The sequence below is a fragment of the Symphodus melops genome (genome assembly GCF_947650265.1).
Source record: "Symphodus melops genome assembly, chromosome: 8".
Classification (NCBI taxonomy): domain Eukaryota; kingdom Metazoa; phylum Chordata; class Actinopteri; order Labriformes; family Labridae; genus Symphodus; species Symphodus melops.
The window spans coordinates 28235346-28307041 of NC_136698.1; the positions used below are offsets into that span (position 1 = coordinate 28235346).

The 71696-nt window shown below is 44.9% G+C and overlaps 4 protein-coding genes across 4 annotated transcripts in view; all 4 read right to left on the minus strand.

The window, feature by feature from the left end:
* LOC306827991 (cytochrome P450 2J4-like) overlaps positions 1–6634 on the minus strand; it is an 11776-nt gene extending 5142 nt beyond the window's left edge. Inside the window, exons 1-5 of the mRNA XM_079350144.1 lie at positions 6394–6634; positions 5499–5661; positions 5217–5366; positions 4762–4922; positions 48–224 (exon numbers count right to left, since the gene is read on the minus strand). Of these exons, the coding sequence (XP_079206270.1) occupies positions 48–224; positions 4762–4922; positions 5217–5366; positions 5499–5661; positions 6394–6594 (852 nt within the window). The 5' untranslated portion in view covers positions 6595–6634. The remainder of the gene's footprint in view (positions 1–47; positions 225–4761; positions 4923–5216; positions 5367–5498; positions 5662–6393) is intronic.
* An 8722-nt stretch (positions 6635–15356) lies between these two features.
* Positions 15357–27022, minus strand: LOC306827992 (cytochrome P450 2J4-like). Its single transcript, XM_079350145.1, has 9 exons — positions 26806–27022; positions 25913–26075; positions 25632–25781; positions 25162–25322; positions 20275–20451; positions 20036–20174; positions 19257–19444; positions 18979–19120; positions 15357–15600 (listed from the first exon to the last, which is right to left on the minus strand). Exons 1-9 carry the CDS (start codon positions 27004–27006, stop codon positions 15425–15427), a joined length of 1497 nt encoding a protein of 498 aa, XP_079206271.1. The 5' UTR covers positions 27007–27022; the 3' UTR covers positions 15357–15424.
* Positions 27023–39174: 12152 nt separating this feature from the next.
* On the minus strand, positions 39175–53948 carry artn (artemin). The gene is made up of 4 exons (XM_079350169.1): positions 53739–53948; positions 46074–46135; positions 45066–45240; positions 39175–39923 (listed from the first exon to the last, which is right to left on the minus strand). Exons 1-4 carry the CDS (start codon positions 53767–53769, stop codon positions 39520–39522), a joined length of 672 nt encoding a protein of 223 aa, XP_079206295.1. The 5' UTR covers positions 53770–53948; the 3' UTR covers positions 39175–39519.
* An 11771-nt stretch (positions 53949–65719) lies between these two features.
* On the minus strand, positions 65720–71618 carry st3gal3a (ST3 beta-galactoside alpha-2,3-sialyltransferase 3a). Its single transcript, XM_079349701.1, is given in 10 exon segments — positions 65720–66183; positions 68115–68261; positions 68618–68764; positions 70587–70773; positions 70856–70892; positions 70895–70950; positions 71115–71181; positions 71326–71329; positions 71331–71421; positions 71593–71618. Coding segments are annotated over 10 exon segments (855 nt in total). The 5' UTR covers positions 71607–71618; the 3' UTR covers positions 65720–66078.
* Positions 71619–71696: the final 78 nt, after the last annotated feature.

Here is a 71696-nt window from a genome sequence, read left to right on the forward strand (position 1 = left end):
CACACACAAAATAAACCACAAAGACCTCCAAACATGTAAACTTTTACCTCTCCCATCTCTGCCAGGAAGCAGTCAATGTAGTCTCTTGGTGAGGACGGGTCAAGACTCTCTTGGTGTTCTTTGATCTTGATTTTTATAAAGTCAGCGATCCTTTTGAACATAGCTAAATTCTCCTTGTGAGATCCAGGAATCCACTTCATCAGCCAGGGGAAAGAGTTATAAATCTACAGAGTATGAGGACAGTAATCAGATAATCAGGAGATAGTTTGAATCTTATGCAAGACAAAGGCAGAAGCAGTGAAAAAATTGTGACTCGTTTTGAAAGTTGTGCTCTCTGACAGAAACCTCATGGTGATTTATCATCGACCCAAAGACTTCAATTCCACTCAGGGTCCGGTAGGCTCACAGGGAGAAACTCTGCAGGAGGTACAGAGTGTCCCAGGCGGTGTGAAGGTGTGAGGAACATGATGTCCATTGTTGTGTCATTCCAGATGTGTTAGTTCACCACCTTAATTGCCTCTATGAAGGTTTATTCTCTGACGGGCCCACTGCCCAACAGAACTGTAGTATTGCTTAACATGTAAATTATGTAATCTGAAACTTGTTCCTAGTTATGCTTCTATTGTAACGTATATGAAGTGAACCCAAATGCAGCACAAATGAACCAGGGTTTCGTTCTTAAACAGTTCTTTTTTATCAGGTTAACGTAGGTACACAACAGATCAGATGATGTGAGTTGGACACCTGCCATTGAAGGGCCTCCAACATCCAGAATAGGCGGGGGCAAGATGCGAGTCCCTGGACAAGCTGACTCATTGGCTGGCTGTTGCTGATGAAAGTTGGTCATAAGGGTGGAGTCTACAATATGGCGAGCAGGAACCCAGGACCTTTCCTCTGAGCCGTAACCCTCCCAGTCCACAAGGTACTGAAGGCCTCTACCCCACCGACGAGAGCGTATCAGGCGTCGCACTGTAAACAATGGACCACCATCAACAATGCGTGGAAGGGGGAGGAGGTGGTGCCGAAGAGACCAAGGGACTGTAGTGGACTGGCTTAACCCTGGATACATGAAACGTTGGTTGATGACCCTCTGGATCGAGAAACGCCCGATGAACTTAGGTACCATCTTTCTGGACTCCACCCGCAGAGGTAAGTCTCATATGGAGAGCCACACTTGCTGTCCAACTTGGTAGGTAGGTGTAGGTGAATGTCGCAGGTTGGCAGTGTCAGTATAGCGACCCACGGAACAAAGGAGGCTTGGAGCCTTGTTCTGCGGCAGTGGCGGATATAGACTTGGACAGACGGGAAGTAAACCTATTTTTCAATTTATTTCCCTATTTTCTGGCAACAGTGGTTGTTAGTAGCCATATGCACACTGAAATGGAGAGAGAGTTGTGGCAGAGCAGACAAGGGTGTTGTGAGCATATTCAACCCACAGTAGTTGTGACGACCAGGATGAGGGGTTCTGGGAGGCCCTGCACCGTAGAGCTGTTTCCAGTTCTTGGTTCATGCACTCAGTCTGTCCATTGCTTTGAGGGTGGAATCCAGAGGACAGACTGGCGGTGGCACCCAGCAGACTGCAGAACTCCCTCCAAAACACGGATGAGGGGAGCTTGGGCAGAGGCACAAAGTGGACCATCTTGCTGAAGCGGTCCACAATGGTCTGGATGACAGTGTGGCCGTCAGAGGTGGGAAGACCAGTAACAAAATCCAAAGAGATGTGGGAGCATGGGCGATGAGGAACAGGGAGAGGTTGAAGCAGCCCAGCAGGGGGCCGGCAGGAGGATTTGTGTTGATTGCACACTTGACAGGCTTTGATGAATTCCTGGATGTCCTCCTGCAAGGTGGGCCACCAGAAACGTTGGAGAACGGCATGTCGTGTCCGTTGAACACCAGGGGGGCAGGAGAGCTTAGAGGAGTGGGCCCATAATAGCACATCTGACCTCAAGGCTGGAGGAACGAAAAGGCAGTTAGTTGGGCAGGTGCTGAGACCCGGCTGTCCTTCTGTGGCTGCTCTCACCCTCTCCTCTATGTCCCAGGTCAATGTGGCAATAAGGCTAGATGGTGGAAGGATGGACTCAGATTTATCACTAGAGGCCTTTGTCCTCTGGAAATGGCGGATAAGGGCCTCAAGCTTAACATTGCGGGATCCTCGACGGTAAGAGAGGGTGAAGTTGAAACAGGCAAAATAACAGGGACCAGCAGGCCTGACGAGAAATGAGTCTCTTAGCAGAGCGTATATATTCCAAGTTCTTGTGGTCTGTCCATACAAGAAAAGGCTCCTTGGTGCCCTCCAACCAATGGAGCCACTCCTCTAAGGCCATCTTCACCGCCAACAGTTCCCTGACGCCAATGTCATAGTTTCTCTCGGCAGGGGACAGGCAGCGAGATGATGAAGCTGTTTACGGTTCTCAGGAACAGGCCAGGAGGTGACAGCAGAGACTTTGGATGGGTCCATGTGGATATTGCTTTGTGCCACAATGTTCCCCAGGAAAGACACTGGTGAGACATGGAACTCACATTTCTCTGCTTTCACAAACAGGGAATTCTACAGGAGACGCTGAAGGACGGACTAGACATGATAGATATGTTGCTCCTTGGATCTTGAGAAGATGAGGATGTCGTTGAGGTAAACAAAAACATATTGATTGAGCATATCCCTGAGCACATCGTTTATCATTGCCTGGAAGACAGCAGGAGCATTGGCCAGGCCGAACGGCATTAGGAGATACTCGTAGTGTCCAGTTGGGGTGTTGAATGCTGTCTTCCACTCATCTTCCTCTCTGATGCAGATGAGGTGGTAGGCGTTGCGCAGGTCAAGTTTGGAAAAAATGGTAGCCCCCTGGAGCAGTTCGAAGGGAGTGGACATGAGTGGCAGTGGGTAACGGTCCTTGTGGTGATATCATTCAGTCCTCTGTAGTCGATGCAGAGTCTCAACGTCTTTCCCTCTTCTTGACAAAGAAAAAAACCGCTCCAGCAGGAGATGAAGAAGGACGAATGATACCAGCGGTCAGGGATTCGTTGATATAAGTCTCAGGCTCAGAGAGAGAGTACAGACCCCCCTTGGGAGGTGAGGTTCCAGGCAGGAGATCTATGGCACAGTCGTAAGGGCAGTGTGGGGGCAGAGATGTGGCTCTGGCTTTACTGAAGGCCTGGCGAAAGTCATGGTACTCAGGTGGCACCCCTGAGAGGTCAGGTGAAGAACTGGAGCTGAGGCATGCTGCAGACACCTTTGATGACAGGAGGAGCTCCACTCCAGAACGGCCCCCGTGACCCAGTCGATGTGAGAGTTGTGAAAACGGAGCCATGGAAACCCCAGGATGAAAAACAGGCAGGAAGAGCTTAGGATGTGGAACTGGACGGTCTTGTGATGATTACCAGAAAATAGCAAGTGAACAGGAGAGGTCTGATGCATGACCTTACCCAATATGTGCACATCTAAGGTTCTAGCAGTAAATCGGACAAGGCAAAGGGAACCTCTTGAGCCCCAGCTGAAGAACCACCTCCTCATTAATGATATTGGCATCAGAGTCAATAAAGATAGCCATGGAGTGGGGGCCATCTAGAAGAAGAAGATGGCCTTAGAGCAGAGGTCTCTCAGTCTGGGGAGGTAACAAGGCAGGGTCTCACCAGGGTCTCCCCTACAACTGGTGAGCTCTGGCTTTTGCTGGACAATTGGAGATGTAGTGTCCCACTGCCCCACAATATAGGCAGAGATTGGACCTGCGGCAGCACTCCCTCTCCTCCAGGGAGAGGGAGGTGCGACCTAACTGCATGGGTTCAGGATCCTCAACTTGGAGCAGCAGATGCAGTCATCACGGCCTCATGCTGCTGCAGGACGCCCTCAATCGTCTCAAGGCGACTGAGTGGTGTGGGATTGTGCTGTAACGGGTATGGAGTGAACCCAATTGCAGCACAAATGAACCAGGGTTTTGTTCTTAAACAGTCTTTATTTAGCAGGTTAATGTAGGTACACAACAGACCAGAAGATGTGAGCTGGAGAGGCGAAGGTGGTCAGTTGGGTCTCTTAGTGGAGCAGGAACAGCCCAAGTGCCAACCAGCCACAGGCAGACAAGGAACAGGAAACAGGCAGGCAATACACGTGGTCAGAAACAAAAGGCTAGTAGGTTTACCTGGGCTGAGATGAGCAACGATGGTCGAAGGCAGGTCAAGTCAATACCAGGTAAGCAATCCGGGAATAAGTGCTGGAGAGTTAGGCATCGGAGCGAAGACAATCTTGCGAAGAGTGAGTGAAGTGAAGCTGGATATATACTGGCTTGATTGGAGATGACGAGCAGGTGAGAGCAGCAGGTGAGAGCTGTTAGACTGATGACGTGTGTGGCTGAGCAGCAGAGCAGGGGAGGAGCAGAGTAGACTGTGACAGCTATAGGCTTAAGCCTAGTTTATGCTTCCGTGTCGACCCCTATGCAGACCCTATGCCACAGCCCTACGCACACCTCAAAAAATCCTGACTATGCAAACCGTAAGGACTGTGATTGGTCCACTTAGAACGTCATTTCCAGCAGTTATTTCTGGTCACAACACAAAAACACGAATAATCGAAGAGGTCAGAAAATACGACAATCTCCCAAACTCATCATCAAAACACTATAAAGACAGCCAAGTGGCGAATAATGGAATTGAATTAAAGAAGAGGTGGAAGAACCACACAAAAACACAGCCGTGCCACCTTGTGGCTTGGTGGTGAATTGCAGAGCTTTAGACTACTACTACTGGGGAAACTGGCACAAACTAACTCACCTGTACAGTTAAAGTTCCTTGAAAGAGAATGATCCCTTTTAAATCTTCAAGAATACTCCGGAACTGCTTGTCATTGTATTCGTAGCGTTGTCCAAACACCAGGCAGTTAATGGTGTTGGACACAGCACTCATTATCAGTGGCTGAGCATCAACAGGCTGTCCTGTAAGGTAAATACACAATGTAGATAAGACACAGAGTTGTTGTGCAGTAAGAAGACACAGACCTTACCCATAAAATATGTATTTAAGTCACTGCTGTGCCTCGTCAATTAGCTTTTGATTGACGATCATCAACAGGTTGATGTTTTATATGCTTTATGATCCTGTGCTGCTTGATTAAAATATGAAGGTACACCACAAGATTATTCATTGAAAAACCAAGGGAGAATTATAAGACTACAAGACTAGTTCAAGATCCTGATGATGTCAGCTGGCTGATATGATTTTTTTTTTGCCTTGGTGATTTGCGAGAGCCTCTGTGAGATATCGGCCCTCCTGCTGGATGGATGGCTCCAGGGTCTTCTTGCCCAATCCAAAGTTCCTGAGTGTATGGAGAGCGAATCTCCTCTGTTCCTTCCATGGATCGCCACTTGTAAACACCAGACCTTTTAGAGACACCCACAAAAACAAAAATTACACTGACCACAAAATTGAATTTGACTTTTACAACAAGCTTGATCGAAATATATGCATGAATATCACCAGGCTGATGATAACACATAATGCAAAAGCAATACCCTTATTCCCCATCATTGCTTCAAAAATAGGTACGTGGGGGCGATCAACGTAGTCCTCCCCTTTTTGGACCAGGGCCTCCCTCACAAGCTTGTAGCCATTGATGACCACAATTCTTCCACCAAAGAGCCGCAGGCTGAAAATCTTTCCATATTTCTCTGCAAACTGAGCACACAGAGCAGACAGGTGTTCAGGTGGACCTGTGACACCACAAGCACTCACCTGGCTGATTGGACACATTAAAAAGTTATGCACCAATAGGTTAGTATAAAACACAGTGTTCATTTCTGAGGAAGAGCCCAACCAACGCTCCAAACCACGGCAGGATTAAAAAAGGCTGATTTCATGTGTTAGTGTATGCATAGTTTAAAAGCAAGTATACTTAGATCTTAAGTGTGCTAGCAGACGAGCCCATGCTACGTGATACATATTGATTGTGGGAAATACCCAGCCCTAGTTCTGTTTGGGTTCTGATGTTGTTTTTTTCTCTTGTTAGTTGGGTGTCTCATCTGTGGGTTGCTTTTCTCAAAAATGCAAACAATAAAAATTGAAAATTAAATTGTTGGATAAAAACAGAGTTTATTCTTTCTTCCCTGCCCCCGGTGCTCAGGAGAAGCAAAGTTGAAGCTTTAAAGTTAATGATTTTCTCACAATCTCACATTTGAACTTTGCCTGAAGCAGCTGAACAGCAAACCTGAAATAGATATCTTCTTTCTTTTTTGTCCTTATCCAAAGTTATCATGTTTAATGCTGACATTATGTTACATGCAAAAAGTGTGAAAGACAGTTCGGCAAAATAGAGTAATATCTAATTTTAGGAAGTGTTGAAAGGTGTCAAAAGCATGTATTTAAAAGTTTTTATTTCAATGATTAGATGCATCTATGGCCTTCACAAACCTCTGTGAACTGCAGGTGGAGCCTACTGGTCTTGACGCGATGAAGGTCCCCGATCAGTGGGAGAGCCCACGGTCCAGGTGGAAAGTTTGCTGGGACTCTGTTCTTAAAAATATCAGCCAACAGCACAAAAACAAACAGATAGATCACAAGACTGAATCCGTCCATCCACTCAAATCCAAGTACACGTTTAATTGCCTCCATCTGTTGACTGTTAGTTGTCCACTTATTTACAGCACATCTGGGTCTGAACAGTGCACACAGATGAAAGGTTCAGTCAAGAGAAAGAAGAAACCTCATGAGAGGTTTATATTAAGTTCCCATTTCCTGTTTGTGCTTGTTTCCTTCAAAATAAAAGCACAGCACAGGAAAAGTGTGCGTTCATCTGTTAGTGACTGATAGAATATTAGGCCTCTTTCTGCTTATATTCAATGTGTTTACTGCAATAAAGTTTCATCACCCGGTCCAAAGGAAAGGTTTGATATTTACAGTTTGAATGATGTTCGCTTATATTTATATTATACCAGTTATTTTATCATGTTTCATTCCAGGTTTGTGTGTGTTAATACAATTGTCTGACTTTTCAGTAAGGTGTTTGTGTGAAGAGGGCTTGCAGAAGTGAATGCACATTCCAACATGTGTTGTGGGCCCTTTAAACTGAATCACTCACCAACTCAAACATAGGTTTAGTTTAAGGCCCTGAACAGTTAATCACTCACCCACTTTTATATAGGTTGAGTGAGCCTTGATTCTTAATCACCTAAATTGTCTTCTCCTTAAAAAGAATTGGTTACTAGACTAGATGTCTTTCTTATGATAAGAAACAGGCCAGGCAGGATGTGTCTTCCCCTACAGATGGTGAAAGGATTCGGGAGTAGATGCACCAATGAGAGAAGGGGAACCACTCATCTGAAGACGCATAATTTGGAAGTTGCCCCAATCGGAGGATGGAAACCGCACATTCTTGAATGCATTATTTGGTTAGATATTCTCTGTCTAGTGGATAAAAGGGTTCAGGGAAAGATAGTCGGGGCTCAGACTTCGTGAACTGATCCAGCATCTGTCTGTTGTCAGGGACGCGTAGTGTTGAACCCAGAGACTCTGTAACTTCTATTCTTGATTCATCGGGTTAATAAACTCTGTTAACCTGAAAGAGACGCCTCCAGTCATTCCTCTCATCCCATCAAAAGAATGCGCAGAGATTTGAGGTAATTATTTAGAGGAGTCAGATTTATATTAACAACATTTAGGAAAAGGATGAAATAGCAACTTTTATCCTTCAATACCCACTTTTATCCTTCATGACTAAGAAGTTTAGACTATAGGTGTGGTGGCTGTGAAGGGTGAAAGTAAACTACTAAGTGTGAAGCACTTTTACAAAGCATAGGGAAAATTATACATGTTGGAAAACACTTTAAGATTTTATAAAAACAAAGTTACACAAGCAAGCAAACGATATTTGGTAATGTTCCACAGTATTCTTGATACCTGTATTTAGTGTATAGTTGAGTATAATTTGAAAAGTCTGAAGCCAGAAGGAGCTTCCTTTCCAAAAATTAGTGAAGCTAAATGTCACAGCAGTGTTGCGAAACACAACTTGACTTATTACCTGTATTTCCAAGTGCAAGTCAGATACCTTTTGTTCACACTGCACTTTGTATGTTTAGCTTGATTCCATTTATATTATCTAATCAGAGTCTTAGGTCACTCAAATGCAGTTTGGTTTTTGCCCTAAAGGTGTGTTGCACCTATTTGTACAGTCAGATTGTTTCCCCCTAACCCCAACCTGTTCAGTCAGTATAGAGTTCAATCACTAAGTTGATCATCTTTTCAATTAATGTTTGACAGGAATTGGTGAAAGTGTTTTTAAGTTAGAAAGCATAAAATCTTTGTCCTGCTGCTCTCTTTCAGTCTCTCTCTCTCTCTCCCTCTCTTTTTAACAATTTGACGTTATGATGTTCTACTGGGTTTAGACCACAAGGGTCTTTTCCTGTTTCTTGTTATTTTCATCATTGTAGCATATTAGCATAACTACTTCAAAAACCAGAATCCTCCTAATTATCCTCCAGGACCGTGGTCTTTACTGGTTGTGGGGAATATTCTCAGTGTGGACAGTGAACATCCAGACCAGTATATTACCAAGGTAAGGTTTAAAAGAAATCATACAGTCTGTTTAAATTCAATGGATCAAAGGTGAACCGTCATTGAATTGATCAGTTTCTCTATTTTTACTTATTTTAATGTTAACAAAATTAATTGGGTTTAAAATCAGTTCATAATCTTTTACTTGTGGACATGACACTTGATGGATCTTTTTCCTCCTCATCCATCAGGAAATGTATATTTAAATTCCCATCTTATATAAAAAATAAACAGCATACACTGACATCTGGTGATCATATTGTACATCTGCATGTACATTCTGACCAAAGAGCCTTTGTTCCTCATTGTGGTTCATAATTGTTTAATCATTGATGTTGTTCACAGCTGACTGACATTTACAGAAATGTATTCAGTGTTTGCCTCGGCAGAGAAACAATGGTGTTTGTGTTTTGGATACAAGGCTGTGAAGGACACTATCAAAACACAGACTGAGAACTTTGTGAATCGACCCCACAGAGCAGTACAGGATAGATCAGAGCAGACCCTAACTGTTTCTTGCACTGTTGAATGGTCTGATTCAAAGGAAGCCTCAGCTCAGGGCTCACATAGGGTCTAGGTACACATTTGACCTTTTAAAACAGAACCCCACTGGCTTATAATAAATTCTAGTGAAGCTGCTTAGCTAACCAAAGCTAAAAGACTTTAATACTTGTCACTGCATTCTAGTCCTTTGAGGATGTGAAGGACTCAAACCTCTCAGACAGCTGGCTACTCTGTGATTGTTACACTCTCAACTGGACAAATGGTTAAATTGTTGTATAAAACAACAAAGAGGACAACAAACTTAAACTAATCCACCATCACCACACAACACAAACTAAGCCATAGCTTGACTTCTGCTTTGGTTTAAATGAGAAATTGATTTCAACCCTAATTTTTGGGGTTGTCAATTAAATTCTGAATAATTACATGAACCGTATAATGGGATGCCTCACACGGGGCACCACATATGATATGAATTTATTTGGCACATTTGGCAGTTAAAATTTTATCCTTTACTGTATTTTATTAATCATTGATATGAATAACTATATTTATTAATCAGATTTAGTAATCACAGGGTATCACCCTGGAATCAATAAATTGTAACAAAATCAAAACACAGTATTGATCCGTCATGTATGAGCTGCAGGATATGATCAGGTAAGGCAGACATTGTATTTGACCGACGGATTCAAAAAGTTGGCAATTAGCACAAAAACATGTAAAAATATGAAAATACTTCTTCCATACATCCACTGAAACCCGAGGACACTTCCAATCATCTCCACTTGGAAGTTTATCAGTGCGCGTTTATTCCTGAACAACACAACACCAACCACACAGGGTGTAGCAAGTCAGGTGAACTATCACACACGATATAAAGACAACCTGAAGTTAGATACGTTCGTTTATATGCCCTTCCTTTCCTTCAAAATACAAGTAGCCTACACACTCACTCATTCACTCACACACACACACACACACACACAATATACCAGCTATATCTATGTACAAATGCTCTCTCTCTTTGTTGTATGTTATTAGAATAATAGGCCTTTTTCTACTTATAATCAAAGTGTTTACTACATTAATGTAGTATTGAATAAAGGTTTGATCACCAAATACAAAGGAATGATTAGATATCCATTGTATGAATGATTGTTGTTCACATTTATATTATATCAGTTATTATATCATGTTTTACTCGAAGTGTTTTAATCTAATTGTTTGAGATTTTAGTTCAAAGGTATTCTGTGACGAGGGCTTGCAGAAGTGAGTTCACATTCCAACATGTGTTTGAATTGGCCCTTTAAACTGAATCACTCACCACCAAATCAAACATAGGTTTAGTTTAAGGCCCTGAATAGTTAATCACTCACCCACATTGATAGGTTCAGTGGACCTTGATAGATAATCACTCAAATGGTTTGTTGCTTAAAAGGAAATGATGACTAGACTAGACGTCTTCCTGTGATATGAAACAGGCCAGGCAGGATGTGTCTTCCCCTAGAGAAGGACAAAGGATTCGGGAGTAGATGCACCAATGAGAGAAGCAGAACCAAACATCAGGAGGCGCATAATTTGGAAAGATGTCCAATCAGGAAGGAAACTGCACATTCTTGAAAGCATAATTTTGTTAGATAATCTCTGTCTAATGTATAAAAGGGTTCAGGGAAAGATAGTCGGGGCTCAGACTTCGCGAACTGACCAGGTATCTGTCTGTGGTCAGGGACACGTAGCGCTGAACCCAGAGACTCTGTAACTTCTATTCTTGATTCATCGGGTTAATAAACTCTGTTAAGCTGAAAGAGACGTCTTCAGTCATTCCTCTCATCCCATCAAAAGAATGCACAGAGATTTGAGGTAATTATTTAGAGGAGTCAGATTTCTATAAACAACATAGGAAAAGGATTAAATAGCAACCTTTATCCTTCACTTGGTGACCCCGACGATGGGGGATGAAGTTTGATGGATGACGTAACTATTGATTAATTAATGAACATTTTTTGAAATATGTTTTATTCAAATGTATTAATTTCTTAAGGTAGTAGAACGACTGCATTGAAGTCTATGGTACAACGTCCAGACCTATCCAGACATCGAGAGGCCTCACAAAAACCAAAGGTGAACACAAACCTTTTCCATAAAATTGTGCACATTGGAAAATCTAAATTATTGTTGTCTGGTTTGGGTATAGACGGTGTTAATGTCTAAATTTAGAAAATTGAATCAAGAATACAAGTAAGCGATCGAACAGAAGGCCGTACGAAGAGAAGTCAGGGGCGAGAGACTGGCTGTGACACCAGGGGCGAGAGACTGGTTGTAAAATCAGGGGCGAGAGACTGTCTTTTCTTTTGACACTGAATGACAATGTGAAGAATTCAACAGGTTGAGCGCTGGTCATTTCAGTTGACAGAGAACTGTGTGTGGGATCATTGGGGAGGCAGTGAACCAGCAGAAGTGTATTAAAACTGTTTGTGAGTCTGGGATGGAACCCCCAGTGACTGGCCGCAGTTGTCATTAGGACTGCTGTAGAAGCTTGCCAGTTAGGACTCCAAATAGGGCATTGCGTCTATACATTTTCTGCTGTTCACGTGTATATAGTGTTTTCTGTTGTGTGTTAATTTGAACTTAAGTTCTGCTCCTTAAGTACAAATATTTAGAAATATATATATTTTTTCGTCCATCGCACCTTCTTTCTCTTTTCTCTCACTGGTTCAGAGAGTGGAAAGGGGAAAGGTAGGTGTTTTTTCTTCTACCCTGTTACCAGTATTTTGAGCAACACCTCTAGCTCTACCTGGTAAACCTGTGAGTAGATGTGTGTGTGCTGGCGGAGTTTTTGGATGTGTGTGTGAGTGCTGTGCTGAGTACGTGTGTGTTTGTGTGCTGTGTGGTAAATCATGTTTGTGAAGGCCTGTGTAATTATTTTGTTTGAGTGTGATTGATAAATAGAATTTTAGTGTTATTAAATAGGCATTAATAGTGGAACATTTACTGAAGGAGAGGAGAAAATCTTTGAAAATTCTTCCAAAGGTTTGAAACAAATGAACTATACATTTGCATAGTTAAGAGGAGGAGTTCCTTTCTAACTGCTGGAAGATTTATTTTGGGTTTTGGCTGTTGATTGGAAGGGTGGGGCTCTGGTCTGTGTGCTTGTTGGCTCTGTGCACTGGGTTGATCAGTATCTTTAAAGGAAAGATTAGATAGGCTGTTTTACAGGAGAGAAGACGGCCCCACCCTTTCTTAGCCCATTCAGTATCCCCCCACAGTCCTCACTGTTGTTGCTTTGTTTTTATGTAGTTAAATGTGTTCATGTTTTATAGTGTTTTTTTCTTGTTGTTATATAGACATATTATATAGCTAAATTTGAGCATTGATTAATTCATGGAGCGTAGGAAATGAGGTAGCTGTCGTAGGTCACTAGTACTTATTTGCATGCATTGATTATGCAAACATTTTTGCATTTTTTACATTCTTAAAATAGAAAACCAAGAATTGCTTTATTTAGGCCCCATAGCTTCATTTAAACTTTGTAATACGTTCACCTTGCTGACATTTCAACTATTTCTAGACTGTTTACGAGTGATGTTTAAACAATTAGACTGGAAATTTTACTGATATGACTGACAAACTGTACACAAAAATAAAGTCAACTTAGATGGTGCTAATCTTATTGGCATGTTCTTAATATAAGGTTGTACTAGGGGGGGGACAGCGCTTCAGTTCAAACAAGCAGTCCTAGTAGCAGGCCTAGCAGAATCAGTAAAAGCAAAGCTAGTTGAAATGCCTGGTTTTAATAGTGTATCGCTCCCCAGATGGGAGATACGCGTCTTACATCACTTACAATCACATAAACAACAGCAAACAGCAGATGATAGAGTTAATAAGACTTAGAGCTGATAGAGTTAATAAGACTTAGAGCTGCACCTCCTAAAGATGCTGCTTCAAGAGGCAGAGGCTGCTTTATGATGCAACCAAATACGCTCCGGTGTTTAATCTAGAGCAACCATATGTACAGCAGCCATATCACTCTTATGGGAGGAGTACAGGGTACAATTTCAATCTGTACAGGCGTGGTTACAGGGGATATGGTGGACTTGGCTGGGGTGGGTTTGCTCCAGGTCCACAGAATCAAGGATGTTTTTATTGTGGGACACTCGACCACTGGGCCAGACACCGCCAAGGACAGTGGGCTGCTCCGGCCCTCCCTCACAGGGCCCTCTGAAGCAGCAAGCAGCATGGTTCTTATCAGTACCGGCCTCCTCATGGACAAGGAGCCACCCAGGTGTGACAGCAGCGTGGTTAAATGTCAAAGGTCATCCAGAGTGGATCAAGGGAGAGGGTTTGGCAGAGCCCCTCCTCACAATGACTGTTGAATTCATGCAGCTCTGTGGTTGACACAAGACTATGTTACTCCACTCTCACTGGTGATGTTTCACAACCTTCAATCTTCAATGGGTTCCAGTAGTGGAGTTCACGGGTACACCAACGACCATTCCCAGAGACACTTGAAAAAGGGGACATTCTTGCTTTTTACAACTTTTGGAAAACTTGGGTGCAGTCCATCCAGCCTTTAGTCCCTCCAAAAGACCTGTACCACGTCACTTTAAATTACATTCACACTCCCAACTTTGTGTATCATGATGCTTTTGAAGCATGTTGTCAACTATCACTGGTGTATTACCTGTCCCTGTATTCTTATGGGCCCAGAGCGTGTTGTAGCTGCTGTTCATTTGACCTCTAACAAACAGAATAGTTTTGATTCTCAGATTATTTTACTCCATTCTTCTTCGATGTTTCTGAAAAAGGGGGTGTTGTTAATGCAGAAAAAAGGGGGATATATATGCAGTGGCTGTTGTAAAAGCTCTTGTAAAGACAATACATAGTGTGACTTTATTCATTCTTATCTAAAGCATTCACCGTGACAAATCTCAGACAAACAAAGTTGTAAATAGTTTTGTTCCATCCACACATTATTTACACTGCAGAAAGCATCAACATAGTTGACTAAATGAACCATAACTTCTTATATCTGTCCAGAAATATGTAAAACTAAGGGCTAATTTGTCAAATGTGTATATTGCTCATTGAGAGGTGAGAACACTTTTTACACATGTCTGTTGTTTTAGACATCCAAAGAAACTTTATCACTTACCACTGACTAAACTGGAAATGTAGAAGATTCCCCTCATCACAAAAAGTAAAAGTAGATATAGCATTGAAAGCAGCAAAAGGTGACATAGATAGCCACTTTAATGATCCTGAAGGAATAATTTAAAGGTAATAGTAAGTGAAAGAAGGTGACAGAAAGTAAAAGTGGTTCAGATGAACCTGTTGGTGGATGTGAGGATGTGGGTGGAAAAATTATGAAATCTGCCATACAGTTTACTAGGGTTCAGGTAACATCTAAAACTGTTGGGGCTTATAATCCCCTTCTGTTGACTGTTGCAGGCATTAATGAAAACCCATATCCGAAAAGGGGGCCTTACTTTCACTCCACCAAACCAATGTGTCCAGGAAAAGGAGTAATGGAAGATAATAAGACTTTTTATCTTATACTTGGTTGGTTGCAGGCACGGATCCTAAAGGTTTGATAAAGATGACAATACATGAATCAAAGAAAATTGTATCCAAACCCATTCAAGCAGCTAGAAAGTTTTCCACCATTGACCAAGTTGAAGGAGTTATAGCTTATGATGTCTCTGACCTGTCCCCTCAGGATGTGGTAAGATTAGCCACTGGTGATGGGGACAGAAACATGTGGTTAGAATGGATGTCATATACTGTCAGATCATTAAATATTGCTGATTGTGTTGCATGTTCTTCTGCCAGACCTTCTTTGTTTACCACTCCAGCTACCCTCCTCCCAGATCTGGATCCTTATGGTTTCCACTGTATGTCGGCTCTTCATATGATGAAGGCTCCTCCCAATTGTATTATGCTGGCAGCCTTGTTTCCACCAGTTAGCAATACTACAGCACCTCCCCTCTCTGGAAGGGCTCGGGTGTACTCGCTGCTTTCTGGCTCCATGTCCTATTGTTTACGGTGAGAAGGCAGACTCAGAGGGCAGAACAAACACCTAGCTGTGGGAGTGTCACCCACCTGGGGGAGGGGCTACTGCCCTTTGTGATGTCATGAAAATCTCCAAACGGCCTGTTTGAGCACACATTTTCTGTAAAGTGGAGCAGGCAGAAGACGGAGAGGATGGACTTTTCTCATCAGTTTGTAGACAGACTAGAGACACATGTTAGAGGAACATGGAGGAGAGGATTTTATAGAATAATTTTACTTTATTGAGCAATCATTTTCTAATTACACAATACAAGTTAAATTCTTTGTTGAAATTTTCCTTCACAGAAACTTGATTGAGTCTGGGACAGTTGGTGGTCTATCGGGGTACAGCACAGAGGCGGAAAGGTTTGGGACTGCGGGCGAATCCTAAAACAAAATCCAGACTGGGCTGCTCTCCGTCAGCTGCAGAGAAAGAAAACCTCTGAAGAAGGGAGGTAAAAAAGATGAATATTTCCATCTTGGCCAGCTGCTCCCCGAGACACACACGCTTCCCTGAGGAGACACAGATCAACAGGTGAGGATATTGAACACATGATATTTATTGGGGTGTTCTCCTGAAAGGCAAACCACACTACTACTATTGTAAATATTATTATTATTGGTCTTATTATATCCTCAAAATGGGCCGCGCTACTCCCACAGCGTTTGCGCCACACACACAAGAAAGGCATCAAAACGACCGGCTCGGCCCCAAAAAGTGTGCTATTACTTTGTGGAAACCTCGGGCACACGGTTTGGACACAAATCGAGTTTAAGTGACAAAAATGTGGCCAAAATTCAAAGTAGATGGCAAAATTTGAAATCCTAGAGTGTAACATATTTGTAAATCTCCATCCTGAAGTCATTGTTGCTCACATATATAAACAAAATACATCAAAATAAAGCTCTGAGTGTCCTCTCACTCATAAAGCAAAAAATGAATACATAAAATGTTTCAGTCTCTCAGGAGAGACATTTGTTTGACAGTCACACACCATATACACACACATTGGGCTCTCACTCTAACTGGTGTCCAGAATGTCACAGTTTTCACTCAGGTTTTAAAATTGCCACTGTGGTCTCAGTCTGAATGCTAGATGAAAATAAAATATATCAAAACGTGCGCCTATTTGTGCTTTCGCTCACAGTCCAAACAGATCTGTGATATCATGTTTAGTTTTCAAGATATTTGAGGTTTTGCGAGCAGTGGTAAGCCCATTCAAATACATTGATAGAATGTTCTGGCAGTTTTGCAGATCAAAGCTGAATGTCAACCAATCAGTGAGCAGCAGGTGTTCAGAGTTAGAGTGATGACATCATCATTTGAGTGGGACCATAGCAGTGGGACAGAGTTCTGTCTTAGCTGTTAGCTGACTACAGTTCAACAGTCTTACTGCAGTATAACTCAGAAACGCATACACAGACAGCAACCACCCTCACAATTTCTGCAGGAATTGTCTAGTTTGATTTATAATAATGCTGCAGCTCAGAGTCTCGTAAGACACAAACACTGATCCTGTCCCAGCTATTGAGCAATGTTGTGTATTTCTGAAATTAAATTCAGGAAATCATTTAGTGTATAACATTAAAAATAGTATCAGCAGTTTATACTAAACTTATACTAAACTTTTTTCGACTTCAGCTCTCAAGGAAGGCGGACGCTTTTTCTCTCCCTCCCTTATCTCGTCCTTGTGTGTGTTCCCATTGCTTCTGTCTCGTCTGATACTGGAGTGTTTCTTCTCTCTGTCTCTCTGGAATTTAGCTAATATGGAATTAATAAGCTGGTCTCTCAACGCAAATGATAAGATCTTTTCTACAAGATCAACTGGACCGGGGGAGTCCACCTGCCCGGACGGAACGAACGCTGCTGGGTACGTGGTGGATTCATGGATTACATGGAGAGTCATGTGCCTGGGAGTGCTTTCGATGGAAGATGTTGAGGATGTGTACATATTCGGCTTCATGTTCACCGGGCTTGTGCTGATTGGCCTTGGCATAGCCCTGGTGTACTGGAAAATTGGGAAGACGGCAGCTCTGGCGGGAGCAACGAGGCTGCCGGTCATGATGATCGAGATGGGTAAAGCTGTTGGAGCACAGACTGTGGCACTGGCAGAGCTAGGCCGAAGGATGGATGGAATCTGGGGAAAGCTCACTGCGATGCAAGGCGAGTTGAACCTGTTGAGAGCCGGACTTGAAAAACTTTAGGGGGGACAGACAAACATGTGTCCCCCCGTCCTAAAGGAGTTTGTTGGATTTAATTTGGCTCCCACAGACGAAAATTTTCCTCCACGGATGGACAAGGACGGAGACACGCTCCCAACGCTACCCACCCCAACCCCCCTCCCAACCCCCCCACATGCACCTGTTGTTTTTGCCGGAGGAGCCCAGGCCAAGGACGTCTCCACTGAGTGGGATGTGTTTTCGCAAATGTTATCAGCGAACTCTGAGGAGCGCTGAGGTTGTCTCGGTAGCACACGCACTGTTTTCGCCGGATATCGCGAGTGAGAACATTCTGACCTGAGCGAGCCCGGGGAAGCCAGGCACACGTACTCAGAAACATATGACATATCCCTGCACACACCGTCTTCCCTTACACACTCTGCTACTGTATGTAAGGGCAATGTTTTTTCCCTGCTTTCAATCTGTGCCTCCCTCTGCAGGCATAGCATGGAAGTAGTGTTTTTTATGCCCCCCTCCCCCTGCATCCTACCTGTAACACACCCTCCCCCTCCCTCTCCAAAGGTTCCGAGATGAAGCCAGGTCAGCGCGAAGTATCGCTGCAGACCGGTCCTCTTTGACCAAAGCAATTTCGTTGTACTTGTACTTGTACCTGTATCAATGACAAATAAATCTGATTCTGATTCTGATACTCAAGTGAAGCTGTTCCATTGTCCCTTCTGGGCCTCCGTGCATGTGTGCTGCTGACTGTATCAGCAGAGACTCTGTCCTCTGACTGGATTTTACTGTTCTGCTGTGTTCGAGTTAACTTGAAATTATTCTGGGGGGGAGCTGTTTCCTCCAGCTAATGCAAATATAAGCAGCAAAGAAGAGAAAATATCATCACAGTGAAGCTTGTTGCAAAATGTGGGTGAACCTTGGGTTGGTTGGACTTGGTCTGTTGGACAGGCAGGAGCCAAACACCTGCGTTTAGCTTATGCTAGCATGCTAAATTATCGTCTTTTCCAATACATCAAATGTAATAATCTACAGTAGCTTGCAGAGTAGGTACAAGTAGTAAATGTACACACTAAATCTGCACTGATAGCACTTCTGGAGGCGCTGAGCATAAGGGGACCCCAAAGCAGCGACTGAAAATGTTGATGTGTTGAAGGACAAGCTGACTGGACTGATAGGTATAGTGACTTTGTGTGCGTTCTCAACATATTCAATACAAAGTTAAGGAAATAACAATATAACACTGGAAACAGCTAAAATGTCAACTTACTGGTGTATAAACACACACAATGCACAACAAACGTACACAATCTCAACAAATCCCACATGGCACAGCAAACACTTAAACTTAGACTTGTCCAGAGAAACGACAGCGTCCAGCTCCAGCACTCCTCTCCTCGTTGCATTGACTGTCAGCTCTGTCGGCTCTACACTGTAGCGCTGCCACCTGCTGGTTGCCTCTTACAAAGTCTACCTATCAGTCCACTCAGCTTGTCCTTCAACACAGTTGATATTTTGCAATGACAGAAGGAAACCTCCCTAAGGGGTTCCCATCTGACAAGACTCTTGTTGCACTTCTGAACGCTGGTTGGAGGATTGATTTTCTCCTAAGGGCCAATCAGAATCTGGAAACACCACTGTTTACAAACTGTGACAAACAATTCTACTGACTGGTCCTTTAAGGGTGTTTTGATGGAGTTGTTAGAATGGACCAACCTGCTGAGAAAGGAAGGAAGGCCTCTCTCTTTCTAAACTGGCCGTCTTGATCCAGAAAGTGTTGAGGGTTGAAGGAGTGTGGAGTTTCCCACATCGTCTCATCATGAAGAACTGAGTTCAGGGTCGGCATGACCAAGGTGCCCTGAGTAAATTACATTGAAGAAAGTAGCAAAACTGAAATATATTAAAGTATTATGATCGACTAATTAAATAAAATGGATTTTTGTTGAATTTAAGGTCAGGAATAATCTTTGAATGCTTCCACGTGCATCACCTACCTTTGGGATTGTGTACTTGTCGAGTGTGGTGTCCTTGGTTGCCATGCGGAATATATTAAGGGGAAGGATGTTTCCCATTCTCTGGATCTCATGAAGGACTGCGTTAGTGTAGGGCATGTTATCTCTGTCATTTATAGAGGGCGCTCTGGATGAACCAATCACAGCGTCTATCTCAGCCTGGACTCTCTCTGTATACAGTGAAAACATTCAACAAAGTCATTTGAACAGATCAAATGGAAATGGATTTAAATTTGTCGAGTTTGTGATGACTACTCAAAGCATTTTAACACTACAGGTCACACCGACACCTGCAGGAGCTGGGGACTTAATGTTTTGGAATTTCTGATTTTTCTAAATGTTATTAATCTCAGAAGAAAATTCTGGTTTACACTCTTTTTCACACAACTGTTATTGTAAAGACATGCTTCTCACACACACAGACACACAGACACACACACACACAGATGTTTTTCTTTGCTTGAATGTTTTCTTCATGTGATGGAAAAAGCATCATATTGCATCACATGAAGAAAACTTACAGGCAAAGAAAAACACATTTTTCTCGTCTCAGGGCAAAATGAGGGTTGGATTCATGACCATTCAACACTACTACCATGTTTCTCATGATACACAGCTTCATGTAATTGGGTGAAGTATCCTTTTAATGAAACAATCATACATGCGGCATGCATGCAGCTGAAATATTCCGTGCGCCACACACACACACACACACACACACAAACACACACACACACACAAACACACACACACACACACACCTTGTATTTGAGGATAGTAGATCATGTACAGCAGTGCCCAGAGTAGAGTAGTTGTAGTGGTTTCAGTTCCAGCAACAAACAGGTCCAGAGTGCAAAAACACAAATTCTCAATATCAAAACTGGAATCCTTGTCGTCTCTCTATCAATAAAACAAAACAGACAGTGTTTGTCAATTACAACATGCAAACACAGCACACACAAAATAAACCACAATGAGCTTCAAACATGTAAACTTTTACCTCTCCCATCTCTGCCAGGAAGCAGTCAATGTAGTCTCTTGGTGAGGACGGGTCAAGACTCTCTTGGTGTTCTTTGATCTTGATTTTTATAAAGTCAGCGATCCTTTTGAACATAGCTAAATTCTCCTTGTGAGATCCAGGAATCCACTTCATCAGCCAGGGGAAAGAGTTAAAAATCTACAAAGTACAAGGACAGTAATCAGATAATCAGGAGATAGTTTGAATCTTATGCAAGACAAAGGCAGAAGCAGTCAAAAAATTGTGACTCATTTTGAAAGTTGTGCTCTGACAGAATGGTGATTTATCATCGACCCAAAGACTTTAATTCCAGTCAGGTTCAAGGGTCGCAGGTTGGCAGTGTCAGTATAGCGACCCACGGAACAAAGGAGGGTTGAGCGAGCTTGGAGCCATGTTCTGCGGCAGCAGCGGATAAAGACTTGGACAGACGGGCCGGAAACCTATTTTTCAAGGGCTGGCAACAGTGGTTGTTAGTAGCCGTATGCACACTGAAATGGAGAGAGAGCGGTGGCAGAGCAGACAAGGGTGTTGTGAGCATATTCAACCCACAGTCGTTGTGACGACCAGGAGGAGGGGTTCTGGGAGGCCCTGCACCGTAGGGCTGTTTCCAGTTCTTGGTTCATGCACTCAGTCTGTCCATTGCTTTGAGGGTGGAATCCAGAGGACAGATTTGCGGTGGCACCCAGCAAACTGCAGAACTCCCTCCAAAACACGAATGAGGGGAGCTTGGGCAGAGGCACAAAGTGGACCATCTTGCTGAAGCGGTCCACAATGGTCAGGATGACAGTGTGGCCGTCAGAGGTGGGAAGACCAGTAACAAAATCCAAAGAGATGTGGGACCATGGGCGATGAGGAACAGGGAGAGGTTGAAGCAGACCAGCAGGGGGCCGGCAGGAGGATTTGTGTTGATTGCACACTTGACAGGCTTTGATGAATTCCTGGATGTCCTCCTGCAAGGTGGGCCACCAGAAATGTTGGAGAACGGCATGTCGTGTCCGTTGAACACCAGGGTGGCAGGAGAGCTTAGAGGAGTGGGCCCATAGTAGCACATCTGACCTCAAGCCTGGAGGAACTAAAAGGCAGTTAGTTGGGCAGGTGCTGAGACCCGGCTGTCCTTCTGTGGCTGCTCTCACCCTCTCCTCTATGTCCCAGGTCAATGTGGCAATAAGGCTAGATGGTGGAAGGATGGACTCAGATTTATCACGAGAGGCCTTTGTCCTCTGGAAATGGGTTAAGGGCATCAAGCTTAACATTGCGGGATCCTGGACGGTAAGAGAGGGTGAAGTTGAAACAGGCAAAAAACAGGGACCAGCGGGCCTGACGAGAAATTAGTCTCTTAGCAGAGCGTATATATTCCAAGTTCTTGTGGTCTGTCCATACAAGAAAAGGCTCCTTGGTGCCCTCCAACCAATGGAGCCACTCCTCTAGGGCCATCTTCACCGCCAACAGTTCCCTGACGCCAATGTCATAGTTTCTCTCGGCAGGGGACAGGCAGCGAGATGATGAAGCTGTTTACGGTTCTCAGGAACAGGCCAGGAGGTGACAGCAGAGACTTTGGATGGGTCCATCTGGATACTGCTTTGTGCCACAATGTTCCCCAGGAAAGACACTGGTGAGACATGGAGCTCACATTTCTCTGCTTTCACAAACAGGGAATTCTACAGGAGATGCTGAAGGATGGACTAGACATGATAGATATGTTGCTCCTTGGATCTTGAGAAGATGAGCATGTCGTCGAGGTAAACAAAAACATATTGATTGAGCATATCCCTGAGCACATCGTTTATCATTGCCTGGAAGACAGCAGGAGCATTGGTCAGGCCGAACGGTATTAGGAGATACTCGTAGTGTCCAGTTGGGGTGTTGAAGGCTGTCTTCCACTCATCTTCCTCTCTGATGCAGATGAGGTGGTAGGCGTTGCTCAGGTCAAGTTTGGAAAAAATGGTAGCCCCCTGGAGCAGTTCGAAGGGAGTGGACATCAGTGGCAGTGGGTAACGGTCCTTGTGGTGATATCAGTCAGTCCTCTGTAGTTGATGCAGAGTCTCAACGTCTTTCCCTCTTCTTGACAAAGAAAAAAACCGCTCCAGCAGGAGATGAAGAAGGACCAATGATGACAGCGGCCAGGGATTTGTTGATATAAGTCTCCATGACCTCCATGATGTCCATGACATGAGAGAGTACAGACCCCCCTTGGGAGGTGAGGTACCAGGCAGGAGATCTATGGCACAGTCGTAGGGGCGGTGTGGAGGCAGAGATGTGGCTCTGGCTTTACTGAAGGCCTGGCAAAAGTCATGGTACTCAGGTGGCACCCCCGAGAGGTCAGGTGAAGAACTGGAGCTGGAGAGGTGAAATGGAGCTGAGGCATGCTGCAGACACCTTTGATGACAGGAGGAGATCCACTCCAGAACGGCCCCCGTGACCCAGTCGATGTGAGAGCTGTGAAAACGGAGCCATGGAAACCCCAGGATGAAAAGCAGGCAGGAAGAGCTTAGGATGTGGAACTGGACGGTCTTGTGATGATTACCAGAAAACAGCAAGTGAACAGGAGAGGTCTGATGCATGACCTTACCCAATATGTGCACATCTAAGGCTCTAGCAGTAAATTGGACAAGGCAAAGGGAACCTCTTGAGCCCCAGCTGAAGAACCACCTCCTCATTAATGATATTGGCACCAGAGTCAATAAAGATAGCCATGGAGTGGGGGCCATCTAGAAGAAGAAGATGGCCTTAGAGCAGAGGTCTCTGAGTCTGGGGAGGTAACAAGGCAGGGTCTCACCAGGGTCTCCCCTACAACTGGTGAGCTCTGGCTTTTGCTGGACAATTGGAGATGTAGTGTCCCACTGCCCCACAATATAGGCAGAGATTGGACCTGCGGCAGCACTCCCTCTCCTCCAGGGAGAGGTGCGACCTAACTGCATGGGTTCAGGATCCTCAACTTGGAGCAGCAGATGCAGTCATCACAGCCTCATGCTGCTGCAGGATGCCCTCAATCATCTCAAGGCGACTGAGTGGTGTGGGATTGTGCTGTAACGGGTATGGAGTGAACCCAGTCGCAGCACAAATGAACCAGGGTTTCGTTCTTAAACAGTCTTTATTTAGCAGGTTAATGTAGGTACACAACAGACCAGAAGATGTGAGCTGGAGAGGCGAAGGTGGTCAGTTGGGTCTCTTGGTGGAGCAGGAACAGCCCAAGTGCCAACCAGCCACAGGCAGACGAGGAACAGGAAACAGGCAGGCAATACTCGTGGTCAGAAACAGAAGGCTAGTAGGCTAGAAAAAAACCGCTCTAGCAGGAGATGAAGAAGGACGAATGATACCAGCTGCCAGGGATTCATTGATATAAGTCTCCATGACCTCTCTCTCAGGCTCAGAGAGAGAGTACAGACCCCCCTTGGGAGGTGAGGTACCAGGCAGGAGATCTATGGCACAGTCGTAGGGGCGGTGTGGGGGCAGAGATGTGGCATCCTCGGCGGCCCAGTCGATGCCTGACGTCCTCCCGACGCCTGATGTCTCCTTCTCTGTGTTCCAGCCGACTCCTGACGTCTCCTTCTCTGTGTTCCGGCCGACTCCTGACGTCTCCTTCTCTGTGTTCCGGCCGACTCCTAATGTCTCCTCCTTGGCAGTCCAGCCAAGGAACACCAGACGTTCCTTCGTCTGTGATCGGGCTGGCTCCTGGGCCCTTGGAGGAGGTCCTGCCCTTCACTGGCCGGTCACCTGGCCGTCCCCCAGAGCTCTCTCCCGTGCCTGCTCGGCCTCCTGGCCATCACCCAGAGCTCTCTCCCGTGCCTGCTCGGCCTCCTGGCCATCCCCCAGAGCTCTCTCCCGTGCCTGCTCGGCCTCCTGGCCATCCCCCAGAGCTCTCTCCCGTGCCTGCTCGGCTTCCTGGCCGTCCCCCAGAGCTCTCTCCCGTGCCTGCTCGGCCTCCTGGCCATCCCCCAGAGCTCTCTCCCGTGCCTGCTCGGCTTCCTGGCCGTCCCCCAGAGCTCTCTCCCGTGCCTGCTCGGCTTCCTGGCCAACCCCCAGAACATTCCCCTGAGTCTGTTCGGCCTTCGGGCCGTCCATCTGAACTGACTATGGCCTGTATGCCTGAAGGTCCTGTTTTATTTTGTAATATCTTGTTTTAGTTCATGTCTTTTCATTGTCAGGTTTTACTTTGTACATGTCCTCAGTGTTCTGGTCTTGTGTTCTTTGTTCCTTGTGTTTCCCTCCTGTCTTGATGACCCTGATGTTCCTCACCTGTCTCGTTAGTCTCACCTGTGTCTGATTACCCCTTGTCTATTTAGTCTCTGTGTTTGCCTCAGTTTCTTGTCGGTTCATTGTCTTGTCGGATGTCGGTTGTCGTGGCCTGTTGTTTCCTCTCCCTGCTCCCTGTGTTTCTCCTCGTCGTGGTTTTTGGATTTTCTTGTGTTTTTTGTCACTCATGCTTCGAGACGTTTTGGATTTAGTTTTTTAAGTAAGTTTTTCATTTGCCATTTTGTTAAAATAAATAACGTTTATTCTGCACTTGGGTCCTGCTCCCTGTTTCCTGCCTACTACTACGTGACAGCCATAGCCCTACGCACACCTCAAAAAATCCTACCTATGCAAACCGTAAGGACTGTGATTGGTCCACTTAGAACGTCATTTCCAGCAGTTGATTTCTGGTCACAACACAAAAACACGAATAATCGAAGAGGTCAGAAAATACGACAATCTCCACAACTCATCATCAAAACACTATAAAGACAGCCAAGTGGCAAATAATGGAATTGAATTAAAGAAGAGGTGGAAGAACCACACAAAAACACAGCCGTGCCACCTTGTGGCTTGGTGGTGAATTGCAGAGCTTTAGACTACTACTACTGGGGAAACTGGCACAAACTAACTCACCTGTACAGTTAAAGTTCCTTGAAAGAGAATGATCCCTTTTAAATCTTCAAGAATACTCCGGAACTGCTTGTCATTGTATTCGTAGCGATGTCCAAACACCAGACAGTTGATGATGTTGGACACAGCACTGATCATCAGTGGCTGAGCATCAACAGGCTGTCCTGTAAGGTAAATACACAATGTAGATAAGACACAGAGTTGTTGTGCAGTAAGAAGACACAGACCTTACCCAAAAAATATGTATTTAAGTCACTGCTGTGCCTAGTCAATAAGCTTTTGATTGACGATCATCAACAGGTTGATGTTTTATATGCTTTATGATCCTGTGCTGCTTGGTTTTATGTGTCAAAGTTAAAATATAAAGGTACACCACAAGATTATTCATTGAAAGACCAAGGGAGAACAACAAGACTACAAGACTAGTTCAGGATCCTGATGATGTCAGCTGGCTGATATGATTTTTTTTTTGCCTTGGTGATTTGCGAGAGCCTCGTTGAGATATTGGCTCTCCTGCTGGATGGATGGCTCCAGGGTCTTCTTGCCCAATCCAAAGTTCCTGAGTGTATGGAGAGCGAATCTCCTCTGTTCCTTCCATGGATCGCCACTTGTAAACACCAGACCTTTTAGAGACAATCACAACAAAAAAATTACATTGACCACAAAAAGGAACATGAAATTTACAACAAGCTTGATGGTAATATATGCATGAACATCACCAGGCTGATGATAACACATAATGCAAAAGCAATACCCTTATCCCCCATCATTGCTTCAAAAATAGGTACGTGGGGGCGATCAACGTAGTCCTCCCCTTTTTGGACCAGGGCCTCCCTCACAAGCTTGTAGCCATCAAGGACCACAATTCTTCCACCAAAGAGCCGCAGGCTGAAAATCTTTCCATATTTCTCTGCAAACTGAGCACACAGAGCAGACAGGTGTTCAGGTGGACCTGTGACACCACAAGCACTCACCTGGCTGATTGGACACGATAAAAAGTTATGCACCAATAGGTAAGTATAAAACACAGCGTTAATTTCTGAGGAAGAGCCCAACCAACGCTCCAAACCACGGCAGGATTAAAAAAGGCTGATGTCATGTGTTAGTGTATGCGTAGTTTAAAAGCAAGTATACTTAGATCTTAAGTGTGCTAGCAGACGAGCCCATGCTATGTGATACATATTGATTGTGGGAAATACCCAGCCCTAGTTCTGTTTGGGTTCTGATGTTGTTTTTTCTCTTGTTAGTTGGGTGTCTCATCTGTGGGTTGCTTTTCTCAAAAATGCAAACAATAAAAATCAAAGATTAAATTGTTGGATAAAAACAGAGTTTATTCTTTCTTCCCTGCCCCTGGTGCTCAGGAGAAGCAAAGTTGAAGCTTTAAAGTTAATGATTTTCTCAATCTCACATTTGAACTTTGCCTAAAGCTGCTGAACAGCAAACCTGAAATAGATTACTTCTTTCTTTTTTGTCCTTATCCAAAGTTATCATGTTTAATGCTGACATTATGTTACATGCAAAAAGTGTGAAAGAAAGTTCGTCAAGTAAGAGTAATATCTAATGTTAGAACGTGTTGAAAGGTGTCAAAAAGCACGTGTTTAAATTAATTAATTTCAATGATTAGATGCATCTATGGCCTTCACAAACCTTTGTGAACTGCAGGTGGAGCCTACTGGTCTTGATGCGATGAAGGTCCCCGATCAGTGGGAGAGCCCACGGTCCAGGTGGAAAGTTTGCTGGGACTCTGTTCTTAAAAATATCAACCAACAGCACAAAAACACACAGAAAGATCACAAGACTGAATCCGTCCATCCACTCAAATCCAAGTACACCTTTAATAACCTCCATCTGTTGACTGTTAGTTGTCCACTTATTTACAGCACATCTGGGTCTGAACAGTGCACACAGGTTAAATGTTCGGTCAAGAGAAAGAAGAAACCTTATAAGAGGTTTATATTAAGCTACCATTTCCTGTTTGTGTTTGTTTCCTTCAAAGTAAAAGCACAGCACAGGAAAAGTGTGCGTTCATCTGTTAGTGACTAAGAAGTTTAGACTCTAGGTGTGGTGGCTGTAAAGGGTCAAAATAAACTACTAAGCATAAAGCACTTTTACAAAGCATAGGGAAAATTATACATTTTGGAAAACACTTCAAGATTTTATAAAAACAAAGCAAACTATATTTGGTAATGTTCCACAGTATTCTTGATACCTGTATTTATCAAATGAAAACATTTGACAAGTGTATGGTCCTCTAGCTAATTATAATTTGACAAGTCTGAAGCCAGAAGGAGCTTCTTGTCCTATAATTAATGAAGCTAAATGTCACAGCAGTGTTGCGAAACACAACTTGACTTATTACCTGTATTTCTAAGTACAAGTCAGATAACTTTTGTTCACACTGCACTTTGTATGTTTGGCTTGTTCATGTTTATATTATCCAATCAGAGTGTTAGGTCACTCAAATGCAGTTTGGTTTTGGCCCTAAAGTTGTGTTGCACCTATTTGTACATTCAGATTGTTTCCCCCTAAGCCCAACCTGTTCACTCAGTATAGAGATCAGTCACTGAGTAGATCATCTGTTCAATTAATGTTTGACAGGAATTGGTCAAACACAAGTGTTTCAAGTTAGAAAGCACAAAGTCTTCCTCCTGCTGCCCTCTCTCCCTCTCTCTCTTTTTTTTTTAACGATGTGGCTTTATGACTTTTTACTGGGTTTAGTAAAAAGTTTATTCCACCAGGCATTCAGGAAACTCCCTCCCTGCTCCCCCCCCCCCCCCCCCCCCCCCCTTGTCTGTTGATTGTCTGTCGTTCGTCATTTGTTTGTCTCAAATGTCTGCAGTTAAGTTTTGCGGCTAAGAATTTGTTTTTTTAACTGTACTGCTATTTTATTTATTGCTATTTTTTATTTAATTGTCATGTTTATTGTTATTCTTTAGTGCTTTTTTAACGCACTGCAGGTTTGCACTGTGGGTTGAGGGAATTGAAATTTCATCTGTGCTGTATGTTTAACATGGAGCATATTATACAAATAAAGCCCACCTACCTACCTACCTTTAGACCTCAAGGGTCTTTTCCTGTTTCTTGTTATTTTCATCATCATAGCAGACTACCTCAAAAACCGGAATCCTCCTAAATATCCTCCAGGACCGTGGTCTTTACCGGTTGTGGGGAATATTCTCAGTGTAGACAGTGAACATCCAGACCAGTATATTACCAAGGTAAGGTTTAAAATAAATCTTACAGTCTGTTTAAATTCAATGGATCAAAGGTGAACTGTCATTGAATTGCTTAATTACTCTATTTTTACTTATTTTATTGTTACACTGCAAACCGTCATCAGTAACCAGAGGAGCCGTTTCAGTGAGAGGCTGCTCCTTCCCAAGTGCAGAACCAACAGACTCAAAAACTCCTTTGTCCATCATGCCATCACGCTCTACAACTCCTCACTTGGGGGGAGGAGGACTAGAGCACACGGGACAGAGGGGTAGGAGTTGGAGTGTCTTTCCTTCTACCCTCACTGTGCAATAACACATGGACACTTTCACTTGTATGTGCAATAATAATCTCAACCAAGTGCAATAATCGCAACAATAATCACTGCCTTTTTTTGTATATTTTGCTTCTTCCATGCATATTTTTTGCATATTCTTTCCAACGGAAGAGTGTTCTATTATTTATGCTATATTATTCTTTATATTGTTACTTTCTGTTACCTGCTACATTTTTATTTTTACTTTTACTTTTATTGTATCTGCTGCTGGAACCTAAATTTCCTGAGGGAGCTATCCCAAAGGATCAATAAAGTTCAGTCTAAGTCTAAGTCTAAGTTAACAAAATTAATTGTGTATAAAATCAGTTCATAATCGAGCGGGTGCATGAAATTAAATTCCTTGTAGTGATTATAGATAATAGAATTACTATTAATATATCTCCCAAAATATCAAGAAACATTGCAGTAATAGCAAGAGCAAAGCACATTTTAAACATCAAAGCTCTACATACCTTATACTGTTCTCTTATACTGCCCTATTTAAATTCTGGTACTGTGGTTTGGGGTAGTATAAGTAAAAATTATTAACGCACACAGTAATGCTACAAAAAAGAGCTGTCCGATTAATTCATAAAGTTGGGTTTTTGGACCAAACAAACTCATTATTTTTTAAAATCAATGATCATGAAGTTTTGTGACATTTTTGTGTTCCAAACTGTACAGATGTTACACAAAGCAAGGTACAAACTGCTACCAAGCCAAACACAAAGAGGGTTCCAAGAACGTACTGGTCACTATGAATTACGAGATGAATTAAACTATAGGATTCAGAAACATAGCACAACCCTGAAAAGTTTTAGCCTGACAGTTATTGGGGTACAATTATGGAATAATTTGGAGAGGGAGATGAAACAATGTCCAAACATCAACCTGTTCAGATATAAATACAAACAAAAGACTTTTGAAAAGTATAGAGGAGAAGAAACGCGTGTACATTCTGACCAAAGAGCCTTTGTTCCTCATTGTGGTTCATAATTGTTTAATCATTGATGTTGTTCACAGCTGACTGACATTTATAGAAAGGTATTCAGTGTTTGCCTCGGCAGAGAAACAATGGTGTTTGTGTCTGGATACAAGGCTGTGAAGGACACTATCATAACACAGACTGAGAACTTTGTGGATCGACCCCACAGAGCAGTACAGGATAGATCAGAGCAGACCCTAACTGTTTCTTGTAGTGCTGAATGGTCTGATTCAAAGGAAGCCTCAGCTCAGGGCTCACATAGGTACACATTTGACCTTTTAAAACAGAACCCCACTGGCTTATAATAAATTCTAGTGAAGCTGCTTAGCTAACCAAAGTTAAAAGACTTTAATACTTGTCACTGCATTCTAGTCCTTTGAGGATGTGAAGGACTCAAACCTCTCAGACAGCTGGCTACTCTGTGATTGTTACACTCTCAACTGGACAAATGGTTAAATTGTTGTATAAAACAACAAAGAGGACAACAAACTTAAACTAACCCACCATCACCACACAACACAAACTAAGCCACAACTTGACTTCTGCTTTGGTTTAAATGAGAAATTGATTTCAACCCTCATTTTTGGGGTGGTCAATTAAATTCTGAATAAGTACATGAGCAGTATAATGGGATGCCTCACACGGGGCACCACATATGATACGATTTTATTTGGCACATTTGGCAGTTGGCTCCTTTACTGTGTTTTATTAACTATTGATATGAATAACTATATCATAACTTATATATAAGTGTGGGCCTATAACTCCATAGGAGCCTCTCCACCTGCAAGAGTTACAAGCATGCACACACGAGGTGATGAAGCAGAGAACTGAATGTTTCATTAAATAAGTCTGCAGTCTTTCCTTCACTTAATGTAGCAGAGATCCTTTTACTGAATCTGAACTACTGATGGCGTTTATGTTCTGATAAAGTAGAATTTTGTCGCCATCTCCTGGAGAGAGCCACAAACTGCACCTCTACATATAGAGTATGTGGTGGAGTGGTACACAAAGGGATACAAGCAGGAGCTCCGATGGGTCCGACTGGGAAGGAACGACAGACACTTTGTTCTAACTGGTGGGACATCAACACATCCTCTTCTCTCTTCTACATGTTTTTTTTAATTTGACATACTTTATTACTGACCGAAATTCTGGTTTACACTCTACTGAGGACATACAATAATGGAGAGATGTCAGAATGAAGAGAGTGCACCAGAGCAGTTGGGTGGATGAGGGTTCAGTGCCTTGCTCAAAGGCACTTCAACCACATTTGGAGAGTGCCCTGGCACCTCTCCATCTACCAGACTGACTTCTGTATAATAACAATTATACACTTTATTTGCTTCTCATATATGCTTTTTATAGACTCAAAGACACTTTACAAGGTAAAATGATATTAACAGTATACTGTAAAATAAATAAACCAACAAGCATTGATCCGTCATGTATGAGCTGCAGGATATGATCAGGTAAGGCAGACATTGTATTTGACCGACGGAGTCAAAAAGTTGGCAATTAGCACAAAAACACATCGAAATATGAAAATACTTCTTCCATACATCCACTGAAACCCGAGGACACTTCCAATCATCTCCACTTGGGAGTTTATCAGTACGCGTTTATTCCTGAACAACACAACACCAACCGCACAGGGTGTAGCAAGTCAGGTGAACTATCACACACGATATAAAGACAACCTGAAGTTAGATACGTTCGTTTGTGGGATTAATAAAGTGTAAATTATAATTATATTATTATTATTATATGCCCTTCCTTTCCTTCAAAATACAAGTAGCCTACACACTCACTCACTCACACACACACACACACAATATACCAGCTATATCTAATGCTCTCTCTCTTTGTTGTATATTCTACTGCATCTGTCCCTGGAAAAGGTTGAACAGGTTTGTTTGAATAGACTGGTATAGTAATGACGTATTTTTGTAGGCCAACCCGAAAAAATGGCGCTGGTGGTTCCTCTATGCGATTTTTGCATTGGATTTTGGATCATTGCAGAAAATAATCTCTGTGTCAAACACACATTTCTGATGTATAGCTGTTTTGTTCAGCTGGATAATCTTTACAGATGAACATCATTTATATGAAGTTTGAAGAGTTAATGCAGCCCAGAGAAGTAAAAAGCTAACGGTATGCTCTAGCGAACTACACCGCGGTCGGTTTGTAATGGTTACGACCGTTATGCTTCATCAATCGAATCAGCGGATTTTAGCTTAATAAGTTGTTTATTAACTTAATATTTGCCAGAACACTGAAAAAACATGACTAGAGGCTGTAAGGAGGATTAGGGAGAGAGTTCCCGGCGTGATGACGTGTAATGTCTGCAACAACCACTGTAGTTTCAGCTAGCTACTTGTTAGCAACCGCCGTTTAAAGTTTACGTAAAAACTTTAAAATTCACAAGTGGGGTCTTAGCTAACGTTGTTTTTCTCGTCTAACAAAACGTCAACATCTCTTCAGCTTGTGTTAACCACAAGCACACACAAACCCATTCAAAATTCCCATTGACTTTTGGAGTTAGGAACCCACTAAATCCCGCAAAAATGTTAACTCACTTCCTGGTTTTAGGACTCAAAGCTACACCAGTCTATAGAATGTTCCCCCCAAAAATAAAGGTTCATTTCAATTTAAGAAGAGTGATTTACATTTTAATAACAGGCAACATGGATAAAATCTGGTTCTTTTTTGTTTTCATATATAACGGAAAAAATTCAAAAAAATTTTTTTATGATTGCTTAAATTGAGAATGACTTTGTTTAACATAACCCGAACCAGGCTTACAACTGCTACACATGACAGATTTTTTTGTTCCTTTTTCAGAGCACAGGGGTTATTAGTTCTGTCAGGACCTAAAAAATATATCAAACAAAGTCTCAAAAATTGTACCTGGAGAAAATGACCGATCCTCTCTTTAAGTGAAAGGATTAACAGGTCCAGACAAAAATACTTTTTATTATTTTATTTATTTTTAATGTACAAAAATAGTAGTTTAAAGGCATTAAAAGGAATACAGTGCCAACATTTCTGTATATATTCAAGACGATACAGTAGCTATTATGACTGTATATAATTATAAATACATCGTATGAGTTTGTTTACTTTCAAGACTTGACATGGTCACAGGAGACGGTTTTCTATGGTGGTGTCAATATACAGCTCAAATAAGAGTCCTGTGGTATTAGCTGGTTAGTAGTCCCTTAAGATTTGTTTTTCTGGAAACAGGGGTCATTATAAACAAACACATTTCTCTTTATAGTGCTCCCTGTTATAGGAGGAGAGAGAGAGAGATGAAAAATGTTGATATTTCTCTTCAATTATTTATTTAGTTAATTAAAATACATGACGATTTTTCACATTATTTTTAATCGCATATTTAAAATCAGGGTGTCGGATAACCAAGTGGTTATGTTGTACAGCGGAAAAAGTCCTTACGCTCAGCCATGGGTTTGAGTCCAACCTCACCCCTACTCGAGTTTCTCCTGTCTAAGGGGATGATCACAAAGAGACAAGTTGGCTTTGGCTCATCCCAAAACACCTGAGCACATCTGGGCAACAAAACTATAGGGAAGTAATTATCTGTTATAGGGTGTCAAAACAACCCTTCACTTTTCAGAAAATGTGTGCTCAAACAGGCCGTTTGGAGATTTTCCCTTCATGACATCACAAAGGGCAGTAGCCCCTCCCCCAGGTGGGTGACACTCCCACAGCTAGGTGTTTGTTCTGCCCTCTGAGTCTGCCTTCTCACCGTAAACAATAGGACATGGAGCCAGAAAGCAGCGAGTACACCCGAGCCCTTCCAGAGAGGGGGCGTGGTCAGACACAGCTCATTTACATATTTAAAGCTACAGACACAGAAACAGCCTGTTCTGAGCAGGGCTGAAATAGAGGGGTTTATAGACATGATCAAATACGGGATCAGAGTGGATTTACAACAACACAATTCACACACATGATGAAGAGGAGCGAGGACACTTATGTACACTGAAGAGGAGGAAGAAATGTGACCTTTGACATGTTGGATTTAATCATTTTTCAGGCTTTACGCCTTCATTGACAACATTTTTGCTGGCATAAATTGCTGCTCTATGTTCGTCCCAAAGAAACCATAAAGTCCCAGTCATAGGAGTTTCATCTTGCCTATAAACCATCAGTTAAAGTCTGACTGATTTAATGTGAACTGTTCTAAATAAAACATCAAAACATAACATAAAATAAACATAATCAGAACAGGTTTAACAGGTTTAATGATCATAAAGAATAAATAAAATAATTTAAACAATAAATACTCTTATATACAGGAAGGCAACAAGATGCATAGCATCCCTTTAGAGGAGACAGGTACAGAGGAGTTTGAATTAACCAGCGACACAAGGCCTTAGAAAGGATCTTTCTACTGATACAATGAATTTACCACATCCAACTATTCTACATTAGCTGGCAGCAAGTCTTTTTCGATGTGTTAATTTGTCTGTAACCTAAAGCATCTTAATAAAATAATCTTTCATGCATGTTAGAGTCTCTTCTGGTTAGGTGAGCTGGTTGTAGGCCCTGTTTTCACCAAGAGGTCCAGTATAGTTCAGTACAGTTTGGTACAGTAAACCCTGATCTTGTTTGTGTTTCCATAGTCAACTGTACCCTTACTCGGTGAGATGAGTGTACATTGCATGACATCGTAGCAGCGTGACACAGCCCGGCAATAAATTCAAGGAAGAAGAACAACTGAACACAAAGGGCAATGATGGGGGACGTCCAGCAGAGGTCAGCACCACTAAGGTTGTCAGTGAGGCAGTGCTACACTCTGACTCTACTCGCAAACAAAAACATAGGCAAGAAATTACTCTTATTTTAACAAGGTGTGTTTTGTGATTTTCTTTTATTACCACTGTCGCACGAGAAGAGACCATTCTTTTGATTAATCAACAGAAAGCAGTGTGTCTAGCTCTCTGTTCGGGTCGGATTGGTACGCATGTCTTCTTAATCACAGGGGCTTGTCCAGACTTTTTGGACTGGGGTGACCCAACTGGGTTACTGGCTTGTGCAGAGTTGGCCTGAAATTTGTGTGCACTCATGAATGACACATTTACCACTTCTGTATGTACCAATGTCACCCACCTTAAAGTAGCACAAGATAACAGCAACACATACATCTGCTATGCTTCATTCTTCAAGGACACAAAACAAACTGAACGTTCAAAGACACAATTTAGTATTTTGAAAATTGCAAAAAACAAAACATTTGCAGACAGAAAACTATGAGCTGCCTGTTGAAAAACAGCCTGAATAGCAGATTTTAACAGAAGACTCACCTCTGGCAAGGCAAATAGCCAGTTATAGTCAAGGATCTTAGGGTGGCCAAAACGATTTCAAAAAGAGCCCATGCCACTACAGACCTCCCCTCTGGACACGCTTCTGTTTTAACAGAAGGGTAGCAAAAAAAGTCGGACAGTATAGATCAGTTATTTTAGTACCATTGCCAAATGAATGCCTACTGAACCTGACTGAACTGGACTGCTTGGTGACTTTAACAGGCTCATCAATGGGGCATGCCACCATTTTGAGAAACATGCTAAAAGCTGTCTTAAACGAGGTCAGGTGAGGGGGAAAGACCTCCTGAATGTGTCCGTTGTATCAAAAGATGCAAGCGAGAAAATTGAGAAGACCTTTGGGAGAAACGAGAGGCACCCATGTGGTTGTCCAATCTTAGCTCCAGAGGGAAATATTTTGCCTACAGAGGAGAAGCTATTCACCTGACAGTGAGTCCATGTATTCTTTACATATACTGTGTATGAACAACATGTGTGGAATCCAGAAATGAAGGAAATCCACCCTGTGAGCTGATCACAACCAGAGTCATTTTTGGTTTGTTGTGTTTAATTTGAGAAAAGGGTCACAGACCAAAGACTAATGTCAAAGCTTGGTCCAATTAGAATGTGTTTGGGCCCTTATTTGTGATATTTCAATCCCTCATATTCTCTTGAGAGTCTCTGTTTAGCTTCGAACTGTACAACCTGCACTCAAATGAAACATGAGCGGGTGTAATTGAAAGCAAATGTGAGATTGTATGAGAGCTTGGCTGTAAGCATTCTTCAGATGATCCAGATGAACACAAAAAAAGTTGGATGTTTTTCAGTGAGCTGTATAGTGGGAGGCAGGACCAACTGTAGTAATAAAAATATCTGGAGGTCCTTTGTTATCCCAGTGTGATCCGTGGAAACACACTTTGGAGAGACATTCTGCTATGAAACAGGCCAAAGCCTCACATGGATATTTTTAGACTTGTTTTAAAGCAGCTGAACACAGAAGAAAGATTTAATAAATTCTGTCTAACAGCGCTTGCATGTACAAAATCAAACTTCTATTATATGTGGTTGTAAAAAGGTTCAATTTACAGACGGACTGGAAACTGAAACTTCTTTTTGTGATGCAGGTTTCTCAAAGTCTCATCAACATGAACATAAAGGAGAGAACACAGCTGAACAAAGCTTTCAACACCAGCACTGATACACACAAATGTTACCAAAATACTCAGTATCCTTAAAACAACTGCAACATACTTTTGAAATCAAGAGCCAGTGTCTTCAGCCAATGCACAAAGTAAGAGATAAAGTGAGAGTTGCACACATTGTATGTGTGACGATTCCTCATAGAAGTTAAAGGTCACATATTCTGCAAAATCCTCGTCCCCATATTACTCTGACTCTAACATGTGTATGTAGTCTGTCTCCAAACCCCCCAATGATGAGACAAGTCCATCCTCTCCATCTTCTGCCTGCTCAAACAGGCCGTTTGGAGATGTTCCCTTCATGACATCACAAAGGGCAGTAGCCCCTCCCCTTCATGACATCACAAAGGGCAGTAGCCCCTCCCCCAGGTGGGTGACACTCCCACAGCTAGGTGTTTGTTCTGCCCTCTGAGTCTGCCTTCTCACCGTAAACAATAGGACATGGAGCCAGAAAGCAACGAGTACACCCGAGCCCTTCCAGAGAGGGGGCGTGGTCAGACACAGCTCATTTACATATTTAAAGCTACAGACACAGAAACAGCCTGTTCTGAGCAGGGCTGAAATAGAGGGGTTTATAGACATGATCAGATACAGGATCAGAGTGGATTTACAACAACACACTTCACACACATGATGAAGAGGAGCGAGGACACTGATTTCACCTGAAGAAGAGGAGGAGATCATGTGACCTTTAATATATTTTGTCATTATTACTACATTATAAATGAGCTGGCAATTTGATTATGAACGATTTCATACCATCTGCTGTCATGGTGAGCCAAAATAAGGGCCATGTGAGTGTAACAGGAAGCATAAACACCCCCACACACACATTGGTTTACACACATTTACTAAAAATGAATGTGAATGCTACTATTCATTCAACAAATAATGCAGAGGCGTCGGTGGGTGGGAGGCCAGAGAAGGAAGAAGCCACTTAAACAATAAGACTTGGTTTTTACACGGTAAGAGCTTTTTTCCACAAAAAATGCTCCTCTCATTCTGGAAAGCTAAATGATTAAAGGCTTGCTAAACGTACTCATCAGTCTTTGTTGCGTCTTTGCAAAGCTGTTTGCTGATGTATTCGGCCAGCATCGACACACGACATCTGAACTCATTTTCCACTGCTGTTTGTTTAAAGCGCAGGCCGAGTGGTTGTAAGTGGTGTCATGTCACACCTGATCTGAAAATAGACCATGTGCTGAAAAGCTGCGTCTCTGACTGATGGTTAGCCCATGACTATATTTGTGAAGGTGTCTTACAATAGACTGCTGACAGAGGTGTAAACAAGCCGTGCTGAAACCAGCACTACAGACTTATAGATGCGCTATTCCTTAGCATAGGCTAGCTAAACAACAATAGGGTACTATAGCAGAATTCAGAAAGCCAGTGTTAAAGTGTCTGTGTCTGTGTGTGTGTGTGTGTGTGTGTGTGTGTGTGTGTGTGTGTGACACTATAGGACTGCCTACTTGTTGTTCTCTTGAGGAGTTCTCCTTGACGAGATAGAATAGGATTGAGCTGCCCTGGAAGGTAAAGTAGAGTGGCATCACATGGTGAAGGTGAATGTTGGTCTTATAAAGACCATTTGTATTTACATAACAAAACATTACAACTGATTTAAAGTTGTGAGTTCAGAGTTCACGTCAGAGTATTTGGTCTTAAAGAGGTTGAACTGACTTTTGCTTAATATGAAGCTGTTACTTTTTTTGCTGGTGATTCTGAACAATCATGATGCTACATTTGGCTCCGTCATGGAGGTACATCAGACAACTGGCTTTTGGCAAACAATGAATGCGTATCAAAGAAAATAAAACAAAGCAAAGAAAATATAAAAGTTAAAACTATGCTGCCGTGTGGGTGGATAATAACTGAAAGTCAGATCTGTTTTTTACATACAGTGCAGTGACCTGAACACACTGCTGCTCAGTGTGGTTCCTGAAGTAAAAATCCAGTTCATTTTCTCCATGTCGGATTTTATTATTCGCCATGATGTCATAACCATCACAGCTAGATTCATCACAAGCTACCCGAGTGTGAAACGATGGTGAATGCTCCTGTAGGAGACGCAGGAGGTGGAGCTCAATGTTACACAGCTCGGCATAGGTCGCAGATGGATAGTTTTGCTAGCTAGCTGGTTAGCTAGCTTAAAGTAAATGTACTAATAACCATGTTGTGCCGCTGTGAATGTAGTTTATATATTCAACAACACAAACTACAAGATATTACAACACTTGTCTTAACATTATAAATATAACATTGACTGAAGCTGGTTTAATTATCCAGCTGAACACAACAGCTACGCATCAGAAACGTGTTTGACAGAGATTATTTTCTGCAATGATCCAAAATCCAATGAAAAAATCCCATGGTGGATTCTCATAGGAACCACCGACATAGTTGCTTCCGAGTTGGCCGACAAAAATACGTCATCACTATTCCAGTCTATTGAGATTTTGGGAAACGTCAATGGAGGATTTGAAACGGGAAATTTACTTCCTGAACCAGAGCTGCCGAAAATGTGTTCTGCCTCTAATGAGCTCGATTGAATGGTTAGCTTCGTCAGCTAGTTGTCAGCAGGCTAACATAAAACATCCCAGTTCAAATTTGATCTCAAGCGAGTTATCTGCACAGTAACAGTAGTTTATTAAATATACCATTATTGCCTATGAAATAACCATCTACATGTATCTGGGCTGTCAAAGGACTCAACCATTGGTTTGTGAGCGAGTCTCCTGGTAGGAAGCCATGAAGGGAACGTTCTCCTCCATGCTACTGGCATTTAAACACAGTAAGCTATGTGTTAGCAACAAAAACATGCAGCGATAAGAGGAAGGAAACCTTTGAACCCTTCAGATCACATTTTGAAAACTGTTTAGAGATTGGGTAGCAAATAAAAAAAATGCCCTTCATTCGTTCTTGTGCAAAAGAGCTGAAGACCTCATATCATGGCTGCCAGCGGGTGTCGCGTATGCCCAAAGAGTATTCACCAATCAAGCCACTAAAGACAGGAACAGATCAGACAGATTGCTCTCTGTGCTTGTGGCAATCCTTCCACTGCCCCGGTACTGTGGTAAACATGCAGGGAACCCACTGGTGCCATCAGGCTTTGACGGTATCTGAACCTCCGTTTACAACAGCCAAGCTAGTTGTGGAGGGCAGGCCTAGGACTCCGGACTGTGGAACCCACCTCAGGCCAACTTCTCAGACAACCTGAACCAGGGTTGCCTCACCCAACGATAGAGATCAGTATTGTTGGCACCCTGCTCTTTCACACAAGAGCTCTCCTCTGCTTGTGTATTTCAGGTAGCTTATTCTCTGCAATCACCCCACACAGCTGCAGTTGGCTGCAGAGAGCCATTTGATTGTCTGCCAAGTGGTCTGGGCGTCCATGAATGACACAGTTTCATAGCGGGTCGGCCGACAGCATGGCTGACTGCTGACCTTCTTCCCACTGATGCTCCCATTGTCCAGCAGAGACTTGAGGGCCAAGTCATAGTTCCTGCGGGAGCTGTAGCACGTGCCAACGCAGTACTTAAAGAGGATTATCTCGTCTGAGTCGTAGCCAAGACCAAGATCACGCACCCTCATCTCTTTTTTCTCTAAATGGCAGTCGCGACTGCTCTTCGTCTTCTTGCGGTTCCTCCTTGACGTTCTTGGCGAGTTTGTTTCGTGAGGAGATCGAGGCCATCTGCTCTGCGGGAGTTCTTCTTCCTGCGACCACTCTACTGCAAGAAACAGAAAGGGAAGCCAAGATCAAACATCTGGGTGAACATTTCAATTCATTGGGACATTTCTGAGATTGTATTTGAAGAAGACTGTTGCATACAATGACAACCATTTGTTTTTTCAACGTTTTGATGAATTTAGACTCAAATTCAGGAGCAAAATCATGTTATGACTTTAGTGACTTTGTTATGACTTCAGTTTCTGCAGAGACAAACTTCACAACAGCAAGTGCTTCAACTCAAGTAAAATGCCTGTAAAACTGTTTAGATTTGATAGAAGCGACAGCAAAGCCGGATAATCCCAAAATATGTGCCAAGTTTATTTGTTCCCTTTTTTGGTAGCAGCTCTGACTGCAGCGTGAGCTCACTGCTTTAGAAACAGACTTAAATTAACACTTTTTGAGGGGTTGCATTAACTAGTTTATGGCATTGATGAGAACAAGAAGACATTCTCATTTCATAAAGATGGAACCCCCCCTTACTTAAAACCACGTTCCTTTTCTAGTCTACACGTACTGCTCAAGTCACAGCTGCACATTCACACCCATTCAATCCATTCACACACATTTAAACTCTGTGGATGAAACAGCGAGAGTAGCTTGGGGCTAAGTGTCTTGCCTAACGGACATGGAGCTGCAGGAGCTGGGGATCGAACCACCGGCCTTCAGGTTGACGACCAACTCCACCCACTGAGCCACAGCCGCACACGATAATGAGGCGGCTTCAGGCCCTCACCAGGCTCATCGGGAAGAAACAAGCTAGCATAACTTCGGAAAAGATTCGGCACCAAAAAAACAAGTTAAGGAAAGAAAAGATAAATATAACCAATCAGATACATCCAGACACTGCATATGTGCAATGTGTCTCTTGGTGTCCTTGATAAAGGCCACAAAGCCAAAACACCTCCCTCTGTTAAAGTTAATAAAGTTAATCTTCATACTACAAAGAGCTGCTGCAGATTTTTGACCTCTTAAATCTCCACTCTCCACTCTTTGTGAAATTGTGCCAGAAAAAAACAGACTCTGCTTCTTTGATGATTGGTGAGGAATCAGGATGTAGGATAAGTTTGTATAAGTTTATAAAATAAGAGGGGGCGCTGGTGGCTCAGTGGTTAGTGCGCGCGTCTCCATGCATGGAAGCTCCAATCCTCAAAACGCAGTCGGCCAGGGTTTACGTCCGGCCTGTGGCCCTCTCTCTCCCCCCTCTCTCTCCTCCCTGATCTCCAACTCTGTCCACTATCTCCCTCTCCAATAAAGGCAACAAGGCCAAAAATAAATCTTTAAAAACTGCCAAGAACAGCGTCATGAGTGCTGAGCAAAACAAGCGTCCATATATTATAAAAATGTAAAAAATTACAATAAATAAATAAATGGCTGAAGCCTTTAACGTACAACTACTTTAACCAAGAGCACACCTAGACCAGGGGCCGAATCAAGAAACATAAAAACTGATTGGCCAGCAAAAAAATCCTAATCTGTGATTGATTATTTTCCCTGACAGGTGTAAATTGTTAATTATATTTTCAAATTGTACATAAATATTTTGCACATCTATTTCATAACACAGGGCCCGACATGGTCAGTGTGTGTTTATGCACATCTCACTTCAGGCCACCCTGGATCCCCCACTCGCTCTCTCTCCCTGATTTCTGACCCTATCCACTCCTTTCACTAAATCAAGTTTTAAAAAAAAAGTCGCCCAAAAAAACGTTATAAAAGGTTGACAAGGACATTCAGTACCAAACTCCTGGAACCTATAAACATATTTGAAGCATGTGCTGTTGTTTAATCTCCACTATCTGTGTGATTCAGATCCAACTACAAGCTGAGGAAGTTATCCGAGTGAGATAGAGCTCGGCGACACGATATCACAGGCTCTGACTCACACTCGGGATGTTTTACGAGTGTGTGATGGTCGATGCCAATAAATAAACCTGCAACGCAATTCCAAGAAAAACTAAAACAGCAGAAGACTTCATTTGTTTTCTTGTTTTCTGTACATGCAGCCACATGTCCGCTTTGCCCTTGGGCAAGGCACTCCACCTCTCCCACTGCTTCACCAGTAAGACACTGTATGAATGGATGAGTTCATACTGATGGACTCTTTACTCTGCTGCAGCCTCTACCATCAGTGTGTGAATGTGTATGAATGGATGAGTTCATACTGATGGACTCTTTACTCTGCAGCAGCCTCTACCATCAGTGTGTGAATGTGTATGAATGGATGAGTTAATACTGATGGACTCTTTACTCTGCTGCAGCCTCTACCATCAGTGTGTGAATGTGTATGAATGGATGAGTTAATACTGATGGACTCTTTACTCTGCTGCAGCCTCTACCATCAGTGTGTGAATGTGTGTGAATGGATGAGTTAATACTGATAGACTCTGCTGCAGCCTCTACCATCAGTGTGTGAATGGATGAGTTAATACTGATGGACTCTGCAGCAGCCTCTACCATCAGTGTGTGAATGTGTATGAATGGATGAGTTCATACTGATGGACTCTTTACTCTGCAGCAGCCTCTACCATCAGTGTGTGAATGTGTATGAATGGATGAGTTAATACTGATGGACTCTGCAGCAGCCTCTACCATCAGTGTGTGAATGTGTATGAATGGATGAGTTAATACTGATGGACTCTTTACTCTGCTGCAGCCTCTACCATCAGTGTGTGAATGGATCCCAAAGTGTCTTCTTTGGACCTTAGAGGCTGAAAGGTGAAGAATGTCTCACCCTTTTCAGACACTGGATTAAAACACGAGCAGGGGAGAGTGCGTGGGATTAAATTGAAAGCAAACATGAGAAATGGAACTGTGAGCGATTCATGTTGTTATCAGCTGAGTGGTGCAACACGTACTGTCACTATGCAGGGTCATTACCCGGGGAGCGAGCTGTTGGCTCAACTCCAGATCAAGTTTGCTTTTTTCCGTTGCCAGGAACCTTTCAGTCAAGATTTAGCCGCCCCCCAGCGCAGACCTGGCCCAGGTGTAGACTGATTTCTACTTCCTGACCCGTGGATGGCTTAGCCCTGCATTTTCTCTAAACGCCTCCATGCAGTGTGTTCCTAAGAGAATGGTTATTAGCGCTGTAGCATGCTCATTTACTGCTTGTCAGTTCATGCCTTGATGTTTACCAAAAGAGAAAACTTGTAATCATGAGGAAAAAAAAGAAGAGAAAAATGCATAGAGGTATTCCCCAGGCGACGAGCGCTGCAGGACCCATTCAATCAAAGCCAGCGCGAGTACATATTCAGCCGTGTTAAAACATGCCACATTGGTTTCCATTATAATGTAATTACACAAGTATTTCCATGTTACAAATGAATGGGCAATGTTCTGGCAATCATGTGTAACTGTACTAAATATTATTATTGTTTGAGTCACGAGAAGTTTCAGTGTGACGCTCGAGGGTCACTGTCATGTTTTCCATCTCTTTGATGAGCACGGTTTAAGGAGGAACTCAGGCTTTACCCACAAGCCCCCATATTAAGTCATCCATTCATACACATTCACACACTGATGGTAGAGGCTGCTGCAGAGTCCATCAGTATGAACTCATCCATTCATACACATTCACACACTGATGGTAGAGGCTGCTGCAGAGTAAAGAGTCCATCAGTATGAACTCATCCATTCATACACATTCACACACTGATGGTAGAGGCTGCTGCAGAGTGAAGAGTCCATTCACTGATGAGCTGGAGATCAAAGCTTTCGGTTGAGAGACACATCTCACTTACTATATTTCAAAATAAAGTCCTCTCAGCTTAATTAAAAATAAATCTTAACAACTTTTATTTTTAAATGCCAAATAATGAAATTGGAAAACATGGGATCAAAACAAACTTCATGAAAGACTCCGACACATGGGATGAATTATTTTACTCTGTTGTACAAACCAGCTCGGCTGACCAAGGTCATACTCAGAGTTGAAAACTAGCAGGCAAACATCCAGAGGATACATTCGTCATCCAGCAGTGACACGCTGCTATTTTACAGCCTCCCCTTCAGATTTATGAAGCTCCGTTTTAGAAAACATGGAGTCGAAGAAAAGTGCCCTTCGCATGCAGTGTCTGCCCTCAGTTACAGTTAAACAAGGGACCAACGCTGCCGTTTTATTTCATGCATTCCCACGAGGACGGAGTATTTTAACATCCTCGACATTTTACTTCCTGTTAGTTTATACTCCAGCCTTCCTGATTCAACATGATCACATTGACAAGCACAAAGTATCATGGGTCTACTTCTTTTCCTCCGGTGTTGACACCTAACCCTGAACTGACATGGAAGAGCAACATCCTGCAGTTCCTGGAGTGTCCACTAGAGGCCGGCTGCAGTACCTGGAGTGTCCACTAGAGGCTGGCTGCAGCAGCACAGGAAGTCACATACACACCCATTCAAACAGCCTGTTTTTACAGCAGACATGAACATGTTTACAGCCTGCTTCAAAAAACCAAATAGGTGTGATTAGCTCATGTCTCCATCCACACACACTGTACGGGGGGGGAATGTTTTGATGACTCAGCAGTTTTGATTGGATGAAGGATCAGAGTTATTCACAATAAGGCGTGTAGCTGAGCTGATTGACAGGTGGGCGCCGTGTAACGGTTTGCTTGCTTGAGCCTTTCTGGATTTTAGTGTACTGCACCCAGACGGTCAATTAAACTCCGCCCACTGGAGTCTGCATTAGAATCCTCTTAGTGAATGACTTTGTGTCAGTGTTGTGTGTGTGTTTTTTATTTTTTTATTTTCATATTTCAACTGAATGAAACGTATTCTTTTCGGGGTCGAAGGACAGATTGTAGCCAAGTGTTATCTCTTGTTTGTGTGAATTCCTGAAGGGAACTGTTGGCTCCAGCAGTCGTGACCATGATGGTTCTCTGCTGCATGAAGTCAAACTGGGAACTTGTGTGACCTTGTCAAAGAGCCACACAGATCCCAGGTGCAGCTCGAGGTGGATGCATGAATAAACAAACTTGGTGGTTTCGGTGACCTCCTGCAGTTTCCTGTCTTACACAAACAGTCAACATCGAAACCATTTAAACCTGCACCATGGCTTCCCCGTCCTCAACCAAAAGCGTTTATGTTTAGGTTGACCTTGCACTATAAAGGGGGCAAAGTTGATGGTAGAACAATTACTAACCAATGTCTTCAGGCCAGCGTGTGAGCAACCTTGTGTCCTGCTCCAGGTTCTCTGCAGGAGACCAGGAGGGGTGCCTGAGGACCCGCTGGAGGTCCAAATGAGCCTCTTTATTCTCCTCTTCAGAAAACACGTCTTCAACCAGCATCAGCAGTGAAGCCACCGTCCACAGCATCACCTGTTGGTACAAAGACAACGTTTTCATCAGTAACATGAAGGTACAAGTGTTGCTCAAAGGCACCTCTGCAGAGCACCGAACGGACTGAGCGTGGAACACAGCAGGGTTCCTTCACGTCTGACCACAGAGGAAGAGAGCAGCTCTCTGATTGGTCCTTAAAGTCTAATGTGTTACTTCAGTGAAACAGGCGCTCCAGGCTGCTCATCAATAGTTCATGAAAACGTCTGAGACCACCAACAGGAGCGGATTTGACCCCTGCAGGAGACGCTGTTTAAGCCCCTCCTACCATACATTTAAAACCTCCTCTGACAAACACGACTGCGTTACGTTTTGTTCCAGGCTGCAGCTCAGGTGTCTGACTACAGAGTGAGGCAACAGATATCAAGAGATTTTCATCTGAACCAAAGTGGAGACTGACTCGACTATAGCGCCAGACCACGAGTATTTGCATTTCCTGTGCTCGTATACAGTGTGCATACATTGTGGGAAGTGTAAGCGGATCCATCCTGCTCTGTCAGCTCTTTCACATGGAAACTGTGTCTGGCTTTCAGCCTATAGTGGCCCTGTCTGCACGGCATTGTGGGATACCTGTAGCCTACACCTGCCCCTCTTTAATTACTTAATTGACATGTGACACCTTCTCTCTGCGCAGGTCAGCTTAATATTTTAGCATCACTTATAAAATGAGTTTCTCTGCGGTGTCTGGCTGAACATGAGGCCCAGATCGAATGGGCAGTGTAGTGGAAACGAGCTGCTGGTGAAACCTGTAAGCCCACAGTCTGCCAGCAAAACCTACTGGCCTACTTCTTCCTCTGATGGTCTGACATGCTCACCTTCCAGCTCTTCAGGTGACGCTGGGTCGTCGACGCTTCCTGCCTCCACCAGGGTTTTCCATCTGAAAAATAAAAACAATAAAATATAAAAAGTAAACCTCTCTTTTCCACTACTGTCATTCACCATCCATCATTTATACCGCTTTTCCCCATTCTGCATGTGATTGGAGAGAAGCCACGGCGTGCACGGTGAGAACAGACTGCGAGCCGGTCTGTAACGCTCCGTGTCCGTCTCTCAAAGGTCTCAAAGGTATGGAAACTTAAATGTGAGGCAAAAAAACCAAGATGTCCTCTGTTGTAAAGATTGCAGGGAAGGTGGTCGGTAAGCGACTCTGTGATGTGTTTCAGAGTGCGGTGGTGAGGAAGGCCAGACAGATATCTGGGGACTCCTCACACTCTGCTGCCATCTGGTCACAGATTCAGAGTCCCGAGGGGCGAGCCGCAATATTTACAGAAGATCTGTTCTGCCACACGCTGTACGAGCTCTCAACACCATTTAAAGAGGTCAAGACTGCACAAGTGAGGGTACACTTATTACATCTGCTGCCCCCCCCCCCTTTATTTATTTATTTATTTATTGCGTGTTGTTGTACTTTGTGGAGTGTTTTCATTTGTCCTGTGTGTTTTTTATATTTTGGAGAAGCCAAAGACAAATTTCCACCATAGTGGACAATAAAGTCATCTAATCTAGTCTAATCTAATCTAGTCTAATCTAGTCTAATCTAATCTAGTCTAATCTAATCTAATCTAGTCTAATCTAATCTAGTCTAATCTAATCTAGTCTAATCTAGTCTAATCTAATCTAATCTAGTCTAATCTAGTCTAATCTAATCTAGTCTAATCTAGTCTAATCTAGTCTAGTCGAATCTAGTCTAATCTAATCTAGTCTAATCTAGTCTAATCTAGTCTAATCTAATCTAGTCTAATCTAATCTAGTCTAATCTAGTCTAATCTAATCTAGTCTAATCTAGTCTAATCTAATCTAGTCTAATCTAATCTAATCTAATCTAGTCTAATCTAATCTAGTCTAATCTAATCTAATCTAGTCTAATCTAGTCTAATCTAATCTAGTCTAATCTAGTCTAATCTAATCTAATCTAGTCTAATCTAATCTAGTCTAATCTAATCTAGTCTAATCTAGTCTAATCTAGTCTAATATAATCTAGTCTAATCTAGTCTAATCTAATCTAGTCTAATCTAATCTAGTCTAATCTAATCTAATCTAGTCTAATCTAGTCTAATATAATCTAGTCTAATCTAGTCTAATCTAGTCTAGTCTAATCTAATCTAGTCTAATCTAATCTAATCTAGTCTAATCTAATCTAGTCTAATCTAATCTAATCTAGTCTAATCTAATCTCAGTCTTTTTGTTGAAAGATAACAGAAAATAGTTCTTACTGTACAGGGAAATACTCTCTTTTCTTTCCCCCACCTCACACGGGGGGGGGGGGGGGGTCACAAAACTCCTTCATCTACCTTCATAAACATCCTGGTTTAAAGAGTCTGAATCAGTCCCAGTGCAGCGCTATGCAAGCTCAAATCCATTTTCACCCAGCTGGCTGCAGCAGGAAAAATCCACTCAGTTTAAAAAAACTCACCTGATGAAAAGCTTTTTAAACAGAAATGAACAAGTCCAATAAAAATGAATAAAACAAGTCTCATCATTCAAATATACTTGGAATAAAGCTTCTTCATCCTGTAAAGTCCTTTAACCTGAAAGACGTTCCTTCCTTCCTTCAGTGCAGACTCTCAGCTTAATAAATCTCTTCCTTTGTGTGTGTGTGTGTGTGTGTGTGTGTGTGTGTGTGTGTGTGTGTGTGTGTGTGTGTGTGTGTGTGTGTGTGTGTGTGTGTGTGTGTGTGTGTGTGTGTGTGTGTGTGTGGTGGATTATGACCTTCATGGCACACTTCTCTCAACTTTACACACCTGTGATGTAATCCCAACAGAAGACAGAGGCAATAATCTGTCTCACTTACACATAAACAGGAAATGGAAGGTTCAGTATTCTTTATAAAAGTCTGACTTCGTACGTGTACCTTCACACAACACAGACCTCACACTTACTTCAGACTATAACACAGTGTGAAGCGTTTCCTGTTACCAGACGGAGACCAAGTTAATCCTGCATCATCATGAAACACAGCGACAAACTAAATCTACTCTGTTTGTTACCAAAACAAAGGCCACAAAAACCCTCTGCTGAGCAAAGTGCCTGTTGGTTTGATGCGAAGGGGGGCATGAAGAATGTACTGTAAATATTAAAGGAGGAAGACTAAGTATCGTCCCCCCGTGTGTCCCTGCAGGGGGCGCTGGAGTCCTCCGTGTGTCCCTGCAGGGGGCGCTGGAGTCCTCCGTGTGTCCCTGCAGGGGGCGCTGGAGTCCCCTGTGTGTCCCTGCAGGGGGCGCTGGAGTCCTCCGTGTGTCCCTGCAGGGGGCGCTGGAGTCCCCAGTGTGTCCCTGCAGGGGGCGCTGGAGTCCTCCGTGTGTCCCTGCAGGGGGCGCTGGAGTCCCCCGTGTGTTCCTGCAGGGGGCGCTGGAGTCCTCCGTGTGTCCCTGCAGGGGGCGCTGGAGTCCCCAGTGTGTCCCTGCAGGGGGCGCTGGAGTCCCATGGATGGCGGTCTCCGTGCTGGAAATGCTGTCTCAGGCTAACTTTGAGTCAAGCTAACGACAGGCTGAGAGCTGAGGCGGGTTTTAAGCCTCCTGACAAACCGTTACACGGCGCCCACCTGTCAATCAGCTCAGCTACACGCCTTATTGTGAATAACTCTGATCCTTCATCCAATCAAAACTGATGAGTCATCAAAACATTCCCCCCGTACAGTGTGTGTGGATGGAGACATGAGCTAATCACACCTATTTGGTTTTTTGAAGCAGGCTGTAAACATGTTCATGTCTGCTGTAAAAACAGGCTGTTTGAATGGGTGTGTATGTGACTTCCTGTGCTGCTGCAGCCAGCCTCTAGTGGACACTCCAGGTACTGCAGCCAGCCTCTGGTGGACACTCCAGGAACTGCAGCCAGCCTCTAGTGGACACTCCAGGAACTGCAGGATGTTACACTTCAGCATCAGCTTCATTTTTCATTCAGTATTGGATGTAAAGTCAGAGTACCCATGTCCTATTGTTTACGGTGAGAAGGCAGACTCAGAGGGCAGAACAAACACCCACCTGGGGGAGGGGCTACTGCCCTTTGTGATGTCATGAAGGGAAAATCTCCAAACGGCCTGTTTGAGCACACATTTTCTGAAAAGTAGAGCAGGCAGAAGATGGAGAGGACGGACTTTTCATTGGGGGGTTTGTGGACAGATAGAGACACATGTTAGAGGAAGATGGAGGAGAGGATTCTGGGTAATATGTGACCACCTTTCATGCACACGACAAGAGCGTGAAAACAGACTGCTGGAGTTTTTAATAAGTCATTGGGTTCATCGTATTCAAAGCCCCCAAAGTCTGTTTTATACCCTAACACTGCATCAACACAAGCATCCAATCACACATGGCGGAATAAAACGGATCCCATCCGTGTTCATGTGTCGGCAGTGAGAGCTGAGCCAGCGCTCTGTCTGCACCTCTTCAAGACATCCTTATATAAATTGAGTCTTAATAAATGGAGGCTGTTTGGATCTCCCAGTGCGAGCGTGACTGCTGTGCAGCAGATGTTATCGTCAGGCAGACGAGTCTGTCCTCTCAACAGCTACCTGCTCACTGAAGTTTGTGTGAGACGATTGTCACAACTCTAATCCTCAAGCTAACGTCGAGCACTTCCCTCACGCTGCACGCTGCACGCAGCACGCTGCACGCTGCACCCTGCACGCTGCACGATGCACGCAGCACGATGCACGCAGCACGCTGCACGCTGCACGCAGCACGCTGCACCCTGCACGCTGCACGCAGCACGCTGCACGCAGCACGCAGCACGCAGCACGCTGCACGCTGCACGCAGCACGCTGCACGCTGCACGCTGCACCCTGCACGCTGCAGGGACGTGTGTCCATGTTTCTGGAGCCGCTGATGAGAACAGGCTTTTCTCCCTCAGTGCTGTTTACAGAAACGCCTCGGGCCGCTGTAGGACTAAACTCGCTCCATGTTTCAAGGATTATCCTCTGCTTCTATATCCAGCGCTCGACATTATGAGCCAGAGAGCTGCACACATCACATCCTGCGCTCTCATGCTGATACAGCCCAGACCAGAGGAGAGAGCTGCAGCATCTAAAACCAGTTCCTCTAAGATCTCAGGTCACGACTCGAGGCGCCGACACACCAAGCAGACTGTGGTGTAAACATGCAGGCAGTGAAGGCAGACGCTACTGTTACTCTGTGTGATCCAGTGAGCTGGCCTGTGACGTCTGTGCATACACACTCAAAGTCCTTATGGGCGAGCGTCGACTCCACAGAGGAGGGGACAACGTGAGACGGCTATTAACAATTTGGACTGCAGTACCCATTTTAAACACTAGTCACACAAAAACACAGAAGATGCAGGATGTTTGATTTGATGCACTATAAAAAAAATGCAAATCACACACACACACACACACACACACACACACACACACACGTATGACGCGGTTGTAAAGAACACAGAGAACATTCAAACAGGAGCTGAAGAGGTTGCTGATGACCAAAGGATAGTCTCTGGCTCTCTCTGGAGAACAGCTGACTGATTTGGCACGGCATCCTTCCTCCTGGTCCTGATACTGAAACAGTGTTGTGACCCACTGAAGCAGCACTGTGACTCTTTGCCTGCCTGCCTGTGGGGTATTTCAATGCCAGGCAAAGTGCATGCTGCACTGGTTAGAGAGCATGAGCATTAAAAGGATGCAGCTTGAAACACCTTGTTGGGATTTGTGTTGGTTTTGGATGTTGCACTAAGAACAGAAGGTCGTCTGTCTCTGATGCTACGTTTCCTCTAGCAGCTGTTATTCAGGTCAAAACTGTGATACTATGAAAACATGAATAAACAGATCAATGATGTCACATCACGGTCGGATCTTCAGCAACTTGAGAGATGAACTTTTATTTCTGTAGATTAAACAAATGAAGCTGAGCCAAAGTTCAGTGAGGAAGACTTTAAGTGATCCACAATCAGGTTTCTCAGTCACCCTTTATTCACGCTGTCATTCTCGAGCTGTCAGTTTGGGCCGTCCGTGGGTTAATCAGCTGTTCTGTCAGCTGACCTCATCTAACCAATGGTGCAGCGTTCCTCCTTCGTTTTCAGCCAATCATCGTTCAGCTCTCCTTTTAAATATGATCCTTTTTCTTCCCGAGTTCTTTCAAGCTGGCTTCGTGCGCCCCTCCACCTCCCCATCACCGCCATCTTCAGGAGCAGAGTCAACTCCACCTCGGTCTCATCAAATCATCAGTCCTCCACCACCAGGGTCTGGACTCCATGGGGGGGTCTATCCTAATGACGAGCAGGACTTCATCACTAAACACATCTTCCACCCCGAAGAGTCCAAGTGCCAGAACGTTCTGTCAAATCTCACTCTGTCCTTCATTCTGTCCTTCACTCTGTCCATCACTCTGTCCATCACTCTGTCCATCACTCTTCACTGTAATAAATTCAATCTAAGATCACTTGTCTCTCCTGATTGAAATGCTTCCATGTGGCTCCGGATTCTTGGTGTTGTTTGTTCACAACCACAGATTGTAAATATTATTATTATGACGTCCCCTGTGTGTCCCTGCAGGGGGCGCTGGAGTCCCCTGTGTGTCCCTGCAGGGGGTGCTGGAGTCCCCCGTGTGTCCCTGCAGGGGGCGCTGGAGACCCCCGTGTGTTCCTGCAGGGGGCGCTGGAGACCCCTGTGTGTTCCTGCAGGGGGCGCTGGAGTCCCCTGTGTGTCCCTGCAGGGGGTGCTGGAGTCCCCTGTGTGTCCCTGCAGGGGGCGCTGGAGTCCCAAGGATGGCGGTCTCTGTGCTGGAAATGCTGTCTCAGCCTTATTGTGAATAACTCTGATCCTTCATCCAATCAAAACTGCTGAGTCATCAAAACATTCCCCCCGTACAGTGTGTGTGGATGGAGACATGAGCTAATCACACCTATTTGGTTTTTTGAAGCAGGCTGTAAACATGTTCATGTCTGCTGTAAAAACAGGCTGTTTGAATGGGTGTGTATGTGACTTCCTGTGCTGCTGCAGCCAGCCTCTAGTGGACACTCCAGGTACTGCAGCCTGCCTCTAGTGGACACTCCAGGTACTGCAGCCAGCCTCTAGTGGACACTCCAGGTACTGCAGCCTGCCTCTAGTGGACACTCCAGGAACTGCAGCCAGCCTCTAGTGGACACTCCAGGTACTGCAGCCAGCCTCTAGTGGACACTCCAGGAACTGCAGCCAGCCTCTAGTGGACACTCCAGGTACTGCAGCCAGCCTCTAGTGGACACTCCAGGAACTGCATGATGTTACTCTTCAGCATGGACTTCATGTTGGAACACCAGAGGTTGCTGCATGTTTTCTCAACATTACACCTGAACACAGTCAGCATGATGATGCTGTTTCCTGGAGAACTTGACGAAAACTTTGAGAAATGTTTTCATGATTTACTGTGAGCGCTAAAGTTCCAGCATGGTAGCTAAGAACACTCAGCTATAGTAGAGTCTGCACACCTCACTACACGTAAATGACTTAAAGATGCTCACTGTTAAAATCTGCTCTGGTTGTTGTCTTGTTAATAAATCAGTCAAAGGCTGATCTGACAGTCAGTCTGTCTTTAAGTCATGATCATTTAAAGTGCTGATGAAACAGCTGTCATGCTGTGTGTGAGTCACACTGCATGCATGTGGTATTTTCAACATTTGTCAGTACATCCGTCCTTTACTATGTCTTCTTGTCAAAATAAAAGCTTATCAGGAGAAGAGATCTGAAGTCACATTCCTCCCACATGTAGTATTCCTGGCACAAGATTGAGTCTCTGCACAGAATCCAGAGAACTGTTCACATTATAGTGATGAAGAGAGAAGCTGCACGAAGTCTCTGCCTTCTGTTTAAGATTCTCAGCTCAGTTATCTGAATTCTCTTAAAGGATTTAATGATGGACAGTGATGAGAAACAGGCAGAAGGCTACATGAACAGGTTCGTCCAAAAAGAGAAAAAAAAACACATCACGGACAGATTTCATTTCTAATTTTAAAATCAGAACAAACTATCAAAGTGAGAATCATCAGTGCTGTTTTAAAACTAATGTCCAGATATCCTCCAAAGACTCTTTATGTGCAGTCATACATGAATGTGGGATCTTGTTTAATGCACGTGCTGCCTTGTAGTGTGGGAGACAAGATTTATGTCAGGAAAAGCTTCTAAAGGATATAACCTTTCAAAATAAAACACCTTCCTTTAATGTAGATTAAAAATGTGAATTTCATTTGTGATAAATCTCTGAAACTGATATCGATCAGTCACTGATGGAGAGATATCATTAAACTATAAGTTCGGGGCAGTGCAGATCTGTAAACATCTTCTGTTCTTATCTTTTCATACTCAAACATCTCCTGACAGATCAGTCAGTAAGTGCATGTTTAGACATGTGGAATATCTGCCTGTGTAATTAGATTTCTTCAACATTTTTTTTTTTGCATGTCAATAGAAGACATGTTTCATAAAGTTATCTTTTTAGAAATCACAAAGGTCCAGGCTGACCTCGGGTCCGGGTCTGACACAGTCTCTCTGGTCTTACCTTTGCAGAGTTCTCTCGCCCTCCCGATCATGGACTTGATATGAGAAGGCAAACTGCTGCTGTCCCTTGGCTGTAATGATCCACACACACTCGGATCCTGTCGGTCTGCGCTGCTTGCTCGGTTAGATCCGGTCTCATAGTGGCGCAGTCCTGATCCCGGTGCTCCTCATGACCGGAGACGCTGTCACAGTGACATCGCTGAGCGCAGAGCGGATCACTGCTGTCAGAGCCGAGCCGAGCCGAGCCGAGCCGTGCCGTGCCGCAGAGCGCGTCCTGCTGCCGGACAGGTGAGGCTCCAGGTCCACGTGCGTTAGAGCCTGCGGGGTTTATTACTCCCACAAAAGTGTCTTTAAAGAACTCGCCAGCAGCGACCTCGTCCACAGCAGCGAGGACAGCCTGTGCACGAGAACATGACACACATCAACACAACTTATCGGCCACGCCCACAACTTCTTCTGTCGTCACACCTGGGCATTATTTAAACCCTGCAGCTTCTACTCCTGAGACTGACAAAGGTGTTGATTTGTACCTGCAGCGCTGTTTGAAGGCACATTTATCAAAACATCCATCACTCAACTTCATATAAAAACTAAACCTCTCCTGACTCTTTATCCTCAGAGCTTGAAATGGACTCCCTGCAGAAGGTTAAAGTAAGGCGGAGCGCGTGTGTCCATCTGCACACAGGAAGCTGAAGCTGTGTGGACACACACGACAGCAGCAGCAGATGGTGGGGACTTGGAACAAGAACAGAAGGGTCTGGAAGTTAGTCTGAGACTGGACAGGTGCAAGTTCACTTCACTACGAAGCTTTTATACGTTCAACGTGGAGTCAGACTAACACGAGCAAGGATCCAGAGAGGAGAAACAACCTGAGCACACGATACGAGCACTGCCCAGGTTCACCGACCTGCTCGGGTCTCTGCAGCCCCCCCCCCCCTGTGTGCACGGTTCTTAATCCTAACCCTTCTACATGCAGAGGCCTGATAGACACACGAGCAGCAGGTTAACATGGACACGCTCCCTCTGCGTGTTCGACCTGTGAAGGGTTAAAAACACTGTCTGTCAGGCTGATCAGACACGCAGTGCTTCATGTGGAGCTGATATTTCAGAGCTCAGGTGACACATGATTGATTGTTTGGACTTCACAAAGTAATCAGAAGTAATTCAGTGTGAAACAGCAGTGGGGGGAAATGTTTTTCTTTGGTCCACATGTGAGTTCATTTAACTAATTAGCAGTGAAAGGACGAGTTCGCATGGTGGGCAGAGGAGGAGTTTAATGTATTAGAACAAAGATGTGCAGTACCTGTAAAGGAAGAGTGAGGTCATATCTGACCTTTAACCTTTAAAGCAGCCTTAATAAATGCACATTTTATTAAAATGATGAGTATCTGTGCAAACAGAAGACAGACACACGTCTCTGCTGCAGGCTCTGCTGCTTCAATCCTGTGTGACTTATCAAGATTGGCTGAGACTCAAATAAAACTCCACTCAAGCTTTAGAAATTCCTTTTCTGATTGTGCCCCCCCCCTCCCTCACACACACACACACACACACACACACACACACACACACACACACACACACACACACACACACACACACACACACCTCCACACAGCATCTCCAGCAGCCTCGAGTCAAAAACACGAGATTAAAACGGTCTGACGGCCGCAGCTCCTTGTACGGGCAGCGCCGGCTGGCTGATGGCTGCTGAAGCCTGACCCCGCCACCCTCCGCCGCCCAGGGTCCGCTCTCTCCGCTGGGATGGTTTGAGGTGAAGGAGCGGTGGTGGAGGCCTGGCAGGGGCAGCGGAGCAGGAGACAGCAGCTCAGAGGGGCACTGAGGAGTGTCCTTGAACGCATCTCTTCAGTCACACATTTATTCATGACTAACCTGCTCGCTGAGCTGCAGCTCCTCCACCAACAAACAGCTCTGAAGCAAAGGAGACAAAACTTCTTTAAAGTAGAAAGATTTGAACTTCTGGTGTGAGCGGCGTACGGACACAGCCAATCAAGAGCCTCTCCTCTTCCATCCTTTTTATTGAAAACTGTTCAGTGTGAGCTCATCACACCTCCTGACACAAAGTTCATTGATTATTTCAGCTCTGGAAATCAACGGGTGCCAAATATTTCCAAATGTCTCCGGTTTATTTCTCAGAATAAATCTCATTCTCTCTTTGGGATTTGTGTGTGTAAACTCAGTTAACCACCGTGTGACCTCACACACTTCTTCCTCCCTCCGAAAGACGACACACAAGTTTCTCAAACTGTTAAATTCATTCTGCTGCTGAACTTTCTTCAAGGACACACTTTTATATTTCCAGACAAAACCAGAGACTGGAAAAGACCAAAGTGTTGGAATCAGACCGGATGTAAAAGCTCTCATCCAGGAAACCTGGCAGCATGAGAACACGTTATTATCAGGGAGCCAATCACAGTCAAGCTCCATGAAATTAAAGATCTGTAATTGGAGTTAATGTTAATGTGGATTATTTTATAATCTGGCCCTTTGGAGGGAAGAACAATGTGGCTCAGGTGGTCGACTATCAAATGGAAGGCCGTGGGTTTGATCCCCAGCTCCTGCCGCTGTGTCCTTGTGCAAGACACTTAACCCCAAGTTGCTCCCTCTGCTTCGTCAGTGGGTTGTGAATGTGTGTAAATGGATTTAAATCCAGAGTTCACCCAGTGTGAGAGCGAGGAGAGAGAGCACGATGAATTCAGTCCTCCCAAGTTAGGACAAAAACTTCAAAATAAAAGCCTATTAATTACAATTAATCCAGATGAACAACTGTAATTAGGACAGCAGCAGCTCAGTCTGTAGGGACTTGGATTGGGAACCCCAGGGTCTGCTGAGGTACCCTTTAGCAAGGCACCAAACCCCCAAACTGCTCTTCAGCGCTCGCTGTGGGCAGCCTCCTCCTCCTCCCTCTGTGTGTTCATCTTCATCAAACAGACAATGAAACCGGATCGGATCAATAAAGGAAATTATTATTATTGACTGTTTGACAGCCTGAGTTACATATGATGGACTCTTCATGCTGCAGCCTCTACCATCAGTGTGTGTGTGTGTGTGTATGAATGAGTTAATACTGATGGACTCTTTACTCTGCTGCAGCCTCTACCATCAGTGTGTGAATGGATGAGTTAATACTGATGGACTCTTTACTCTGCAGCAGCCTCTACCATCAGTGTGTGAATGTGTATGAATGGATGAGTTAATACTGATGGACTCTGCTGCAGCCTCTACCATCAGTGTGTGAATGTGTCGGTGGGACCTGCGGTGTAAAACAGCTTTAAGTGTATTTAGCAGCAACAATCACATCAGGCCTGTTTAAAAACCGGACCTGCCCCCACCAGACGGCTGCTTCTTCATGGCCGCTGACATCCTCGACCTCTGCTCTCTAAGAAACCATTCCTGAGCTGCACCAGCAGAGACGCCTTAGACCTGCACACATCCAGGCTGTTGCCCCCCCAGCATGGGGTCTCATTCCCAGCCTGCCAAACTCACACAGAGTCCATCCTGAACAGAGAAGACAGCAAAGGCCACCTGCTAAACCACCAAACACTCGTATTACTGCGGCCAAGCAGCTTTAACATCACACTGATGGTAGAGGCTGCAGCAGAGTCCATCAGTATTAACTCATCCATTCATACACATTCACACACTGATGGTAGAGGCTGCTGCAGGGTCCATCAGTATGAACTCATCCATTCATACACATTCACACACTGATGGTAGAGGCTGCTGCAGAGTAAAGAGTCCATCAGTATGAACTCATCCATTCACACACACTCACACACTGATGGTAGAGGCTGCTGCAGAGTCCATCAGTATTGACTGATAGATGATCAGCAGATCATTACATTAGAACCGTCCCTCAGGTGGAGGTCCCTCTTCCTGCAGTCTTGTGATGAGCTACCCGTTGGACTGCGGTGCTTCCACCCGTGGTCTGAGCTGTTTATCTGCCTGGTTTCTCACCGTGCTGCCTGAGTCCGACCGGCTGCACCTGATTATTTCCCCATAAATCTGCCGCTAACACAGAGCGCTGTGTCCTCCACACCTCCCACAGGATATCATTAACTTGTCCTTGCCAGCAGAATGATGGCTTAACCCTTCACAGAGCGACTGATGGCTGAAATCATTTTATTTCAATAGTCATTTAAACTCCATTTAGCCCCTGTCAGGATGATGTATTTTCAGGTGTGTGGTTATCAGCTGCACAAACACAATGTTAGTGTAGGATGAATAATGTGGAGGAAATGGGATCTCAGGAGAGCTTCCTGACCTCCTATCAAAACGCACGGACGTGTTTGTTGTACTTTTACTTGTAAGCTGCTACTTACAAGTGACTTCAGAACCAGAAGCAACACACACACGTCTGTGTGTTTTGGCCCAGCGAGTGACGGAGCGATGCGTGCCAAACCTCACATGCTTCTTCATTCATGGCCAATTACAACTGGCAGGTGATGTTAGAGAGCGGGCAGGTACGGACAAAAAGAACCCTGATCATCAGCGTGTGCCTGGAAGCTGAACATTACCCCGCAATCAGCACCGAGCCTGAGGTCAGGGCCCGCTACCGCTCACGCCTTACCTCCCAGGATCTCAGAGAGACCCCGCTCCTGCTATCAACTCGTCTCACATTAGTTCTGTATCGGACCTGATACCTCAGTGCTTCTTCAAGCCAATCTGGTGTCAAAGCTTCCTGCGACCCCCCCCCGGGGTCTGCTCAGAGTGAAGGGAGTGACACGGGGTCACTGTTCCCCTGGGTGGTCAGGCATGCAGGACGTGTGACCAGGCCTACAGGTCGCTGCATGTCGTCCCATCTGAAGACTCGACCAGCTCACGTTGTCGACTGAAGGAACTTTACTAAATGTTTTCTGTGTTCTCCGCCTGCTGGACGTCTCTTCCCCGGAGATTTGAGTTCATCAAGCTTCATTTGAAAGTTTAATAGAGCTAATAGGAGATGTTGGTTGAGCCAAGAAACAACGTGTCATTACATTTCAGTAAAGACGGGGCGCAGGTCGTCTCGTGATTAGTGCCTGAACCTCCTCTCGCTGACTCTGTCCTCTCGACCAAAAAGGTTTTAAACAGAAAGGGCGGGGGGGGGGGGGGGTCGTATATTAAACAGAAAACACCTGCTGCACTAACAGAAACATCCAGGCGTCACAGGTATTTATGGAGAGGACTCGGTTTAGGCGCCGCTGGAGTCAGAACCGAGCTGCTGGTCAAACGACTGCAGACTGAAAACAGTCTCTTAAAGGGCCAGGCGCGCGGTCTGTTTCACGTCTGTGTTTTACTCACACTATGTGGATGTTGAGTTCATGAGGAGGATGACGGTTTCCTCTGACGTCGAGGTGAATGTTTCTACTGTGCTCGTCCTTTGTTATAAACAACCTGACAACACACGTGTGATACGAGCGACATGTCGTCGTCACGTCGCTGTGGAGCTGAGAAGCAAAAGGAAAGCCGGAGCTCAGCGTCCGTCCATAGCATGATAAGCTAACGTGAAGTGATGAATTTATTTGGGATGGAATCAAACTTTAAAGAATCATAAAGAAACCTTCCGGAGTGTTTTTCCCTTTCGGACGCGTCACTAAAACACGTCTTTCTTTCAACTTGTGTTTTTTGCGTCTTTCTTGGAGTGGAACAACAAAACAAGTGTTGCTCCTGCTGCTTCCTCCACAGTGTATCGTATATATTGGTAATTGCTTCTCATATTATATTTTGTTAAAGTCCTTGTAGTCTTGTTTTTTCCTTCACAAGAAGCCAAATTCCTCATGTAGGTAAATGTACTTAAGTCCTGTATTATTATTATTCCCTCCTTCTCTCTCACTTTCAGTCGAGCTTGTACGGCCACGTCAAGCTCGATGCAGTAAAAAAAAAAAAGCTTTTTTAGCTGCGCACACGTAACGCAAACGATGATGTCAGAGGAATTTAATGTAATTAAAAATGAGACTTTAACTGGGTGGGACGCAGGAGAGGGATCGCCCCCGCAGGAGCTCCTCACAGGACTCACTCAGGTGGTTCAGGAGCCGCGAGGAGGCCGTGCTGGAGTCATGGTTCCTCTGTTGTTCACCTCAGTGTGACGCTACAGAGAGAAGGAGCATGCCCCCCCCCCCCTAAAAACAGATGCATGGATTCTGTCTGCAGCAGCGCCTCATGTAGAGTGCTGTGCAGGTTTTCACAGGGGACCGTGCCGTGGCCTTACCCAGCACACATGCACTGTCAGTGGGAATAAAGGAGAAAGCAACCGGAGCCTGTGCAGCCCCACAACGAGCCCTCAGCCTGCCTCCAGCTCCAGGATTAATTAAAACAAAACGCTGGTCTGGGACGGCTGACCCGGGTCAGGTTCCACACATGAAAGGGGAGCGAAGGAGACCAAACCTCTTGTGTAACAGGAGAGCGGCTGGCCATCGTGAGCTGGTATGTGAACGCCGTCCCTCCTCGTCCTCACCGTTCCCATGTTGTCATCTCTCGGCCACCTACGTAGCAGTGAGGAGCTTCTGTTTGTGTGCGCTCACCCAGTGACCCCCCTTCAAACACAGCCTGAGAACACGTCCAGGTCAAGGATCCGCTTTTAATAGTGGCCACCTGCTCCTTCTGTCCACGGCCGTTTGTCATCGCACACTTTCCAAATCAGAGCTTGGGTACACGAGCAGGAGGAAGCATGCATCGTGATTCTGTGTGCTGTCACATTTCTAACATTCCTCACCTGTGACAGCGGCTGTTTGTTGTCGTTTGATTTCAGGAGAAATCCCATAAAAACATGTCATCGCTTGCATTTGGACCCTCCTGGAGTTCATGCTACATCAGACATGTTTAACACATCTGAGAAAGCACGGATAAAAAGTTAACCCTTAAACAGCCTGCTTCTGTCACTCAGCTGTGGTGGAGCTGCATCCATCATGTGGACACACAAACACTCGAGGGGAAACGTGCAGGAATGTTTCAGAATCAAAAAACAGGACGAAACTAAAATAAAAACAAGTGTTAGTTAGAAGTTAAACTTAAATATCCCTGAACTCCGTACGCACGTCTGTCTCAAACGTCCTTCCAGGTCACATCCCAGGACGTCTCTGTCCCAGCAGCAGAAACCGGGCTCTCCAGGAGACAGAGCGCCCCACTGCACCCTGACGTCCCAGACGCTCAGCCTCCACCGCCGTCCTCCTCCAAGCACGGCGTGCTCCGACCTCCAGGGGAGTGTGGACGACCATGAGAGGAATCCTTCCTGTATCTTACCGCAGATCCTCTGTCCCATTTGAATCAGTAAACAGAGAGGAAGGTGCTCTTCCTGCTCTTTGTAAAGAGTCTCCGTTTGCTAGGATTGATAGATTGATCAATCAATCGATTGATCGACGTCAGTTAAGTGTAAGATGCTGATTTAAAGAGACATCACGGAGACAGACAGGGGACTGATACGAGACTACAGACACACAGGCCGGATTCAAACCTGCGGCTGCCCGCTTGCAGGCCTCTCTAAGCGGGTGACGAGGGTCGCATGGTATCATTGTGTAACTTGCACATATCACACAGTAGCTAGCTAGCGTTAGATGCTAGTTAGATGCTAAATCAGTTATAGATAGCTGCATACCATCCTATCATGAGGCTAGCTAACAACATTTCCACAATTCTCCAGCTGAACTTCCCAGTTTGCAGAGATTCCAAGTGAGACGATGATTTAAAAAATATATATTTTTAGGGTCTTGGTCTTCACTCGGTCTCTGTCCCTGAATGTCTCGTTCTCGATTGGAGCGGCCAACACGACGAGACACAGAGGAGGACAATCTTGATATGAGACATCGTGTGTGTCGCCGCCCTAAGAGCATCGAACAACTGCAGCAAACAGTTCAACCTTTACCCGAGCACAGGGCGACCATACGCAGCGTTTAGCTAAGACCTGGGAGAACTCGCCGCTAAACAGGATGTTGTGGAGGAAGTGGTTGTACTGGTGAGTGTCCACTGCCCACTACTGGCCGGGCGTGAGAACTACATGGTTTTCAGTCAGAGACCTGCCGTGTAGACGGTCTGTAGTTTGAATCCGGAGTGGAGTTGTTTCGATGTGTTTCTGTCACAGTGTAAACGGGGCCTGAGTCTCTGGTCAGCTGGAGGTCCAGGGAGGGAGGACCCTGGTGGAGCCCTGTTCACTGTCTTCTCCTCTGCAGTGAGATCAGGACCACAGAGCTGCTGTCAGACGGATTGCCTGTAGCAGCAGCAGCTCCATAATTTGAGTGCATGTTGAATCAAGTTAATCTGCCTGGTCTCAAATACCAACACTGAGAGCAGTCACGCAAAAACACATAGAATACAACTCCACGTTGTCATGGAGTAATGTGGGATGTTCATGCAAGTCAGGTGGGGAACATCCTCACAAGAACTAATTAGCCCCGTCTGTTATTGTGCTTTAAATCATCTATTACAGCTGTAAAGCTGCCAGTCTGTGAGGATGCAAACAGTTCACACCTGTCAATCATCTCAGCTACACGCCTCTTATCCTTCGCGCTACACAAAACAGAATGCTCTTTTTAATTTCACCAAATCTACCGAACTTCATTGAGCACCTCATTTTATTGCTTTTGTTGCTAAGTTTATATTGTGTTACTTATTTGACAAACATGCACTAAAACATGGTTTTATATGAGCAAAATTAATTAAATGATCTTAACTTGTGCAAGGTTTTATGCATAATTAGCCAATGTATAGGTTATATATTGATTAAAAAACATACAAATGAAGAACAGGATTCATTATTACAACATAGTGACACAAATAGCTATTAAATAAAAATGACCGCAAAAGTTAAATCAGAACCATTCACTCGATTGGGCCCCAGACGACCTTGCCCTGAAAATGTTGGGCCCCAAGGTCAAAAAGGTTAAGAAACCCTGCTCTAGTGGACACTCCAGGAACTGCAGCCAGTCTCTAGTGGACACTCCAGGAACTGCAGCCAGTCTCTAGTGGACACTCCAGGAACTGCAGCCAGTCTCTAGTGGACACTCCAGGAACTGCAGCCAGTCTCTAGTGGACATTCCAGGTACTGCAGCCAGCCTCTAGTGGACACTCCAGGTACTGCAGGATGTTACACTTCAGTACAGCTTCATGTTTTAACACTGGAGGTCGTTGGTTGGTTTATACAGTACACAGACTGATATTATCTAAGTGTGTGTGTGACCTGTCACCTCTCTGTGACCTCTTCTCTTGAACAAAGGTCCATTTTTATGTGAAACTGAGGAACAGATGAGAAGCTAAGTTGTAGTGAGCGGTGATCTTCAGAAGGATCTGGTTCAAGGTTCCCTGAGCTGCTGTTGACCTGGGAGGACTTAAAGAAGAATCCAGATGACTTTAATAAACTCATGCAGCTCTGTGATGAGAGACACGATCATGGCGAGCTCCAAGCTCTCCTCAGGATTGACCACTAACTCCTTCATGAGAAATCCCCCAAATTTCCGATATTTTTCAATCAAAAAGATTTGTTTTAAAAAATTCATTTAGTTTGGACGTCAGACAGAACAAAGAGACAAAACTAAACAAAAATATTCTTTGTCACACTTTAAAAACACTTTTGCGACCCAGTGAAAACAACTAGAAGAATCACGTTTAGGTTCAGCTGGAAGAAGACTCACCAGGTCACATGACAACACATCTGTTGGATCCTCCATCACATGACAACACATCTGTTGGATCCTCCATCACATGACAACACATCTGTTGGATCCTCCATCACATGACAACACATCTGCTGGATCCTCCGTCACATGACAACACATCTGCTGGATCATTTTTTTACCTCATTGTAATAAAAACAGTTTTCCAATCTCCAACATTCAGACGTAAGGCGCTGACAGGAAGTGACCCGAGGTGCTGACAGGAAGTGACCCGAGGTGCTGACAGGAAGTGACCCCGAGGCGCTGACAGGAAGTGACCCGAGGTGCTGACAGGAAGTGACCCCGAGGCGCTGACAGGAAGTGACCCCGAGGTGCTGACAGGAAGTGACCCGAGGTGCTGACAGGAAGTGACCCGATGCTTGGACAGGAAGTGAACCGAGGCTCTGACAGGAAGTGAACCGAGGCTCTGACAGGAAGTGACCAGTGGCATTTATATAATTAAATTTAATACATCGCCATAAACAAACATCTGCAGCAGTCCCTCAGAGTGCTAATCAGCATCACCAGCATGACGTGTTCCTTAAGAGCAGGGTCTTTAGCTTTTTCTTAAAGGTGCAGATCAAATGGAGTTTGGTAGGTTGTTCCACCACCGGGGGGCGACAGAGAAGAGTCTTGTTAGTGTCTTAGGACCCTGTAGTGAAGGCTTCCTGCAGCGCTTCCTTTCATTGGCAGTGGTGTGTGTGTGTGTGTGTGTGTGTGTGTGTGTGTGTGTGTGGGGGGGGGGGGGGTGGGGTGGGGGGGGCAGTGTAGACCTGGATCAGAGAGTTGAGGTAAGGAGGAGACGTTTCTGTCGTTGTAAGCCAGCAGAGTTTGAGATGTGATACGAGCAGTAACCAGAGTGAGGAGGCGATCTGCTGCGCTCTGTGCATGCAGGAAGAACGACAGACAAGGTGAAACTACAGCATCATTAAGTCTTTATTTATCAGCTCCTGTGCAAGGCCAACAATAAATATACAAATACTTTGGCATGAGAACCTGACCAGCATCAAGTCAACAAACAGTGCAGTGAGGCGAGCACAAACGATGCAGCTCATTGTATGTACAGCTCCCACAGCGACCAAACCTCCATGATGTGATGCAGAGTGATAAAGCTGAGTAACACTGAGGGTGAGTGACGTCTGGGGGCCTGAGATAGCAGCCTCTCACCGGGCTGAAGGAAGTGAGCGAGGCGAGGGCTTTGGTGTTCCACGGAGACACAATCATGACCACGATCAGAGTGGATGGGTGGATCTCTACAGCAGACAGCTGCGTCACCACCCTGCCGATACTGTGCATTCACACGTCCAATCAAAAAGTTCACATCAGGACGCACGTGACTCGACCAGCACGGGAAACAGCCATAACAACGTGTGGAGGTGCAGTGTAAGCCAGCTAAAAGGTCAAATATGACGTTTGTGTGTTCGTCATCGTCACTGAGCACAAACCAGATTTACCCGACCGCCAATTTCTACATCGTGCACGCCACAGTTTTGCGAGCTACCTGCCCGACTTGGTTCCAATTCTGGAGCTTGAGCGCAGCAAAGAGCAGCTGTACACACATCACATGAGAACTCCAAGATCACACGGGAACTCCAAGATCACATGAGAACTCCAAGATCACGCGGGAATAACTAAAACAACGTGCACACGTGTTCCTTTGTCTCTCTGAGGATGATTTGTTTATTCAGTTGAGACGTTGTGATGATAAAGTGACAGAACAGACAATCTTGAGTTTTTATATTGTCCTTTTATTTTGAAAGGGATTCGATGCCCTGTGCGTCTCCTTGTCTGACTTCCTGTCCAGCTTGTGGCGAGCTCCGTCTAGACTTGGTGCGTATTTGAAAACGGAGCAGAGCGTCGCTCCAGAGACGGACTGTGGCGCTCGCCGAGGAATCACAATCACTGAGTAGAGCGGCGCTGCAGTGCGTGGCGTGCGTGTGTAGAAATCTGCCGCTACGCTGATTGTCGTCCATAACGTCTCAAGGTCTTTGACACGGACGTCATGAAGTCTGACCCCGAGGTCCGTCAGGTCCGTCATGAATCAGACTCAAAGAAACATGAAGCGTGTAAATCGACGTGACGCTCGCATGTCCCCCTCGCCCACTCTGACGTGAACGCCACGTCACTGTGACTGGGCGGGGATGCGAGAGGCGGGGTCAGGACGGATGATTGGAGCATGTTGAACAGGAAGCTTGAGGACTGTGAGTACATTCAGACGTGAGCAGAAGGACACTTGTTGAGGTATTCTTGGCACAGGCTCGGTCCAACATGTCCGTCTGCAGCTTCTCTCTCTGCAGTCGACGGCGAGTCCAGGACTCCACACGCACACGCACACACACACACACACACACACCACACACACACACACACACACACACACACACACACACACACACACACACACACACACACACACACACACACACACACACACAACACACACACACACACACACACACACACACACTAAACTCCTGCGGCTGCAGTTAGGACGAGCTACATACTGCGATATAATGCATAGGCCAATAAGATAATATGCCACAGTACGGCAGTGTTCGACCAGCCTCATTAATGACCAGCACGTCTCACATCCTCTGCCATGGCCGCCAACACGGACTACAGAACCTGCAGTGTCCCTCGTCAGCTGCTGGACCGGCTGGAGGCGCTGCGTTCAGGAGCCTTCAAGCTGGCCGACGCTCATCAGCACCCTGCTCCACAGATCCCGTTGGTCCAGTCCTGGATCACGCCGGCCTTCACCAGCTTCTTCAGGAACTCCTTCTCTTTCGATATGTTGTGAGTCCAGGACTGCAGAGGACAAAAGAGAGGACGTTCAGTTTGGACAGGACACACCAAAACTGGACTGTCACATCAGATATCACAAAAAACATTTTTAAAGACGCGACCACGATAGAGGCTCCACAGAACAGGAAGTGACGCACATTATTCTAGGGTGCAGTTGTTCCTGGTCGGGCTCAGGGCGGGGGACACTCTGAGACTCTGAGGGACCCGTGTGCATGAAGCGTTTGTTCGCCACATGAGCGTCCTGTCTCCGTTGACAACGGGCGCCGTATGAACGGGGGCGGGGCCAAGAAGCTCGGAGCGCTCCTGGACTGTAACACAAGTCCGGAGCGGCTGGTTAAAAAAGGATGAAGGGGGATTGCATGTCTGCTCTCTACTACATTCACACACAGCTCAGGAGCCTGTGTGGGATTTACCCAGAATGCACCGAGGCATTAATCATAGAAAGGTGTAAACCTGGAGCCCTGACGGAGCAGGATGTTGGACGCTTGTGTGGGAGTATTAAAGAGTTAAACTTTAAACTGCTGAGGTCACATGATCAAACCATGACCATGTGACTGCTACAATCTGAGGTCTGCTTTCATTTATTTATTGTTCTGCGACTTTTATTTAACTTTTTTTCCCCCAATAAACAGAAAACAAAATCTGAGACAAGATGAGTGATGCATAAAAAAAAAAGAAAAAAGAAAAAAAGATTTATGGCGAGGACCGATTTCATCCCATCCCCCCCCCACCCCCCCCGATGGAGACATGAGCTAATCACACCTACCGTAAATTTGGGACTATAAGCCGCTACTTTTTGTCACGGTTTTTAACACTGCGGCTTTTAAAACGATGCGGCTTATTTATGGATTTTTCTTGGGGGACAATGAGCTTCTGTCGCAAAAACATTTGACTTCGTCACGTCGGATCTTAATATCAGTCATTTTGCGCTTCATGCACGCACCCTCATCATGGAAAACACACGGAGAAATACATATGATGCAGCTTTCAAGTTAAAGGCGATCGAGCTGGCTGTCAAAGAAGCTAACAGAGCTGCTGCACGTTAAGATGACACTGACAGCGACAACAGAGACTGAGGAAGTGAGTAATGAAGTCATTCTGAGGCAGTGAATGGATGGACTTTCATCAGCCGTGTTACAGACACTGTTTGATAAAGGATTTACAGTTAGTAGGCTTCATATTTGTGGATGTTACCAGTAGTACATATTTCATTAAAAGTTAAAAATAATGTCTTTGTGTCCCGTCTGTCTGTGTAAATAGCTCTTGTTATAGCGTGGACAGCTGCGGCTTATAATCAAGTGCAGCTTATATATGTACTAATACATTATTTTACCTATTTTTAGCCGGTGCGGCTTATATCCAGGTGCCCTCAATAGTCCGGAATTTACGGTATTTGGTTTTTTGAAGCAGGCTGTAAACATGTTCATGTCTGCTGTAAAAACAGGCTGTTTGAATGGGTGTGTATGTGACTTCCTGTGCTGCTGCAGCCAGCCTCTAGTGGACACTCCAGGTACTGCAGGATGTTACAGCTGAGTTTGCTGGTTGTGGTGAACTTACAGAGCGGAGCCTTGAAGAAGGTATTGAAAGATCTCGATTGAGCTGATCACATTTTAAAGGACACAGACTCATGTCGGACATGATGAAGTCGTACCCTGGTACACTGCTCCGGGTGCACTCCCTCTATCAGTAACTTTATAGTCCAGCTTGTTCTGTGCGACGTTCACTTTGGTTTTTTTTAAACATTTATTTTCGGGCTTTTATGCCTTTATTCGGAGAGAGGGAGAAAAGGTGGCGTCAGAAATCGGGGAGGGGGAGCGGGAGTTGGGCCACAGGCCGAAGTCGAACCCGGGCCGCCCGTGTGAGGACTCTATGCACTTTTATGGGTCCTGGTCCGGATGGATGGAAGAGACGGGCTGCGTTAACCCTGTGGTTACCTCTTTAATGGCCGACATCCTGATCTTCTCATAGTAGTGGAGAGGGGCGTGCGGCGTGCTCATGTTGTAGCCAAATCCAGCCACGGACACTTCATCGCAGGTATGGAGAGCCATCGTTATGGCAACCGCCCCCAGGGTCGGGATATTCTAGAATAAACACAGACATACACAGTGACCACGAGGCGACCCGTCCTCCATCACATCCAGAAACAGAGGCCCCTCATTAACACTAAACGCTTATGTGTGGATATCTTACAGATGTGAAACCTTCTACATGCTTCTCTTCATAGCAGCCTAATGCTGACACTGTTTGTTCTCAGGCTGGGAGGAGGTGCTGGGCTTCCTGCAGCATCTGCTGTGTGTTCAAAGAGGCCTTCATTATGCAAACAGACAGACAGTGGAGGCAGCTGCCAGAGCTCCTGACCCCCCCGACTGCTCCTGCTGCTCCTCTGCCTCCAACAGAACACACCAGGACGGCGAGGAAAAACCCACGGCTCTCTCACCCCTCTGCCCATCTGTCCGTTGTTGTGAGGAAGGCCAATCAGCATGAAGGAGGCCTCCTGGATGAAGTAGGGGTTCAGGATGCGCATGTCGCTCGGCTCCCTTGGAACGTGCTTGGCCACCGACTTCCAGAAGCCATCCGTGCTGCGCTGAGAGACAGAGAGGGGACATGAGACGGGCTGAACGTGAACACAACACACTAATAATGCAGCTGGTTTTAGTTTGCATCCATCTCCAGAACAGGATTGATCCCTCCTTCAGTCTCCACCAGGTCCCGAGACACACATCGGGCCCTTACAGGAAGAACGGGACACTTTTTGTCACCCTTAAACACCAATCAAAACAAACTGCAGTTAGGCCACGCCTCCTCCATCCTGGAGTCTCCGCCCTCGTCGAGCTTCAGGACGCACAGACACATTCGACACTGTTAAGTACGATCTATTCTTAAAGCATCCAGTTGGTGGGATGCAAAGTATGAAGGCATCTAAACAGTGACAGTGATACTCTGCGGAGGGGGGGGGGGGTCAGAGGAGGAAGGCCCTGTATCAAAGAACCCAGGGACCATTACACTAATCACGAGCCGGCTGCCCAGCAGACCTTGAGGCTCTTAATGAAGCGTTACTGGGATACCCAACCACACGAGCTATTAGCATACTAGCATAGCACTGTTACCCTGTTTAACAGCAGAACCACCTGAGCTGTTATCAGGAGCTCGTGGGCTGACTGACACCGTTTCGCTCTTCTTACAGAGCGCGAAACCAAACGCCGCCGCCGCCGCCGCCGCCGAGAGGACACAACAGCTCCTGGGGAATCCACTGGCACAAAGACAGGAGGGATCAAATGACCAGCAGCGCTCACGTCCCGTCAGTAACAGGATCAGTGAATATGTGGCAATGTGCATAAATCTACATCAAGCACCTCAGATTAAAGCAAACGATCCTTTTACAGTCACGCCGCCAAACAAGACGCTGACTCATCTCAACCAATAAAACCTGCCTGATGATCTGCACCAGGTAGTGCAGCCTGATCCACAACAGGGACCGCCCATGTGAGAGCCACATGAAGGTCAGCTCTCAGACCCCCATTCAGACCCCCATTCAGACCCCTCTGTGAGTTTAATTAGATTATTTTAATTAATTTAGATGACTCAGCAAAAAGTGCCGAAAACAGACGAGCAACAAAAACCTGTGAAAAACTACAGCGATCAAATTTAGATCCAAAATATAAATATACAATGTTTTAGTGTCTACGCTGCAGCCTCTACCATCAGTGTGTGAATGTGTATGAATGGATGAGTTAATACTGATGGACTCTTTACTCTGCTGCAGCCTCTACCATCAGTGTGTGAATGGATGAGTTAACACTGATGGACTCTTTACTCTGCTGCAGCCTCTACCATCAGTGTGTGAATGGATGAGTTAACACTGATGGACTCCCTGTGAGTGTTGTGTTACTGTGTTACACGCTGGCAGAATGCAGCCATGTCCTTGAGTTAAAGATAACAGATGTAACAGAAGCTGCAGTCGGCCCTGTGAAGCTTCCAGAATAGACTCGCTCACTCACACACATTCACACATTAACACAGCAATAAAGCTGACGTTAGCTTCCTGAGCTACATTTAGACAGGAAGCCGCTCGTTAAAGGGGATTTTTAAGGAACAAAGTCCATCCTGACTCAAGGCTCCTCTTCCACATGAGGACGACATCGTTATAAACAAAGACAAGCAGTCACATAAACACAAACTCAGAAGTGCTTCAGACATCGATGTCATGATCAATATGTAGAAAGCTAAAATAAAGAAATGAAGGTGTCTGTGTGTTCACTTCTCAGGATGTCGGAGCTTCAGCTCTGAGCTTCTTGTTTGTTTTTAAATCCCTCTGTTAGCCTGCGTTACTATAGAAACCACAGATGCAGCGTCCTCCAGCTCTGAGCAGCGTGCACGTGGTGAAGCCAAGTGAACGTGGACCTTACCAGCTTCTGGTTGAAGACCATGTATCGAAGCCACTTGAAGTCGAGGGCTTTGAAGGCGGACAGGACGAACAGGGACTGAGGCTCGTAGCGCTCAGTCTTCTGGATGGCCCCCTCGGGGTAGGTGATCCTCATGGTGGTCTTGGAGCCCACGTCTTTCTCAAAACCTTTCACGGGAGCCTCGTTCAACCTGCAGCGACACCAACCATCAGAACTGCACGTCAGTAACACGTCTTCACGCTCGGGGATGTTTGGAGATTATCTGTGCGTACCTGATCACGACGTCGAACTCATCGATTCTCGGTCCAGAGACTTGTTGGCGAGGATTCCTCCGTTCCCCACGATGATGCACGTCTTACAGCTCATACTGTAAGGAGGGGGGGGGGGGGGGGGGGGGTTAGATCATCAGTCACTGTTCTTCTCCTTCAGTTCCTTTTACTGACAGGAGTCAGACAGATCTTGACCTTGCGTCTCTACAAAGGTCGTGACCTTTGCAGCCAGGCGGTCTGAACGATCACAGTGTTGATCTACTTGCCTGTCGAGTTCGTCCCGAGGCCGAAGTTCTTGGTCGTTGATAGAAGAATATCAATGATCTTCTCTGCAGGTACGAGAAGAAGAAGAACAATACTGATGTTTCCTGGTGGTCTCAAAGACACATGGACTCTGTGTCCCTGCTGGACCAGCTCAGGCAGTCTCTTCAGTCTTTACTGTCACCACAGCACGGACAGGAAGCCGCTCTTACCTTGAGGACTTCACGCCAAACGGAGGTGGGTAATCACCAATCTTGGCGTAGCGCTTGTAGTTTGGATCCAGGAACATGGACTCCAGTTTGGCAAACCTGTAGAGATAAAGCAACGAGTCCGGACAAGTTAAAGACCTGGATCCAGGACCCGGAGGACCCCGATGTAGATGTACAGATTCATAGAAGAAGACTTAAGAGGATTCAGAGCATCATGTTTTCCACTTAATCCGTCTGTCTGAGGGGGGGGGAGGAGGGGGGGCGGCATACCTGAAACTCATCATAGGGTATGTTTTGCATCAAGAGATGGACTCTCTCTCCCCCCCCCCCCTCTCTCTCTCTCCCCCCCTCTCTCTCTGTTTCTCTCTCTCCCT

What these genes read in the sequence shown, in the direction of transcription:
- artn (XM_079350169.1), bottom strand. Translation starts at nt 53,769, where the DNA reads ATGATCGGGAGGGCGAGAGAACTCTGCAAAG. An exon ending in GGCGAGAGAACTCTGCAAAG is followed by an intron (nt 46,136 to 53,738) that starts GTAAGACCAGAG and finishes TTTATTTTTCAG; the next exon opens with ATGGAAAACCCTGGTGGAGG. An exon ending in ACGCTGGCCTGAAGACATTG is followed by an intron (nt 39,924 to 45,065) that starts GTTAGTAATTGT and finishes TGTTTCTTGCAG; the next exon opens with TAGAGTGGTCGCAGGAAGAA.
- LOC306827992 (XM_079350145.1), bottom strand. Translation starts at nt 27,006, where the DNA reads ATGGAGGTTATTAAAGGTGTACTTGGATTTGAGTGGATGGACGGATTC. An exon ending in TCCACCTGCAGTTCACAAAG is followed by an intron (nt 26,076 to 26,805) that starts GTTTGTGAAGGC and finishes CTGTGTGCTCAG; the next exon opens with TTTGCAGAGAAATATGGAAA. An exon ending in CTTCCTTCCTTTCTCAGCAG is followed by an intron (nt 15,601 to 18,978) that starts GTTGGTCCATTC and finishes GTGTCTCCTCAG; the next exon opens with GGAAGCGTGTGTGTCTCGGG.